This window comes from Budorcas taxicolor, chromosome 2 (assembly GCF_023091745.1).
Source record: "Budorcas taxicolor isolate Tak-1 chromosome 2, Takin1.1, whole genome shotgun sequence".
Classification (NCBI taxonomy): Eukaryota; Metazoa; Chordata; class Mammalia; order Artiodactyla; family Bovidae; genus Budorcas; species Budorcas taxicolor.
This window is the reverse complement of record NC_068911.1, coordinates 116,587,190-116,659,278: the sequence shown is the minus strand read 5'-3', so window position 1 is coordinate 116,659,278 and position 72,089 is coordinate 116,587,190.

Sequence of the window (72,089 nt, the reverse complement as noted above, 5' to 3'; positions counted from 1 at the left end):
GCACCAGCAAAGCCATTTCCATAACAGGTGGGGTCACCTGAATGTTTCTGTGTTTGCAAGGCCGGTCCCCCAGCCCCTGTGTTACTGCCCCTCCCCATCCTCATGAGCCATCTGCATGTCCCAAAGCCTACCCTCCACCTCTCTTTGGGATTCTACAGGCAAATTCTCCTTGCTGGACCCAAAATTCTAGAAGTCCTTAAGCCCACAAGGTTTAAGCTGGAGCTTGTGGCTCAGGTGCCTGGCTGCCCCAGAAAGCAATTTGTTCACAGTCAAAAAGGCTAAGACAGCAATAAACTTCTCAGAATCCCCACTGAAGCTCACAGACAAGTCCTGAGAAGGTGATACGACACGTCTGTCCATTTTACAGTTGGGCAAGTGGACCTTAGATGGATCCACTGTCACTTGGCGAGTGAGCGGAGGTCGGGTGTGTCAGTTTGGTCCCAAGTCCAAGGTCCAGGCTCTTGGCTGCCATTCTCTAGCGGTTCCTACAGTGACTCCTGACTATTTCTGGGCCTCAGTTTCCCTGGCTACAAGGAGAGAAATCCTATCTCCTGGCAGGCAGGCAGAGCTTGGTGAAGGCTGGGGCCAGTGGGTCAACATCTCTGAGAGCTGTTCAGCTCTGGGCTGCAGGTGTTTGACACATTTATGCTCAGTTCAGGGCCCCCTGGCATATAAGGAAGTGACCCTGATCGGGGGGCACCTTATCTTGGGGCTCGACAGTCGTAAATGAGCCGACAGCTCCCTAGGGCCCAGTCTCAAAGGTGGCAACCCAAGTAAGTCTACCACCGGGATATCAAAGCCGGCGAATGACCCCAGGAAATGGCCAGGGACAGCATGACACAAAAGAGGTGCTTTGGGTGGGCGAGGGCCCTCCTGGGGTCTGCTTGCCTTTGAGAGCATCCTTTGACAGCCATATGTCATCTTTAATGGCTTCTGCCTCCCCAGCAGCAAGGGATCTTCTGAGCCAAAATGCTTGGGGCCCCACCTGGCCTGTGCTCCGAAAGGAGAAGAGAGGCAAGGAAGCTCCCTCCCTCCCCAGCAAGGCTGAGTTTGTTTCATTTAATTGCTGGTAGATTTTTTTTTTTTCTTTTTTTGCTGTCCCTGCCTAATCTCAGAGTTAAAACCACCAAGAACAACTTTTTCTTTCTTCCTTGGACTGTTCAGCTGTCCGGGTAACACATCATCAAGCAGATTCGTTTGGCCCCAGGGCCACGAGGCATAAAAGGCACTTAGTGGGCGGCATGAGTCAGTTTCCATCAAGCCTCTGGACAGTGATGTAACCACTCCTTGTCAGCTTCCCCATCCAGGCAGCAGTGCAGAGCCCCCAGAGCTGACATATGAAGTGAGGATTCCAGAGCCAGGCCCTGCCTCCCTCCACTCCATCCCAATGCGGACCACAGCTGCCCCCAGGGACACGCAGTGTCTTTCTGCACATCCCCACGTACTCATGTCCTCCTCCCCTCTTGGCCCCTGCCTGCATTTCCAGGCTGTGAATTCTGACAGCTCAGGTGGGTGTCGGCCTCATGGGTGCATTCATCGCTGTCTATAGTGCCTGGCTGTTCCAGAAACTTCCAGCCCAGCTCCCCAACCCCACCCCCAATTCCGAAGGTGCAAGACACCTCATGGTCCAGGCTGGGCCTCTGTCCCAGGGCGTCCCCTGGCAGAAGGTCACACTCTCACAACTTGCCTAATTTAGTGGCCTTTTAAACACACTTATGTACTGTGGTATCTGCACCCCTCCAAACATCTGGAAGAAAATTGGGGAAAAAATCCACCAAGAATTTAAGTGTTTATATTGCACTGGAATTTTGAAAACCAAGTCAGGAAAACTTCACATCTTTAGCTAATTGTTTGGTGGTACACAGTGCTAGGCCAACATATAATCTGACAAAGGGTGTTCCTCCTTGCTCTCTTTCTAACCACGTGGCGTGTTCACAGAAGGCTTGTAAATATTTCTTTCTCTTCCAGAGAACTCCAGGGACAATTTGTGCCAGTGTCTTAGTTGCTCACCCGGCCTCACTACAGCTTGGAAATAATCCGAGAGTCGAGGCCCTGCAGGGCTGGGTGGACCTCAGGCTGCTCTGGTCTTCTCTAGGGTTAGTTTATCCTCTCTATTTATCTTCACTTTATAACCCCTTCACCCGCTTCCTTCTCTCTCTCCGGACCTCATCACACACAGTCACCATCATAGGAGGGCCCATGTCTGTCCCTCTCTGGAGGGTTTCAGCATGATGTCAGCCGTAAGCAGTAGGACCCGCCGGTCCCACCATCAGCCAGCAGTCACTCTTCTGTCCAGGTGTGGCTCCCCGCTGTCTACCGAGGGGAAAACCTGTCAAATGGGAGGAATGGATCAGTTTCAAGATTAAACTTTAAAATCCAAAAAAGTTCACTACTTGAATTAAAACACTTAAAGAAGCATCGTTCCTAGGAGATAAATTAAGAGTTTGGGGTTAACATATACACACCACTATATATAAAATAGATAAACCAAAAGGGCCTACTATATAACACATACTATATTCAATATCTTGTAATAGCCTATAATGGAAAAGAATATATATAATATAGACAGACGAATCACTTTGCTGCATAGTTGGAACTAACACAACATTGTAAGTCGGCTATACTTCAATTTTTTAAAACAGTATAATTCCCAAAGAAAGAGTTCTCTTTTCTTCCTTCCATAAAATTTTTGTTGAAGTTCTGATGTCTGGCACTAAAGGGCAGTTCTGAAATATAGTGTAACATCTACCCCTTTATTAAGGAGCTTGGGATCAAGTGGGATCGGTCCAATTTAGCGAATAATGACACTCAGGGGCAAACAGTCCAGGAGAGGAAAGTGCACCACCAGCCCCCCACTCCCCAGGAGAAGCCAGTTTAAGGCAATACAGATGGTTTATGAGTAGCCCCATTCATGATCACGGCCCAGGACGGATGGCGACATTGAGGTTTTCAAGGTGTACGGCTCTCTGCGGACTGCTGGCTCCTGACTGACCACCAGCCATTGAAGAGCCCCATCCCTAATCAGACTCCTCTCTCCGCCCCTCCTAACTTTACCAGGAGAATTCCTACCTTGGTATCTTTGCCAAAGCCTGTCCTTTGCTCACCCTGGATGCCCTCTCACCATCTCTCTCCCTGGAAAAATCCCTGTCCTTCCAGCAGAGCCTGCCCCATGGGCATCTTCCTTGTGTGGTCACCCAATGCCCCTCACTGAAGGGCCCCACACTTGGGTTAACGCTCTGGGCTGCCATGCGAAAGTTCTCAGTAATTTGGTCTTTGATGTTGTGTTTTGTGGGTGAAGTCCAATGGGGGGGTGGGGGGCAGAGGGATTAGTGCCCCTCAGGACCAGGTGAGTCCATGGAGACATGGACTGCCCTGAAAGGCCGTGCCTTCCACTTGAGCCAGGACTCGCTCCCGGTGCAAAGAGAAGGCCCCGGCATTCAGGAAACAGGGACCCCTGAGGAGTCTTCATGTTCCTTCTTACTCTGTCCCTTTCCTGTACCTGCCAACCTGGTGTGCTGGACGTGAGACCCGAAGCACAGGGAACAATAACGCAGCACCGGGTCCCTCTTCCTTCCAACAGGAAGCTGAAGGTGGACCATGTTGGTAGAGTGTGTGCATATCAAGAAGTGAAATAAAAACAGTCGAGTGAGTGTTGGGCTGCGTTTCCGCTGCTCTGGTAAGAATGAAATACATATGCATGGCCTAACTCTGAAACACAAACTGTGTAATCCTGGTGATTCTGCATGTGAGTTAAATGTTCTTCTATTTACGCTTAAAACTGGCCTGGCACAGTCTAGAGATGAACAGTAAAATGCACGCTCATCATTTAAAATGTTTAGTTTTTAAAGAATTGAAGTATAGTTGATTTACAATGTTAATTTCTGCTGTACTGCAAAGTGATTCAGTTATACATATATATACATTCTTTTTCATATTCTTTTCCATTATGATTTATCCCAGGAGATTGGATATAGTTCTCTGGGCTACACAGTAGGACCTTGTTTATCCATTCTATATAAAATGGCTTGCATCTGCTAACCCCAAACTCCTGATCGTTCACTTCCTCACCCTACCCTTCCCTCTTGGCAACCATCAGTCTGTGCTCTATGTCTGTCTCTGAGTCTGCTTCTGTTTTGTAGGTAAGTTTATTTGTGTCATATGAAGTGTTTACTTGTCGTTACCTAAAATGACATTAAGTGGCCAACAAGTAGACACCATGACAGGTTGAGAGAGAAGGGAATCAGAAAGGAAAAGGCTTTAAGTTTTAGTGTCCTTAGTGACACTTTTTCCTGCCTTTTCTTTCTCTTTTTTAGTTTTTGGCTGCATGGCATATAGAATCTTAGTTTTCCAACCAAGGGTCGTACCCACACCCCCCACATGGAAGGGTAGAGTGTTAACCACTGCACCACCAGGAAAGCCCCTTTCCCTGTCTTTTAAACAGGAGTCCTGCCTTTTCATGTTGCACCTAACCACGTAAACACTGTAGCCAGCCCTGCCTTCAAAGCACATTCAAGCCATTTGCATTGTAGTCATTTCACACCACAGCCAGCGCCCTTGCCTGGGACAGCAAGGGTTCCGTCTGCCCTGCCCTCTGTTGTGCTTGTCTAGTGACATCTGTCAGCCCCACAGGATGGACTTAATAACTGGAAATCTCACACCTGGAAGATGTCACTGTCGTCTGTAATTTGCATTGCACACAGTAGGTGCTCAGTAAATGCTTGTTGAATGCCACTGATTAACCCATAAGGCCCTCAAGGCCAGGGTCTGGGTCTTACACTCACACAGTGGCAGTACTTGGCCTTGCGCAGATAAAGGACACAGTGACTGTTTGCCAGTGAAGATATGGTTTCTACATTCGGAGCAGAAAACCCTTCTCTGTGGATAGCACAAGGCCACTTCTCGCTATTCCTCTGGTCTCAGTGATTCTGTGTGGAAGATAAAGATGACCGATAGGTCCAGAATGTTAGTGTTAGAGAAGACTTTAGACAAATTCTCTTGTTTTCTAAATGAAGGAGTAGAGATGAGGGCTAAAGGGCATATCTGAAACGTAGATAAAGTGGGTAGCTGTTGCCTGCTCTCCACCCACCACCACCTCCCTCCTTCCAGACCTCTTCACGAGGTCCAGGGAAATAGCCTCCCTGCTGTTTTGGGGGTGGGATCTGTGATCCAGGCTGAGCCAATGAGCACATTCCATCTCTCTGGCCATGGTGACGAATTTGGGCTTCAGCCTGAGACCTGAGATAGGCCAATCCATGTGAACATCAAGGCTTTGGCTAGGGGTGAGGGGTGGCAGACACTCTCTGCTCCGGACCAGGGATGTGAGGAGAGGCAGGGTGGGACTGCTGCAGCTGCTTCTGGTATCTTGCCAGGGCCGAGCCGGAGGAGCAACCACTGTACCACATGAGGAAGGGCAACGGGAATGACAGAGAATGGCACCAGAGCCCGAAGCTATTGTTAATCACTGGATCAACCCACACCTGAAGCCTACATAGCCGCAGGAGTTTTCATTTATGTTAATCGGCAAATTTTCTTTTTCAAATGTGTTATTATTGAAACTAGTTTGTTTGGAAATTTCTGTTCTGAACAACGTAGATGATACTGACAAGTCCAAAAAAAAAAAAAAAGTAAAGTAAATAATTCAAAGATATATAAAAGTAGGCCTAGGTTTCAAGTCTCCTGACTCCCTAGCTAGTAGCCACTGCAATAACCCCACCGTAATGCCCCCAGATATGAAGCAACTGTACTTCGGTACCCATCTGAAGTAATTCTAGTGACAATAGGTCTGGTGGAGAATCAGTGGCAGCAACAGCAAACCTAACAGATTGCGCATTATTACCACATTGTGAATGAATCAAGCATTCCAACTGCTCTCCTGTCGGGGCCAGAAAAGGCGGGTCTGAGCCTTCCCCGGGACACTGCAGTGATTCCCACTTAGCATTGTGACAGCAGGTAGCAGAGCCCAGGCAGTGTGTCCTTGGAGGACAGCACCACTGGCAGGGCCCCGACTTCACGGGGCCAAGGGAGGCAGCAGAGGCAGCAGTGCACGCAGTCGGCTCAGGACAGTCTGCCCTCAGTAAACTCCAAGCGACAGTCAGAGCTGGCCACCAACAGCCCTGTCCTTCCTGCCTTCGTGAGCGCAGCATGGTGGAACGCACTGAGCCTTAGTCTCCGAGAGGGCTGCAGTTAAAGGACTAGATCTGCCCGCTCATCTCCCATCCGGCACGCCAGGCAGCAGTGTGCTCCGGGGTGCATAGCCCTGAGATGCAGACCCTTGGCCGCATTAGCTCAGCTCCCCTCCAGGCCACTGGGTCACCACACCCTACGTCGTCCTTTAGCTGTTGAGGGACAGGGCCTAGGGTCCTGCAGTCACCCCTCAGGCTGAGTGCGTTGGAGGGGCCCGAGGAGAGAGGAAGACCCATGACACCTCTCTGATTTCTCCAGGTGCCCCCGAGGGGCATCTCCTGAAGTCCTCCTGACAGGCAGCCAGATGGGATGTTTTGGGAGCAAGGCCATACTGCACAGAGCCAGGGTGGAGCTCACCACCGCTGGGAACCACGTGGGCTCTGAGGCAGCAGAAAAAGAGGATGCCCTGAGGGCTGTGGCATCAGAAAAGGCCTTGGAAGCAGGTAGCACCTGGGCGGGACCAGAAGGATGAGCAGAGGCAAGGTAGAGGCGGTAGGAAGACACACAGAAGGCAGAGGATGTTGGCTCACGCCAGCCACTCCAAAGGGAGATCCTGGAGACCCCCAGGGCTCTGCTCTGCAGGTTGCTGGGCCCTGGCCAGGCTAATGCAAGAGGTCTCCCACCAGCTGGAAACAGGGAGCTTGCATAGCTGAGAGCTCCATGAAAGGGCCTGGATTCTGGTGGCAGGCAGACTGGCAGGGCCAGGGGCCAGGGGCAATGGCCTGGAGCCCCCAGGGTTTGGTCCCAGAGGAAGCTCAGGGCAGGTGCTATGGCCCCAGGAGGCCCTTCCCCACAGTAAGTAGAGTCCCTTAGCTCCTTCAGCTAGTCTCTTGGTCAAGTTCCCTAACCTCCCTGAGCCTCAGTTTCTTACTCTTGTAAAATGGGTATGTGACCTGATAGGTTTGCTTTGCGTATCCCCTGAGATCACAGGCCCAGCACCAATAAAGGCCCTTCAAATTCAAGTTTCCTACTCCCCTCAGTCCCCATGGACTCCTCTGATTTTCTCTAGTATTTTCTCCACTCTGTAGCTGTGTACCGCCTGGACTGGGTAGAACAGAGGCGGACAGCTAAATCAAGCCCACAAGTCTATCACCAGACACTAAATCTCTCCAGAGGACATTCCTCACTACAGCCGTAATGCTGCCAGCCCCAGGGACATCACTGCACCAGGGGGCAGGCTCCCCACACCTCGAGGCTTAAGGGGCCAGCTCACAGCCTCTGGGATCCAGTGGTTCCAGCAGGCAACCAAGGTGATGGCGAGTTTAGCCTTACAGCCAAGTGTGTTAGTGATGGCTGCAGAAACCAGCAAGCAGAACCCTGCACAGAGAGACAGAGAGCAACACGCATTAGGGGATCAAGGCCCAGATTAAATTCCCAGGCTGACTGCTTCTTGGCTGTGTGGCCTTGGGCAAGTTAGGTATTCCCTTACCCCCTCGGCCTGGGGTGAGGACACTCTGGAGGTGAACCATCATTTTTCATCAAGTAAGCTGCACAGCTTCATTTCTCTGGCTCTTCCCAGTTTCAGGGAAGGAGCTGTTATTTCCCCTGCTTCCCAGTGGAGAAATGGAGCAATAGTTTATCAATAGTTTATCAATAGTGGAGAAACTTTATCAATAGTTACAGTAGGACCTTGGGCATTTGATCTGTGCTCCGGGCAGGGTAGGGGATGGGCCAGGGCCCGAGCATCGGGGTCCTGGCCACTGTGCCTGCCACTCCCACCCAACTGGGATGTACGGCTCCGGTCAGGTGGAGCCCCGTTGTCCACATTGATGTAGTATTAAATTGGGTTTCTCTCCTCTTCTCATTTTCCAGACCCCTCACTCTAGCTGCTGGTGATGGTTCCCAAATCAATCATCAACTGCATGTCAAGCTCTTGGCTATGCTCACAGGAAGGCTGGGCTAGAACAGAGCGTGTTATTAAGGCTGCTGCTGCTGCTAAGTCGCTTCCGTCATGTCCGACTCTGTGCGACCCCATAGACGGCAGCCCACCAGGCTCCCCCGTCCCTGGGATTCTCCAGGCAAGAACACTGCAGTGAGTTGTCATTTCCTATTACTATATAGATATAATTTAAAGAAACATTTTTTAAAGTTTCATATGCATGCAGGAGACCCAGGTTTGATCCCTGGGTCAGGAAGATCCCCTTGAGAAGGAAATGGCAATTGACTCCAGTATTCTTGCCTGGAGAATTCCACGGACATGGAAGCCTGGCAGGCTATATGGTCCATGGGGTTGCAAAGAGGCAGACACGACTGAGCAACTAACACTTTCACTTTCTTTCAGGAGTATTTAGATGCTACAGGTTTGGCTTCAGGACCATGCCAGTGGCAGTAGGATTATTATCATATTTGATTTCTCTTTATCAATCGAGGAAAAGAAACAGTGAGGGGAAAAACATCACCATCCCCAGTATGGTGTATTCACTTCTCATTGATTTTCCAAAAGCTTAGCCTAGGAAAATGATCTTAGATTTTTTTAAATGTTTATGTTGAAATCATTTTAGATATATAGGAGACTAACAAAGATAATAGCAGAGTTCCTATTATATACAGTTTTGGGATTGCTTCTTCCCCTTCATGTGGTAACATGATTTTCCATGTGAATGGGGGGCCCCACATGCAGCCACCCCGGGAACTGGCCACAGCCTGTCTTGGTGAGGCCCAGACCTACCATCTACTAGCCTATACATCAGTGAACACCTTTTTCCAGGCCATGAGGGCAAAGGGGAGTCCTTGGGGCCTCTTGGGTTTCCTTGATCTTGAAAGAGAAAGTCCCTTTTCTTCCTCTGCATATGCTTGTGTCTGGATGTGATTCCTAGAACAGTCACCACATCTCACAGCCCAACGCCGGCTGCAGGAGGAGCCGGCAGAGGACATCGGCATGTAGAGCCAAGAGAAAGGGGTCCACACGACCCTTTCATTGGCTCTGCGACATGGCACATTTTTCTGCTATATTCAAACCATCCCAACTGTCCACTGTATTGTTAGCAATTCTTGAGAATGCTAGATATTCAGTCTAAGAAATGTGTTAGTTTATTGAACAAAACCCCTCTTATAAGACTTGTGGGTTTTTTTCCTGTGTTTCACAATGATAAATGATGCTCTGGGAAGCATCTTTGTATATAAAGCTTTTTCTGTATTTCAGATGCAGACCAGGAAGCCCTCCCCACAAATACCTTCAGCTCCCAACCAGCCACCCTAGACCAGGGATGCTAGAGATGCTAAAGCTGGAAGGGCTCTGGGAAACCATTCTATCCACCTCTGCAGTTACAGTGAGGGATACTGTAGCACGGAAGGAGGAGATCACGTGGAGGATTAGGAGCGAGCACCCGACCCCCCCCAGAGCTGCCCCCCATCTGAACAGGCCCAGAGGAGTGACAGTCCATATTGAAGCAGGTGGGTGATGCGGGCAGGAGGCAGCAGACACAGTCCGGAGGAAGACAGAAAGAGAAGGAGGGGATCACAACTCTGAGCGACAGCCTGAGATGGTCAGGCCCCACCCATTCACCTCCAGGACTTTAGGATGCAACCAGGCCCTGCTCTCCATGGTCCCCTGATGAACCCAACCTCCCAGGGCCTTCAGGATTCACCTTGAATTACCCAGGGCAGAAGGAGCCATATCACAGCCCTGTCCCTTGGGCGGGGAGAGGGGGAAATCCCAGGCACTCTGCCCAGTGTGGGGGATGGACTTTCCCTGTGAAGGGGGATGGACTTCAGCATTAAGAAAGCCCAGGGTCACTTGGGGGTCTTAAAGCTTCAGGATGACCTGGGGGAGAGGACTTCTGGGACCTCTGTCATTTCAGCCAATGACAACCTTCTCACAGGAGCAGAGAGGAGGGACAGCCAGCCACCCAGGATTGCTACAGAGCCTGGTGGTTGCCGGGGGGAGGGACATCCCCTCCCTGCCCCCCACCCCTGAGACTTTGTCTTGTTTTCAACATCATTACCATCAGCAGCAGCGGCAGAGTGAACTCAGCTACTGAAAATGCTGCTGGGCCCAGCAGCCTCCTGATAGTGGACCCCCACTTCTGATGCAAGCATAGAGAAACACTGCACCCAAGCCTACATGATATTTTTAAAAAGGTTTTAAATGCAGAGCCAACCGTAAAGGAAAGGGAGGTGCCAGGGCCAGTAACAAAGAGACGACATAGCCAGGGACACTGGTCAGTCAGGGCTGAGGTTTCCGCTGCCCATGAGGTGAGAGGCTGGGGGGTGGGGGTGGAAGCTGGAGTTTAATGCCAGTTTGGGGCAGGAGATATGGCCTGGGGCCTGTGCTGGTGGGCAGCTGAAGTGTGGACCTTTGCAAAAAGCTAGCACACTGGAAAAGAGGCCACTGTCTCTGAAAATGAGACTAACCCATACAAGGGGGTGCATCCTCTCTGCTCAGAGCTCTGAGTGGGGTTTTTTAAGTCTTCTGTGAAAAGCTGAAAGCTCAAGTTTGTACCTGGTGGAAGTGCAAGCCTTAGAGGCATGCCAGCAGCAGCTTCAAGCCAGAACCCTACGCTGAGAAATTAACATAAAACACAGTCGTTAAAATTAAAAACCATTGAAAGGCCACGGCTGAAAAGAGAATCGGTGACTAGGAAGGAAAAAGTATGATGGGTAGAAAATGTCTATTGCATGGAAGCCTGACCAGATGCAGGGACTCCATGCATTTCAGAATGATGGGCTAAGCAAGAAAAATTAGGTCTTTGTGCGAGTGAGTGAGTGTGTGTGTGTGTGTGTCTGTGTGCTGGGGGTGGCACAGATAATGTGGATATGGTGGTGGACGTCTGTTAAGAGATGACAGTCGTGACCTTGCTTTGAGATGGTTTCTTATATGGTAGGACATTTTCCAGCATGTTTCACAATTTAGGTAGCTGACTTGATATATTTTTGATAATTCTATCAAATCTCCAGCAATTATATTTCCTCCCTCCTGGGAGGTCAGGACCTGATGTGGGGACATTGGGGGTATTCAGGGCCCCCATTAATGGCCTCCCCTGTTCTCATATCTGAGGGAGGCAGCCCGGATGAGGGGCACTGCTGGCTGATGGGAAGGCAAGCAGATCTGAAAGGTGCTCCCGCAGCTCCTGGCTTCACCTGTGTACCGACATGCCAGCCTCCCTATTTTCATCTTTCTGTCATCAACTTAACAGCCATGGAGAAGCACCACTTTGGAAGACTGCCAGGTGAGGTGTAGCAAATGTGCCCTGGTGTCCTCCAACACGCTTCTGTCCCACCCTGGACCAACCACTCTCAAATCTCCTTTTTTTTTTTTGAACTAAGAAGCACTTATTGTGCAAAGTTATTGTGCTTTTTAAAAATGTTTAAGAACAAGCTTTGTAACATATCCAAAGAAAAGTTTTCACCCGGAGCAAAATCCAGTTCTTTCCAGAGAGCGAGGAGAGGCACCCCGACCTCTGCAGCACTGTGTGTCTTTGTGCTCTGTGTCCTAAAGTCTGGGTGACTTTGGCTAAGTTATCTAACTTCTCTGAGCCTCGGCTCCACGTCTGACAAGTGAAGACGCAAAATAGCGTCTAACTTCCGAGGGTGAGGATTAAATGAGATGACGCCCATGAACAAGAAACTGTCTTGCTGCTGTTCTTGTTGTACTAGTATTAATAGCTGCTGGCTGGGGAAGGGCTCCAGCCATCACCTCCACTCTGCCCAGGATCTGAGACAATGCCTGCACTGTGCCCACTCAGTGGTTGCCCAGGCATTGCTCTCAGAGAACTCAGGGCTGCCAGATTGTTCTGTAAAACTCATGAGTCATGTTGTTACCTTCTCCGCAAATGTTCAAGGCTCCCCAGCCCAGTTCAGATAGAATCCAGCCTACTGACGGTGTCCTATAAGGGATGAGCCAGCTTTTTTCTCCAAACTCAACTCTCGCTCCTCTTTTCTCACCACATTCCAGCCACACTCAACATCAGGGCCTTTGCATGTGCCATCGCCCAGCCCAGAGCACTCTTTCCCTCTCTTTTTTCAGACTGACCCTCCCCAGCCTAACCAGTACTGTCTGCTCTGCAGTCTGCTCCTTTCCCTTAAAGCCCTGGCCACCCTGTGCTGTGCTTAGTCGTTCAGACATCTCTCTGACTCTTTGTGACCCCACGGACTGTAACCCACCAGGCTCCTCTGTCCATGGGGATTCTCCAGAGGCGAGAATACTGGAGTGGGTTGCCATGCCCTCCTCCAGGGGATCGTCCTGACCCAGGGATTGAGCCTGCATCTCTTAGGTCTCCTGCGTTTGCAGGCCCCATTATGCACTGCTGCTGCTGCTGCTGAGTCACTTCAGTCCTGTCCGACTCTGTGCGACCCCATAGATGGCAGCCCACAAGGCTCCCCCGTCCCTGGGATTGTCCAGGCAAGAACACTGGAGTGGGTTGCCATTTCCTTCTCCAATGCATGAAAGTGAAAAGTGAAAGTGAAGTCACTGAGTTGTGTCCAACTCTCAGCAACCCCATGGACTGCAGCCTACCAGGCTCCTCCATCCATGGGATTTTCCAGGCAAGAGTACTGGATTGGGGTGTTATGCACTAGGTATCCATTTATATGGGGCTTCTCCAGTGATTCAGTGGTAAAGAATCAGCCTGCCAATACAAGGGGACACAGGAGACATGGGTTCCATCCCAAAGTCAGGAAGAGCTCCTGGAGGAGGAACTGGCAACACACTCCAGTATTCTTGCCTGGGGAAGCCCATGGACAGAGGAGCCTGGTGAGCTGGAGTTCATGGAGGCACAGAGCGTTGAACATGACTGAACACACGTGCATCCGTTCCATGAGGGCAGAGACTACGTCACATTATTGTCCCGATGTCCTCAGGACCCAGTGCTGCGCCAGGCACAAAGCTGGGGGTCAGTCACCTGGGGCTAAAGGAGACTGAATTAAAAACAAAATAAATACTGTGTATGCTCAAGTTTGGAACTAAGTTTCTGTTCACTCAGTCGCATCTGCCTCTTGGCGACTCCATGGACTGCAGCAGGCCAGGCATCTTTGTCCTTCACCATCTCCTGGAGCTTGTTCAAACTAATGTCCATTGAGTCGGTGATGCCATCCAACCCTTCATCCTCTGTCTTCGCCTTCTCCTCTGCCTTCAATCTTCACCAGCATCAGGGTCTTTTCTAATGAGTCAGCTCTTCGCATCAGGTGGCCAAAATGGAGCTTCAACTTCAACATCTGTCCTTCAGTGAATATTCAGGATTGATTTCCTTTAAGATTGGCTGGCTTGATCTCCTTGCAGTCCAAGGGACTCTCAAGAGTCTTTTCCAACACCACAGCTCAAAAGCATCAATTCTTCTGTGCTCAACCTTTTTTATGGTCCAACTCTCACCATCCATATGTGACTACTGAAAAAACCATAGCTTTGACCATATGGACATTTGTTGGCAAAGTAACTAATTAGCAGTTTAAAATTATGGTAGATGGAGATAAAAATGCCATTTAAATGAGAAAAGGTGAACCAGAGTTTATGGTTAGTTATGTGATGACAATGGGATAAGCCTCCAGTTGGACTTACCTTTCTCTACCTCCCACCCTGGTTGCTGGCAGCTCTGAAATGCTCAGCCACAGGTGCCGTCCCTGTGGCCGGGCTGCCCCCTTCCTCACCCTAACTCCCCTAGACAGGTGGCCAGCACCTGATCTGGGGTGAGAATGAAGGAGTGGAGCAAAAGGCCAAGGAGGTTGGGGAAAATCCCACCTCCTGGGATGGGATGGATGAAATACATGAAGGCCGAGGAAGTGAGAAACATGAGCTAATAGAGCAGTGGGTCAATTTAGGCCAGTGGGCATCCTGAGGAAGTGCTGGATTTGTCCTCAGGGAAGCAGACAGGTGGCCAAGATGACCCCAGCTAGAAGCACCTGGAGACCCTGGTCCTGGTCTTGAGGCCCCTCCCCCAGAGCTGAGAGCAAGTGTGCCCTGGTTCCAGGGATCTAGGAGAGTAGGGGTGGGGGCAACGGTTGCAGTGTCTGGGAGGGAACCCCCCCCCTTCCCTGCCAGCCACAGCCACAGAACCAGTCACAGCCCCCTCCTTTCCAGGGGAATATTCCCAAGAGCTCAGGCCCCGGGATTAGAGGACTGAGTCACGGGAGGATTAGGAGTGTTCAGAACAGAAGGACAGTGCCAAGGCTGTCTGCAAACATGGAGAGGAGAAGCTGGGCACCAAGGAGGGTGGCCAGGAGGTGACAGCTGACTCGGGGGATGGAACGTGGGGGTCATATAGCCCCATGCAGCCATGTGCTTCTGTGGCCATTTCCACACACAGTCAGATTACAGAGGGGTTCAGAGCAAATGTACTGCTTACACACACACAAACATGTGCACACATACAGGCTCCCCAGTGTACATTTCCAGACAAATCTTATATGGTACATATGAGCATGTGCTATGTGGGTGTGGGTGTGAAGTATGCATGGGCACATGCATGCAAAGATGACATATTTGAGGACTTCCTTGGTGGTTCAGTGATTAAGAATCCACCTTGCAATGCAGGGGACATAGCTGGGAGCCGTGGTCAGGGAACTAAGATCCCACAGGTCTCAGGGCAACTCAGCCCACGTGCTACAACTACTGAGCCCGCACGCTCCAGAGCCAGCACACTGCAGCTAGAGTATCCAAAGTCCCCTCCTGACACAGTGAAGATCCCACATGCCATAACTAAGACCCGAGGCAGCCAAATAGACGCGTGTTAAAAAAACAACAACCCAATGATGACGCATCTAGTGATGTGCACAGCGCACCACCACTGAGGGTGTGCGTCCATAACCAGATCTGCATACAGTATGCGGCACTTAGAAACGCGCTTCACAGAGAGGCGCACACACAGTGTCGGCACCCACAGCGTGGGTCACTGTATGCATTGTGTACTCTCTGCACATCATATGCTCAACCACAGCAGGTGTGTGTATATGGACCCACTCCACTGTGACATATGTGTTTGCAGATATTGGTGACCTAACCTCCATTCAGAAAGGAAGATAAACCAGAACATGCTCTGTTCCCTGAGAAGCATCATGGGAGTGTGGTCTGCGCTCCCCCATAGCAGGCACACACATTATTTACACCAACAATTGGAAACCCTGAATCTTCCCTCTTTGGCAGCTGTGGTGTGAATGGGCGGGTTCCCTTCTAGAAGTGGGTAATGGCATCACAGCCAGAAGGAACAATGTGTCCCGAGGGAACCCTGGACCTGGCGGAATCCCAGGTCTATAGTAGGAAGCAGCGCCTGCTCCAGGCGGTGACATTCTGGGGCTGTATCAAGCCCAGCTCTTGCCCTTGCTGCTGGGTCACGTCCTGTGGACAGACAAGGGCACCAGACCCTACGGCCTTGGCCTCCGGGGCTAGGGAAGCCCTACACTTTTCTCCATCTCCGTGGCCTCGGCTGACCTGCAGAGCCCTTTTGGCCGTGATGGGAGATGCTCCACATGGACACTCCTCAGCCTCCCTGAGAATAACCCCCAGGGCAGCAGCAACAGCTTTTAGGAACAGGTGGCCATCACGAGGCTCACCTCCACTTCAGGGCTAATCAGAAAAACTCACTGCTGCCCTTGGTTCTTTCTAAAACAGCTTCTAGAGCTGCTTGATCCTGAGACAGTCCGTCAGCCCGGGCTGAGCCCTGCCTCTGGGAAAGGGGAACAGCCCAGAGGGACAGATGTGGCCCTCTGGACTTTGTGCCATGTGGCCTGGGTCCTGCCTCCTTCACCACCTCTTAGCCTCTGGTTTTCCTGAATCCTTCTTCCCGGAGGACACCTGTGTCAGAGGGTTGGTGGGAAACTCAGTTGGCAGCACTATGTTGAAAATGATTTTTCCTAAACCATAAATAAAGCCCCATATAATCGCTGTGTGAGGGCAAACAGAGAAGGCTGACGACCTGACCTTCTAGCTATGTTTTTCTGCCTTAAAAATTTTTTAATTTAGGATAGAGGATGTGGCAAATGATTACATAAATGCCCCTGTTGACTCCACTTCCTGCTATACATGTCTTCGTGGGTCCCTGCCCACCTTGCCTCTGGACTTGGCCATGTTTTGTATTGAGGCACCAGCCCACATGATGCTCAGAGGGCCCTGCTCTCTTAGGGTGCTGCTGCAGTCCCATAAGAGATGGGGCTGTCCTGATGAACATGAATAGGCTGTGGGGAGGAAAACCAACTACTCCTGCCAGCTGCACAAATGACCCCAGCAAGACCTCCTTCGACAGTAAAATCTTGAGTAAACCAATGCTTTGGAGTCATGAAATTTGGGGTAGTTTGTTACTTGGCAGTAGGTAGCTGATGCATATCCCTTACAATTATAAAGTGGAAGTGACAAATAGATTCAAGGGATTAGATCTGATAGACAGAGTGCCTGAAGAACTATGGGCAGAGGTTCATGACATTGTACAGGAGGCAACGATCAAAACCAAGAAAAAGAAATGAGAAAAGGCAAAACGGTTGTCTGAAAGGGCCTTACAAATACCTGAGAAAAGAAGGGAAGCAAAAGGCAAAGGAGAAAAGGAAAGATATACCCATCTGAGTGCAGATCTTCAAAGAACAGCAAGAAGACATATGGAAGCGTTCCTAAGTGAATAGTGCAAAGAAATAGAGGAAAACAACAGACTAGGAAAGACTAGAGATCTCTTCAAGAAAATTAGAGATACCAAGGGAGCATTTAATGCAAAGATGGGCACAATGGAGGACAGAAATGGTATGGACCTCACAGAAGCAGAAGATATTAAGAAGAGGTGGCAAGAATACACAGAAGAACTATACAAAAAAGATCTTCATGACCCAGATAACCATGATGGTGTGATCACTTACCTAGAGACAGACATCTTAGAGTGTGAAGTCAAGTGAGCCTTAGCAAGCATTACTACAAAGAAAGATAGTGGAGGTGATGGAATTCCAGCTGAGCTATTTCAAATCCTAAAAGATAATGCTGTACAAGTGCTGCACTCAATATGTCAGCAAATTTGGAAAACTCAGCAGTGGTCACAGGACTGGAAAAGGTCAGTTTTCATTTCAATCCCAAAGAAGGGCAATGCCAAAGAATGTTCAAACTACTACATAATTGCACTCATTTCACATGCTAGCAAAGTCATGCTTAAACTCCTCAAAGCTAGGCTTTAACAGTACATGAACTGAGAATGTGCAGATGTTCAAGCTGGATTTAGAAAAGGCGGAGGAAGCAGAAATCAAATTGCCAACATCTCTTGGATCATAGAAAAAATAAGAATTCCAGAAAAATGTCTGCTTTTACTTCATTGACTACGGTAAAGCCTTTGACTGTGTGGATCACAATAAACTGTGGAAAATTCTTAGAGAGAATGGAAATACCAGACCACCTGACCTGCCTCCTAAGAAACTTGTATGCAGGTCAAGAAGCAACAATTAGAACCAGACATGGAGCAACAGACTGGTTCCAAATTGAGGAAGGAGTACATCAAGGCTGTTATATCGTCACTCTGCTTATTTAATTTACATGCAGAGTACGTCATGCAAAATGCTGGGCTGGATGAAGCACAAGATAGAATCAAGATTGCTGGAAGAAATAACAATAACTTCAGATATGCAAATAATACCAGCCTTACAGCAGAAAGCGAAGGAGAAGTAAAGAGCCTCTCAATGAAGGTGAACGAGGAGAGTGAAAAAGCTGGCTTAAAACTCAACATTCTGAAAAACTAAGATCATGGCATCTGGTCCCATCACTTCATGACAAATAGATGGAGAAACAATAGAAACAGGGACAGACTTTATTTTCTTGGGCTCCAAAATCATTGCAGATGGTGACTGTAGCCATGAAATTAAAAGATGTTTGCTCTTTGGAAGGAAATCTATGACCAACCTAGACAGCATATTAAAAAGCAGAGACATTACTTTTCCAACAAAGGTCCATCTAGTCAAGGCTATGGTTTTTCTAGTAGTCATGTATGGATGTGAGAGTTGGACTATAAAGAAGGCTGAGCACCTAAGAATTGATACTTTTGAACTGTGATGTTGGAGAAGACTCTTGAGAGTCCCTTGGACTGCAAGGAAATCAAACCAGTCAATCCTAAAGGAAATCAATCCTGAATATTTAATGGAAGGACTGAAGCTGAAGCTCCAATACTTCGACCACCTGATGCAAAGAGCCGATTCATTAGAAAAGACCTTGATGCTGGGAAAGACTGAAGCCAGGAGGAGAAGGGGATGACAGAGGATGAGACGGTTGGATGGCATCACTGACTCAATGGACATGAGTTTGAGCAAGCTCTGGGAGATGGTGAAGGACAGGGATGCCTGGTGTGCTCTACTCCATGGGCTCAGGAAGAGTTGGACACGACTGAGCAATTAAACAACTGATAAATGGGACATTCAAGGCACAAGAAGCTTCTGTATTGTGCCCAGAATGGTAGAGAAAGATAACAGCTAGGTCAAGTGTAGGACTTTCAAGCCCCCAGGGTCCGTCCCAGCCTTTCCCAGGCTGTGCATCTGCTTGTTCTATAGTGCATGAAATTTCAAGGGCCCAGAAGATAAACGTTGATTTGGGAGGGGACTCAGAATGGTTTCTATAAGGGAGAGTTAATGGCATGGGTATTCCAAGGTACTGGACAGGGAAAGAGCTTACAGGTGGGTGGAAGTGTTCAGGAGTGCTTGACGGGAAATTTTTTCTGCTTATAAAAGGATACAGCACACAGTGGGCTTGGGCCTTGGGGCCCAAGGGACTGGGTGAAAGCCTAACTTCCTTCTGTTCGGTGGCCCATTGTGTGATTGGCTGAACCTCAGTCTCCACATCTGTAGGGCAAGTGTCCTTGTGCCGTCCCGGCAGAGATGCCCTGTGGAAATATGCTCCACCCCCAGCCTGCGAGCACACAGGGAACTCTCCTCTTCTGGGACCCCAGCACCTCCCCTAGGGGCTCCCAGGACAGGCAGTGTGGCAGCCCCTTCTCTGGGGGTCTCACAACGATTTGAGGTATTTGGACCCCATCAGTGTCACTAGGGGCACAGGGTTCCCGTGAGGGTGAATCAGGGAGCAGGGGAAGGAGCACTGCCCTGGGGCCTGTTTTCTGTCTGTCCATCCAGAGAGCCTGGTTCAAAGGCAGCTGCATCCTCTCAGAGGTGTCGCTGATCCCGGGACCCTTGACTCTGTCAGCAAGACCCCACGGCTGTACCCTCTTCACCTCTGACGGCTGACCTGTGGCCAAGAGGTCAGACACACACATCAAAAAGCAATGCCTGCTCCAGCCAGCAGCCCTGAGGGCCCCTGTCAGCCACACCAAAGCCTGGAAGAGGGCATAGACACCTGGCCCTCCCCAAACCCCACGCTTCCCCATCCTCAGGCATCCTGCAAGCAGATCAGCCAGCCCTTAATGAGCATCTACTGTGTGCTGTGCCTTCCTGGTCTGCGGTCAGTCCTCTGGTTATCATAACAGCTTCTGAGGGCTGCTCTGAAATCACCACGAACAGGTGGCTGAAAACAGAAAGGTGCTGTCTCACAGTTTTGGGGGCCAGAAGTCCAAAATCAAGGTGTCAGCAGGGCCCTGCTCCCTCTGAGACTCTGGGCGGGATCCTTCCTCGCCTCCTCCCAGCTTCAGTGTGGGCTTGGGGCTCCTTGGCTGCAGCTGCGTCACCCTGATCTTGTCCCCTGTCCCCACAGGGCCTGCTCCACCTGTGACTGTCTCTGTGTCTCTCTCCTCTTCTGATAAGGGTGACAGTTGCATTGGAAAACTGGCCCGCTCAACTCCAGTGGGACTCATCTTATCTTGATTACATCTAGTAAAGACCCTGTGTGTGCGTGCTAAGTCACTTCAGTCATGTCCAGTTCTTCGCGACTCCATGAACTGTAGCCAGCCAGGCTCCTCTGTCCACGGGATTCTCCAGGCAAGAACACTGGAGTCGGTTGCCATGCCCTCCTCCAGGGGATCCAGGGGATCTTCCTGACCCAGAGATTGAACCTGCATCTCTCACGGCTTCTGCATTGGCAGGTGGGTTCTTTACCACTAGCACCATCTGGGAAGCCCTAGGTATTTCCAAAAAAGATCTCATTGACAGGTATCAGGGGTCAGGACTTCAACACAGCTTTTTAGAGGATGCAATTTAGCCCACAGCAGCAAAAAATGGCTTGAGCATTGCTCTGTGACAAACAATAATGATAAATAATAATAATAATAATAGTAATCATAAAGCAGCACCCGTTCCAGGGACCTGTCTAAGAATTTTATGTAAACTCATGCCCCGAATTCCCCACAGCAAGCCTATGATGCAGAGTTGCTGGGGACTTCCCTGGTAATCCAGTTGCTGAAGAATTTGCCTTGCAATGCTGAAGACACAGGTTTCATCCCTGGTCAGGGAACTAAGATCCCTCATATGGTGGAGCAACTAAGCCACATGCTTCAACTAGAGAGTTTGTGTGCTGCAACGAAGATCCCATGTGATGCAACTAAGACCTGATGCGGCCAAATAAATAAATAAATTTATTTTTTTTAAAAAAGGCTGCTGTATCTGCACTTCACAGTTGGCGAAACTGAGGCACAGAGAAGTTACCAATGGTCCAAGGTCAGGTAGCCCAGTGGTATAGTCAGACCAACCCCCCACTCCTCCCCTACCCCCTTGACAGGCAGTCGCCAGCATGTGCATTAAAGAGCTGTCCCATCCCTTGTTCCTCATGGGTTCCTCCCTTGGTCTGACCACAGGTTTGTGGATATTGTGAACCACACAGGGGCCCCAGCTTCCACCCTGCTTCCTCTAAGGTTTTCCTTTGTGGTCTTAGTAACTATCACAGACAAACAGTCCCTCAAAACCTGTCACCAGTTGGACCCAAGCCCCTTTGAGGAATGTTCTGGGGCTCAGGGCTGCTCCCCTGCTGCCCCAGCCGTGTTCCTGTAGTTATATACATCCAGATCCCAGGATGTGAAATACAGACCCCACACCTGACTTCAGAGTCCATTTATGGTTACATCAGGGATGTGTCCAGAGTCACAGAGCAGCTGGCACAGGGCCAGGGTGGGGTCCCAGGCGCCTCCCCAGGGGCCAGGTTCTTCCCAGTGCCCGCCACACTGCCTCCGTGCTGCTCTCTCTTGGAGGGGTCAGTCATCAACTGGCAGGCAGGTCCAGTTCTCAAAGAGTCCCTTGAATGGAGATAGGGGAAGGCAGTGTGGGGACAGCCCACTCTGGAGGTCAGGGTCATATTTGGGATGGAGCTGCCTGAGCTGTGCCCACTGCTAGCTGTGGTTGTCCCCACCCCCATGCCAGATGTCTCTGGGAGACAGCCCTGTGGTCAGCCTCCAGGCCAGGGCAGGTTGCTCTGCTGCCCTCCCTCCCGGGGCAGGGATTTCACACCCAGGAAAATAATTTCCTGGTAAGGAGATTAGAAGGCAGTGGCCGCTCTCGGGAACAGGATGGGGCCCGGGTGAGGCAGGAGAGGAACAGCGGGAGAGGCCGGGGGGCAGGCGGGGGCGCGGGTGGAAGTGTCACTGTCAATCAGGGCGCTGACCCGTCTAATCCAGCCTCCCGGCTCTCCTGATCCCAGGGACAGATGCTGGGTAAAAGGTGCAAACTCGGCGGGCCTGGCCCTCCCCGCAGACCTGCAATACGGGCCCCTCTGTGGAGAGCCGGCTTAATCTTGCCAAGACATAAGCTGTCCAAAAAGCGCTCTCTGAGGCTCCTGTGTGCTTCCGCCGTGCCTCACGTGCAAAGTTGTGGTCAGTAATGCTGGGCACCGCGGAGGAGCTTTCATCAGGGGAAACTGTGAGCTGGGTGGGGCTGCCCTTGGAGCCGGGGGCAAGAGCCCGAGGTCCTGCTAGTGCTGCTGGTGAGTCTTGCCCAGACTCGGTGCTGGTGTCTGGCCTCATTCATTCATTCAATAAGCATTTACTGATCTGACGTGTGCCAGGATCGCACTAGCTCACAGTCCTGAAAAGACTTGATGGGAAGCTGCATAGGATTACAGCTCCAGCAACCAGCCATCCATCTGTCCTTCCATACGTCCATGCATTCATCCATCCCTCCATCCATCTGTCGGTCCACCCATCCATCCATCCATGCGTTTATCCATCCATCCGTCCATGCGTTCATCCATCCTTCTGTCCATTCATCCATCCATCCATGCATTCATCCCTCCCTGCATCCATTTGTCCATCTATCCATCCATCCATTCATCCTCCTTCTGTCCATCCACCTATTCATTTGTCCATCCATCTGTTGTCCATGCATCCATTCATCCGTCTGTCTGTCTGTTTACTATAGAGTAGGTTTCCAAATTGACTAGACATTGATGTAAAGAGACAGCAAGTCTAACTCATATCTGCCCAGACCATGCTGAGCAGTTAACCCAGGAGGTATTTGACATCCAGACAAGCACTCTTCTTCATTCAATCCTCTTCAGATCAACTCCATGCACATATTTAATTAAATTCACTTCTGCCAAGGGGATGCTTGGGACCCTGGAGGCCCAACAAAGGAATGTCTGGGCTGGTTTTGAGCACTAGGAACCAGCAGGATGTTGAAGGCAGCAACATCAAGCTGCAAGGGGCAGGGGAGGTGGGAAAGAGGCTCCGGCAACCAGGACCCAGCCCTTCAAGGTTCACATGGATTCTTGGTGTTGATGGGTAGAAGGACATGTCAGGCATCTCAAGGACCTGGAGTGGAGTGAGGAGCTTTCCATGCCAAGGGTCGTGGGGGTGGTTGTGGGAACGGTGGTATACCTGAATTTGAGACTAGATGGGGAAACTTCAGGTGCTTCAGTGCTGCATGTATTAGTGCCTGGCCTATGGCAAACTATGAGGTCAGTGCCTTGTCATTAAGCCAGTTTGGTCCAATCCAATGAATCTTATGCTTCCTATGTTGCTCTGGGGGACAATGGCAGCTCCTTGGTGGCACAGGTTATAGGACAAGTGATGTCTGAATGTGCCAGTCTCCTGGCCTCCTCTTAGCACCTGTGGTATATGGCCTGCCCTTCCTCTAGGACAGAATGGGAGACGATCAGAGGTCTGCCTTGCCAGCATTACTCTTAGGCTCACAAATCAGGCTTCCTCGGTGCAAATCCTAGCTCCACTCCTTACTAACTGAGTGACCATATGTTGGCTTTAGATGTCTCCTTCACTCCTCACCTCTAGGTTGGTGATTCTCAAGCTGGAGAAAACACATTCCCTTATGTAGGGACATGTATCTCTTTGAAGGATTGTGGCAAATAAAATTTTATGTAATTTATTGTATATTAACACACATATATATGGAATCTAGAAAAATGGTACTGATGAATCTATTTGCAGGGCAGCAACAGAGATGTTGGAGAAGGCAATGGCACCCCACTCCAGTACTCTTGCCTGGAAAATCCCATGGATGGAGGAGCCTGGTGGGCTGCAGTCCATGGGGTCGCTAAGAGTCGGACACGACTGAGTGACTTCACTTTCACTTTTCACTTTCATGGATTGGAGAAGGAAATGGCAACCCACTCCAGTGTTCTTGCCTGGAGAATCCCAGGGACGGGGGAGCCTTGTGGGCTGCCGTCTATGGGGTCACACAGAGTCAGACATGACTGAAGCGACTTAGCAGCAGCAGAGATGCAGACATACCAAACAGACTTGGACACAGCGGAGGAAGTAGAGGGTGGGACAAGCGAGAGGATAGCATTGAATGTATACATTACCATATGTAAAATAGATAGCCAGTGGGGATTTGGTGTACGATGCAGGGAGCTCAGCCTGGTGCTCTGTGACAACCTAGAGGGATCGGAGGGAAATTAAAGAGGGAGGGGACATTTGCATACCTATGGCTGATTCCTGTTGATGCATGGCAGAAACCAACACAACATTGTAAAGTAATTATCCTCCAATTAAAAATAAATTTTAAAAAATTTATATAATTTAAAAAAATTTATATAATTTAATAAAATTTTGGTGTTACAAAAGTGTAGATTTTGGAGGATAGTGCAAAGTTCACATTAACCACTAAGACAAAAGGAACTGTCATCGTGGCAGTTTTTACTCTATGACCTAAAACACCTAGTGCTTATTCTCTGCTGCTAAAATCTTCCAGTGGAATAGTTTGCGGAGTACCGTTTATTTACACCAGCTCAGACGATATGCATTTTTCTGGTGAAGCCGAGAGGGCACTGTGGGGGTGTCTAATTCTGGGGGGACTGGGGGACTCCCTGAAAGAGGCAGCCCTTGTTCTAACCGTGAGCACAAGTAGGATCACCCGGACAAAAGCAGTCATGAAGGGCATTCTAGGCAGAGGGAGGGGAGGAAGCAAAGGAAGGAGGGGAAAGGTCCCCAGCAGGTCCTGGCAGGCAACAGGGCTTCTTCATACACATTCACTCCCCGCTCCTGCGGCCCAGCGCAGTGGCCATGACCACTCCTGCACCAGTCCCTTTAGGTGACATTCATATGATATCAGGGCTCTGGGGTCTCACACAGAGCATGTCCACCAGGCTCCTCATAGAGCCTGGGTTGGGGAGTGGCTATCTGGGCTCACGACCCTGAGGGATGTCCCTGGGCCATCGTCTGACCCTGCTGGACGACCCACACCCCCGGGCAGCTGTCAGCCCAGGAGCTTCTCAAGGCTCCCCAGGATGGATCTCCCTCAGCATGGCTTGAGTCGGGCACTGGGATGCTCAGAAAGGGAGTGCTGGATGGAGGGAGGAAGCCAGTAGGGAGGCAGGCTCTCTAGGACATTCCCAGCCGGTATCTAGGGCACAGCAGAGACAAGAGAGGACACAGGCCCAAAGATCATCAGCAGAGCTGGCCCTGGGCAGATGGGAGAGGGAGAGAAGGAGTATTTATGGGGGGAGCTCCCACTGACTCACTCTTCCCCACCATGCAGCAAGGCAGATACTATCGGGCCCAGTTTACAGATGAGGATGCTGAGCTTGGAGAGGTTGTCTGTCCAAAGTACCTGGAGTGATTCTAGGCTTAGGAATGACCCTTTGACCCACTGGACAGAGAGGGAGCTGTGGTTGGTGAAGCCAGGACCACAGAGAGCAGGCATCATGGGGATGTGAGTGGGCAGGGGTGGAAGGGACTCAGCGAGGAGAAGCCTGGTTGCAGAGACACACGGCCCACCCTGGACACTGCTGTTCCCTCCAGTGTGCCCTGTAAAAATGCTGCTCAAACCCCAGGGCAAGGGCGGCTTGGGGGGACACATGGCTTCCCAGGGCAATAGAAGATGAGACAGACCTGAGTACTGCTGCTTCAACCCAGCCCTGGGGCTCAGCAGCCGTGACCTTGGACAAAAGCCTTAGCCTCTCCAAGACTCATTTTCCTCATCTGTAAATCAACAGTGCTTCTCCCCTTACAGATTGTTGGAATTTTTAGCTAAAGTGACGGATGTAAAATGTCTAAGCCTCTGGAAGTCTCTCAGGAGCCCTTTCCCCATCCAACACCAGCACAGACCCTCTTCTGCTTGACCTGCCTTCTCCATCACACATGGGCTGCGGCCAGGAGCCAGGACACAGGGTACCCGAGAGCAGAGTGAGACTCTGGGCTGAGAGTGTGGAGAACAAGGGGCCACATCCAGCAATTCCATCAGTTGATTATATGGCATCTGTGGGGGTCATTTCTCTTTTCTTGAGCTAGTTTTAGCATCAGTGAAACAGGAGAAAAGAGGATGGAACTGGCCAATAAGCTCTCTTCTAGCTCCAGGAGAGGTGAAAACTGGTTGTGGGTCCTTTCGCCAGGTCAAAAGCAGACCTAGGTCCACAGGACAGCACTCTGATTCATCCAGTTATATCCATTCTTCCTTATTCCATTGCATGGGATTGGCCTGGATTGAGGATGATATTTCCCAGGTAGCAAAAGGTGACACATAGCTATCTTCCGGCTAATGGAAGTGTCATGTGACAGCTTCTGGGAACTTAAGAGGTAGCTGTGACTGTTTACAATAGCCAAGACATGGAAATAACCCAAATGACAGAGGAAGGGATACAGATGTGGTATATATATACACACAGTGGAACATTACTCAGCCATGAAAGAGTGAAAAGATGCCATTTGCAGCAACATAAATGGACTTGGAGATGGTCATACTAAGTGAATGAAGCCAGACAAGGGCAAGTACTGTATGATGTCACTCATATGTGCAACCTAAAATATGACGCAAATGAACTTATCTACAAAACAGAAAAAGACTCACAGATGTGGAGAACAGGCTGGTGGCTGCCAAGGCGAAGTGGGGTTGGGGAGGGGTGAAGCGGGAGTTTGGGATTAGCAGGTGCAAACTATTACATATAAAATAGAGAAACATCAAGGTCCTACTGTATAACATAGGAAACTATGTTTAATATTCCGTGATGAACTAAATCATATATATAACTGAGTCACTTCTCTATACAGATGAAATTAACACAACGTTGTAGATCAGCTTTACTTCAATAAAAATTTTAAAAACAGAGACAGCTAAAGGCTGTTACTCCCTTCCTCTCCATCCCTTCCATTCTCCAGTGGGCCAGACTGTGGGGATGATGGCAGGAATAGCTGTTTGCCATGAAGGTGTCCTTGCGCACAGAGGCCATGCATGGCTGAGAAGGGGCGTGGGCCCCCGAGGACTTCACTGAGAGAGCTGCCAAGCCAGCCTGGACCACCTCCCTCTGTACTTTTCTATGAGAGAAATCAAATTATATTTTTTGTGTTAGTTGCTCCATTGTGTCCAACTTTTTGTGACCGTATGGACTGTAGCCAGCCAGGCTCCTCTGTCCATGGAATTCTCCAGGCAAGAATACTGGAGTGGGTAGCCATTCCCTTCTCCAGGGCCTATTTCTGACCCAAGGATAGAACCTGGGTCTCCTGCACTGCAGCAGATTCTTTACCATCTGAGCCACCAGGGAGGCCCAGTTCTATCTTGCGTAAATACAATTTTGGTCTCTGTTACTTTACAGCCAAAACTTTAAAATTACCTGACAGAAGTCTGTATTGTCTGTATAGAAAGCAAGTGGTGTGTGAAAACAGGAGGCATCCAGCGCCTTCTAATCATTGCACACAACTGGGTGGGGTCCCTGGAAAAATCTGAGTGGGACTTGCGCAGGTGTGCATTTGCGTGTATATGAATGTGTGTGTGAGCTGGCTCCCTAAGGGCCCATCTGTGCTGGACTAAACAGAGAGCGCTTGCTCCCAGGCTGAGTGCAGACCAAATTTCCCAACCAGTGATCTGAGCAACCTACCAAGGCAACTCATTTACCCACAGGACAGGGTTGGGGGCTAAGGGAACGTGGCCCTTCTTTTCTGATTTGCATTTTGGGCAGCCCCAAGCCCTCACGGGCCCCTCTTGGCCAATGTGAGCATCAGCCTTCAACCACATGTGTGTACAGCAAACACAGTGTCTATTAACAAGGCTGATGATTAGCAATTCATGTATTAAGGCCATGTTTATACTTCCATTGTCAACAGTGGTCATTGTTGATTTGAAATGAGGTCTTTCTTATTTTCTGGGCATCCCCACAATGAGTAAGAGTATGTTGAAAGCTTAATTATTTTCATACGGTGGGGACGAAAAACAAAGAGGCTATGACTCCCCATGTCTCCCGGGAGAAGGGTTGCCCCATGGAGGTGCTGGCCCCGCATCCCAGAGAGGGAAGGTGGCCCCAGGCCAGGAAGGAGAGATGGCCAGAGAGCTCCTGGTGGCCTCAAATGAAGCCCCAGCTCTTTGGCCCAGGCAAATGAGCTCCCAGGATACCAGGGAATTTACAGATGTGATCTCAGACCCTCCTTCAGGACTTTTGCAGAAGTCATGGAGGGCTGGAGACAGGATTCAAATTTGTCATCTCCCAGATGGGAAGCAAGTATATTTTTAGCAACTACAGCTGGTGGGAGGCAGTGTGGAGTCAGGGAAAGGGAACAGGGTTTGGATCCAGAGAAAGCTGTGGTAGAGTCTCTATTGGCGTGTGTGAGCTTGATGGTGTGGTGATACCTGAGTTTTCTCATCTGTGAAATGGGGATAATCACAAGTCTCTTGCAGGCTGACACTCACTGCTGCAGGAGGCAGCTGCAGGTGACTTTCCAAGAGGGCTTGTAAATATATCACTTTCCTTCCCCTGCCATAGGCAGCTATGCATATTGTTGCTGTTGTCATGACCGACTCTTGGCAGTGCCATGGACTGCAGCACACCAGGCCCTTCTGTCCTCCACTATCTCCCAGAGTTTGCTCAAATTCATGTTCATTTGAGTTGGTAATGCTATCTAACCATCTCTTCTTCTGGTGACCCTTTCTCCTTTTGCTTTTAATCTTTCCCAGCATCAGGGTCTTCTCTAATGAGTCAGCTCTTTGTATCAGGTGGCCAAAGGATTGCAGCTTCAGCTTCAGCATCAGTCTTTCTAATGAATAGTCAGGGTTGGTTTCCTTTATGATTGACTGGTTTGATCTTCTTCCTATCCAAGGGACGCTTAAGAGTCTTCTCCAGCACCACAATCTGAAAGATTCAGTTCTTCAGGGTTTAGTCTTCTTTATGATCCAACTCTCACATCCATACATGACTACTGGAAAAACCATAGCTTTGAGTTTTCAGACCTTTGTCAGCCAAGGGATGTCTCAGCTTTTTAATACACTGTCTAGGTTTGTCATAGTTTTCTTTTCAAGGAGCAAGCGTCTTTTAATTTCATGGCTGCAGTCACAATCTGTAGTAATTTTGGAGCCCACTGTTTCCACTTTTCCCCTTCTAATTGCTATGAAGTGATAGAACCGGATGCCATGATCTGAGTTTTTTGAATGTTGAGTTTCAAACCAGCTTTTCCACTCTCATCTTTCACCCTCATCAAGAGGCTCTTTAGTTCCTCTTTACTTTCTGCCATTAGACTGGTATCATCTACAATCTGAGTTTATTGATATTTCTCCTGTCAATTTTGATTCCTGCTTGTAATTCATCCAGTTAAGGTATTTTGCATGATGTACTTTGCATAGAAGTTAAATAAGCAGGGTGAAAATATATAGCCTTGTGATATTCAATTTTCCCAATTTTGAACCGTCTGTTGTTCCAGGTCCAGTTCTAACTGTTGCTTCTTGATGTGCATACAGGTTTCTCAGGAGACAGGTAAAGTGGTCTGATACTCCCAGCTCCTTAAGAATTTTCCACAGTTTGTTGTGATCCACAGTCAAAGTCTTTGGTGTAGTCAATAAGCAGAAGATGTTTTTCTGAAATCCCTTTGCTTTCTCTATGATCCAACAAATGTTGGCACTTCGGTTCCTCTGCCTCTTCTAAACCCAGCTTGTACATCTGGAAGTTCTTGGTTCACATACTGTTGAAGCTGAGCTCAAAGGATATTGAGCATAATCTTGCTAGTATGTGAAATGAGCACAATTGTACGGTAGTTTGAACTTATTCTTTAGCATTGTCTTTCTTTGAGACTGGAATGAAAACTCACCTTTTCCAGCTATGTCAAAGGGAAGAACAAATCTGACTCCACATTAGATCTGTTTCTTTTCCTGTAATCTTTGTATTCTGCTTTTGCTTCGAGTTAAGAATGATGCCTACAGGGACCTCCCTGGTTCCAGTGGTTAAGAATCCACCTTGTAATTCAGGGGACCCAGTTTCAATACCTGATTCAGGAAATAAGATCCCACATAGTGAGTGCAGAGCAACTAAGCCCATCCACCACAACTAGAGAGTCTGTGGGCCACAGTGAAAGATCCAGCATAACACAACGCAGGTCCCACATGCCACCACTGAGATCCGATGCAGCGAAAAAAGAAAAGGATAAATAAGTATTTTTTAAAATGATGCCTATAGCCTGAAATATACAAGTAGCCCATTCTGATGACTCTGCACTTTAACGATACAGCATGTTTCCATTCATAGAGAGACAAGTTGCAGAACAGGGAATAACATTTCTTTTATTGTAGGTCATCCTGATTAGACTTATGTAGACAAAGGATTTCTGCACCATGAACTTGGCAACAACCAACCTGTCCCTCACTCACCTTACTTTAAAAAAAAAAAAAAATTTCTTTATTTCGCTGTGCTGGGTCTTATTTTCCACTTTACAGATGAGGCGCAGAGAGCTTGAGTGCCTGAGTTCACAAGGCTCTTTCCACAAGGTGGCCATTCACAGCCTTCACAGTGCATGGCTTGGCCATCTGAAGACACAGCAGGGCTGAGGGTGCTGGCTGTGGGGCGGGGGGTGGGGGGAGCGGCGGTTGTTGGGAGACCCAGATGATGTTAGTAAGGTCATCAGAGAAGGCTGTTATGTGGGGGACATCTGAGCCTGAAAGAGGAGCCCAGAGTCGTGTGTGGCTCAAGGGGAGCATCAGGGAGAGCAAGAGGCAGGAATCTGCTGGGTGAGGACCAGAAAGATGCCTGGCTGGCCAACCCTGAGAGGCCAGGGTTCCCAGGGACACACAGGGCAGGCGCTTGCAGGCTCTGTGGATGGCTGCATAAAGCCTGGACTCTTTTCCCTACTGGAAAAAAAAAAAAATCCAAGGGGGCATTTATGTAGGAGAGGAAAGCAATCAGGGTCCATTTCTCATAGAGTTCTGGGGCTCACAGCTTGCAAACAGTCCCAGGGGACTTAATAAACCTCTGAGCACTGCCTTGGGCAGCCCCCTGCCTGGAGCTGTGGTGTCTCCCAGAATCTTCTCTGCTCTTCCTGCTCACTTTCCAAAGCTACAAACCTACACAAGAAGGTCTAAGACCTGAGCTGAGTGTTCAGATGGGGACAACCAGGGCCAAGCCTGGTCCTCCCCAAGTTCAGGGTACTCTAGGGGGCTGAGGGACACATAGTCAGTGGCTCCAATCGAGACCTAAAGGCCTTGATTCACCCATCAGCACCAGGAGTCTGATCCACCAAAGACAGGATTTCCCACCAAAATGGGAGGGACTGCCCTTGGATTCCAAAAAGCAGTAAAAGAGTCAGGGGCAGGACCAGGGCAAGGAAGGAGGAGGTGACTTGGGGAGGTTTCATGGGAGCCAGAGAGTAAGGGCAGGGAAGGGGGAAGCTGAGGAGGAAGGGGGCTGGGAAGGTGGGTGAGCGGAGTGGAGGGGCCAGCTCAGCAGCACAGTTCAAGGAAAAGGCCTGAAGATGTAGGAGAGGCGACAGGAGCCCGCTTGTTCCCAACCATCCCCCACTACATGGGCTCTGCTGGCCTTCTCGCCCCCACAGCCTCCAGAAGCCCAGCTCAGACCCAGTGCAGACGGTTTGTTGGAGAAGCTGGTTGCTTTGCATTCTGCTCCACCTGGTCTGGTGGAAGAGGGCAGGGGAGCAGTACCACCAAGAGCAGCCTCCAGAGCATCGGGGTTAGGAGAACCCAAGGACTCTGGGTTGAGGGAGGCTGGGGCTCAAGACGCCCGCTTAGGGGAGCCTGTCGGAGAGGAACTCCAGCAGGCAGAGTCAGCCTCAGGACATGCGGTGGAGGGCAGAGGGGAATGTGTTCTGACAGTCTTGCACATTGAAACGGGCTGGTCTGTGAACCTGGAAGTGCTTTGCATTGGGGGTGTTGGAGTGGAGGACGAGGGATCACGCAGAGCACAAGCAGGATTTTTCTGCCTTCAGTAAAGGCTGAGCCCCAACTATGTGCCTGGGAGGGCAGGTTGCCAGGACCACCAAGAGGAACCAGGGCCAGCCCTGCTCTCAGGATGCTGTGCTTCCATGGCAGACAGAGTCCAGGACACAGGAAATGCCATGGAGTGAGACCTGTGCGAGGGGCGTGGTTACCCACCACCGTTGGGGGAAGAGACGGGCCAAATCACAGACGGCTTCCTGAAGGAGGTGCAGAGGCAGAGAAGACGTCAAGAGACAGTAGGAACTGCCTGGCAACTGTAGCAGGCGTGGCCGGAGGGTCTTGAGCTTCTGCTGCCTGAGACATGGGCCCCCGACCCACTGTGGCCAGGCAGGAAGGTGGGAGAAGAGCACAGTCCTGTAGCAGCCCTGGGACCCACTTTGCATTCATCAAGTCAGGGAGGCCCCCTCTGTCGAGTCCCTACCACTGCAGGTGGCTGAGCCAACCACGAAAACCAGAGCTGGTTCATCATGACAGAAAAACCCCGTCTGTGAGAAAAAATTCAATAGGGTAAGGGTACGACATTCCCTTGTATAATCATAAGGTGTTTCAACGTCACACTTGTCAATGAAAGAAAGAGAACAATTGTTAGGTTTTTTAAATATAGTTTTAATTGTTTTCAAGAATAGTTTTAAACTTTCATCACCTGCTTGTGCGAAGAATGTTTCTTGTTAAGGGGGTTATCATGAGCTGAAGACATGGCTGTTAGAAAACTTGGTTTCCTGCTTTGGACCACATGGTGTGGTTATGTAAGCCGCCCCATGACTCAAAGCTGGGTAATAAGTAGACAGGACCTCTCTCTATCTACTATTTTCACAATATATGTGAGTTACAAGAATTTCAAAATAAAAATTCAAAAGCAAACAAAACCCCTCTTATTCTGGAATTGCGTACAACCACCCCAAACATTCAACCTGACACAGAAACAAGTTTTGTTATGGGAGCAGCTGTTTCTCATTTAATTAATTTCTTAAAGAATGCTGTTTGGATGCTTATTTATGTTTATTTATTTACTACACTACCTTATATGTTTTCTTAGATAATTTTACCAAATAGAGGGAAAATGTAATTTTCTTTTTTTGCCTCTAGTGTACTTAATGTCTCTTTGCTCCAAAGAGACATCCAGTGAATTGCTAACTTTCTACCTGGGCTCCAACTTGGGAAACGGTGAGAGTCGCTGTCTGGGAAATGCACCAACGAGAACTTGGGGAATCCCTCAGCCTGGTCAGGGGACAGGACCTCTAGGAGATTCCCAGCAGGAGTTCCAAGAAGCCCTAAGGCAGGATTGCCTAAGGAAGAGGGGCTGGGTGGCTCTGGCAGGTGGGTCTGGACGTGAAAGATGGGTGGCATTTGGGTAACACTGAGAAGAGGGTGGGACAGGAGAGCCATAGTCATTGGGAGTGGGAGGGATTTGCCCCCAAGAGGAAAGATCTCTCCTAGGAGGTGCAGGACTCGCACTTGGGCAGGGGTCTGCACATCAGACGAGATCCTGGATGCTCCTCTGACCATCAGAGTGCCTTGGCCAAAGAAAGAGTTCTCCAGCCAAGAAATAAAGGCCTTCCTGCCCTAGACCACTGTGCCCAGTATCCTGGGCAGGGGCTGCGGGGTCTGGGGCCCTGCGTGGAGCCCAGCAACCTCACCTCCACACCCGCACTGATCAGCGGTCACAGGCTGCTACAGGCAGTGTCATCCCGAGGTGACAAGGACCTTGCGGGCATGGCCGGCCCCCGATGGTGTGGACAGCGCAGGACACGCTGGTCCCCAGCAGGGGCTCTCGCCAGGCTGGCCCTGGTGTCCAGTGGATGGTGAGAGTGTGACAAGTCCCCAGCCTCCTCTGGAACTGGGTCTGAATGGAAACATTATCACAATTTAATTACCTTTCACCAACGCAGCCTGAGAAACCCCAGTGCTCAGCCCCAATGCCAATCTTGTGTGGAGCCAGGGATGAGCGGAAGTGGAGCTCCCCCAGGGGCAAGGAGACAGCATTGAAACACTGAAACCAGAGTTGAAAAGGTGACCCAGGGCCCCGGGCCACACGGGGTCGAGCAGGCTCCCCCAGCCAGGAAGCAACCCCAGGGCCGGGCTCACAGGTTGTGTTTAGATGCTCCCAAGAGGGTTGGGGGGGGGAGTGGCGGTGTCCTTCCTTCCTTCCTTTCTTTCCTTTTCTTTCTTCTTTTTATTTTTTTTAATAAAAGGGGTGATAAAGGGTCCTGCCAGGAGGCATTGTCTTCCAAAGTCTAAAGTGTTTGAAATTAATTTATCCGCTTAGGATGGTGTATAAATTTCTCATTACCAGTGTCAGTGATGAACAGGAAACCATTCCAAGAAATGTCTCGGGCCCTTGCCAAGCCGCGGGCCCTGGGTCCCTGGCGGAGCGGGGGCCGCCACAAAGGCTTTCACACAGTCAGGAGCGTTAACTATGCATGCTTTCGCGTTGCCCGGGCTCGGCCAAATGCCCTGTGAGAACCACACGTCCACACCCGCTTTATTATTCCACACAGATGCTGCTCGCTGTTGTGTGTTTCCAGCTTTGTGGAACATAATGTGGGGTGTTGGGGGTTTTGTTGTGGTTGGGCATGCGTTTTTTTCTTTGCCTCTCCCGGTCCCCTCCTTCTGTGACTACCCCCTCCCCAAATAGCCAGGCCCAGGGGAAGTGGGGGGTGGGGGGCAGAGCCGGGAAGGTTCTTGGAAGGGCTGGGGCTGGGTGGGGGAGGGGTCCAGATGAATTGAGCTTCTTTGAGGTGTGTGTGTGTTAGGGGGAGGGTGTGGAGACTGTCGGGAGGGGCGGGGAGGGGAGGAGGGGGGAGGTTAAGCCCTGGGAACAAGTGGCACCCCTCAGCCTTGGCTGGGCCCAGCTGCCAGCCATGGCCCCGCCACACTGCCAGCCGCGCTCTTGGACACCCTGGCGCCCCCGGGAGACTCAGCTTCAGAGGGAGGAGTCCTCGGGGCGCTCCGGCCATGGGTTACACAGTAATTGCTTAATGCCAAGGGCCACTACGAGCTGAAGAGGTGGCAGGGCCGGGACTCAGACCCAGGCCTCCCCACCAGCAGCCAGGGCGGTGTTCTCCTCCCTCTAACGTGTGCCAGAGCCCAGGGTCCATGCCTCCTGACTTGGGGGGCTTTTCCAGGGGTCACAGAGGCAGGGGGCCGGAGTGGACAGGTCTGAGATCTTATGGAGTGGGGCAGAAGGGCTGGCCCGGAAGTCAGGACCCCACCGGAGCCCTGCCTCTGTGACCATCTCCCTGCGTGACCCAAGTCCAGTCTCCCCATGACACCCCTGTCCTCTCTTCTGAAGGGCCACGGGCTTCAGATGGAGCAGGGAGGCAAGGCTGTGCTGCCCAGAGATGTCACTGACACTGACTGTGGACTCCACAGTCCAGGAAACCAGGGCCTCTTGGGGAGTCTAGAACAAGAGGGAGCCTGCAGGTGACCCTCCCTGAAGAGTACGCCCCCACCCCCCAACTCCTGAGACATGCGTGGCCCCTTTTGGGACACAGAGCCCTCTTCCATGGGGATCCTGGCCACAGGGCCAGGTGTGCTTGGACCCAGGGGCCACCTCGCAGAAACACCAGTCTCGATTGACACACTCCCGGCCTCGGGGAGCCTGGCGGCCAAGGGCAGGGCCTTTCAGGATGGCTGATTGGGATGCCTGGCAAGTCACCGGCCCTGGGCGGTGGGCCAGCCCACAGCCCCTGCGGAGGTGGCCTCATTAAAGGCCTCATGGTCCAGTGGGCAGGGCATCAGACTGGACATCTGGAGGCTTGGGGTCTGGTCCAGCTTGCTGCTGCTTTGCTGGGTGACCTTAAGCAGATTACTTGGCCTCTCAGTGCCCCATCTGCCCCCTGCCTCCTCCCTGTCTGGCAATGCTTCCTGGAGGGAATATTAATGGGGCAGCTCACACAAGCCCAGCTTCCACGGCACCTCAATTTTAGTCGTTCCAGCCATGCCAGGGTTTGGCAGGGACAAGCAGGAACCCTTCCTCCTAAAAGCCTCTGAGAATTCCATTCTGTCATCGCTTGCTAGGGCAGCCACAGGCCTGGCCTGGAAGACAGAGCGGTGAGGGCCAGGGAGAAGCTCCACTGCGTTTAAGAGCAGGAAGCTGCCATTAGCATTGTTCTGAGTAACCACTCCTCTTGCAGATGGAGAAACTGAGGCTAGGACACGTGGTCAGGTGGTGGCTTTACTGGACTGGGAACCAGCCACCCATCCTCTGGGCCGTTCGCTCCGTCCTAGGCTGATGTTTCCAACACAAGGGTCTCACCCTGTCTATTCCTGTGTCAGCCTGTTCCATGACCTCCCATCGTGCATGTAGTCAGGCCCCTCAGTCATGCTCAACCCAGGTCATGGCATCACCAGGGTTTAACTCCAGCCCTCCAAGCTCATATGGGCCCTCAAGTCCCCTCCTGCCATTCCTGCCACTTGGGGGGACCTTCTTCACTTGTCTCCTGGATGAGCTGATGGCCCCTTCGTAACTAGAGCAAAACATCACCTCTGTGTGACACAGGTCCAAATTGTCCCTAAGGACAGCCTGGATCCTTCCCACTGGGTCTTGAAGCATTCAGGCCCATCTTCATCAGACCACTGCCTGCTGGGTCAAGGGCACCTTGTGGGGCAGGACCTGCCTCTCAACCATGTTGGAGCCAGAGGGAATGCTCAGGGTTAGGCAGGTAGTGGGTGCTCAGCGGATGGGAGCTGAATGAAAGTTTAGGGGGCGGAATCCAGCATCATGACCCCACAAGCTCTCTGCTCTCTTCTTTCAAGTACCATTGAAGAAGCCATTTAAAATCTTCCTCCAAGGAGCCATGACTCACCAGGGACTTTCTGGTATTCACTGTCCGCACCGCAGCAGAGTGGACCAAACTGGGCCCATCCACCCCAAGCTCCTTTTTTAGCTGTCTTTGTCCCAGGTCCACCATCATAATAATCCTGCAAGCTTGTTGCAGCTCAGTGTATAACTGAGGAAATGGAAGCTCAAAGAGATGAAGTGCCTTGCCTGGGGTTGCATAGTGGATGGAGGCAGAACTGGGATCTGAGCCCAGATCTCCAGGATCCAAATCCCACAGTCCTGCCCCTGCCAACACCTGCCTTCTCCAAGCCCTGCTAGAGGGCTACTGAGAGGCCTGGAGATGGCTGAGTAGATAAAGGCTAGGAAGAAATTTCCTGCATGATCCTTTCTCCTTGGTGTTGGTATTTTAACCAGAGTCTTCAGAGCTTACCCCAAAGTGGGTTTGATGGGATTTTGACACCATTATTATCCAACTTTAACAATATTTCTATATGTTGTTGTATTTTTCTCAACATATACAACGGATTTGTGAGGGTTGACCCTTCTTCCCATCTTTCTTCACTATAACTCTACTTTTTTTGTGGAACTTTTCATTTAACCCTTCCAAGGACTGTGACTTAGGGGCAAGAGTCAGAAATGAAATGTTTGTTAAAATACCTAAGACTTTAAGATATCAGTCTCCCTCAATTGATCTATAGATTTAACACAATTTCTATCAAAGTCTTGGCAGGATTTTTTAAAATAGAAATTGACAAGGTTGTTCTAAAATTTTTATAGAAAAGCAAGGACTGGAAGAGTCAAAACAAGTTTGACAAAGAACAAATTTGAAGGAGTCATATTTCCTGATTTTAAGACGTACTATAAAGCGACAATAATCAAGGTAGTATGTTATCATGAACAACTCTCTTTACCAACAAACTGGACAACCTAGAAGAAATGAAAGAATTTTAGAAACATACAACTCAGTAAGAATGAATCAGGAAGAAACAGAAAATCTAAATAAACCAATTACTAGTACGAAGACTGAATCAGTAATAAAAAATCTCCCAATTAAGAAATGCCCAAGACAAGAAGACTACACTGGTGAATTTTATCAAACATTTTAGGAATAATTGATACCAATCCTTCTTAAACTCTTCCCAAAAAACTGAAGATGAGGAAGCACTCCCAGACTCATTTGATGAGGCCAGCAATATACTGATACCAAAACACAGAACTAGAAAAGAAAATTACAGGTCAATATTTGTGATGAATATAAGTGCAAAACTTTTCAGTAAAATAGTAGCAAACCAAATTCAGCATGGCATTAAAAGGATCATTCATCATGATCAAGGGAAATTTCTCCCTGAAATGAAAGGATGTTTCCACATACACAAATCAATCAATGTGACACACCACATTAAAAGAATTAAAGAAAAGAATTATATGATCATTTCAATAGACATGGAAAAATCAGTTGACAAAATGTGACATCCATGCATGATGCAAACTCTTAACAAATTAGGCATAGAAGAAACATATCTCAACATAATAAAGGCCATATATGACAAGCACACATCATACTCAATGGTGAAAGGTTGAAAACTCTTCCTTTATGATAAGGAACAAGACAAGGGTGCCTGCTCTAACCACTCTAATTCAACACAGTACTAGAAGTCTTAGCTAGAGCAATCAAGCAAGAAAAAGAATTAGAAGGCATCAGAAATGGAAAGGAAGAAATAAAACTGTTTGTTTGCAGATGACATGATTTTATGTGCAGGAAATCCTAAAGACTTGGCAAAAGAACCGTTAGAGCTTATCAATGAATTCAGCAAAGATAAAAAATTAACAAACAAAAATCAGTAGCATATCCATACACTACAACAATGTTTTTAAAAAGCAATAAAGAAAACGATTCATTTTAATAGCCTCAAAACCAATAAAATACTTAGGAATAAATTAAACTAAGGAAATGAAAGACTTCTACTTTGAAAACTACAAGACAGGGATGAAAAAAATCAAAGAAATGGAAAAGTATCTCATGTTTGTGGATTGGAAGAATTAACATTGTAAAAATATCAATACTACCAAAGCCATCTGAGGATTCAATATAATGTCTATGAAGACTACAACTTCATTTTTAACAGAAGTATAAAAAATACTCCTAAAATTTATTTGGCACCACAGAATACCCTGAATCGCCAAAGCAATCTTGAGAAGGAAGAACAAAGCAGGAGGCATCACACTTTCTGACTTCAAGTTATACTATAAAGCCACAATAATCAAAACAGTACGTTACTGGCAGAAACAGATGAATAGACCAACAGAACAGAATCAAGAGCCAAGAAATAACTCTAAGCAATATACTCAACTAATATTTGACAAGGGAGCTGAGAATATCCAATGGAGAAAAGACAATCTCTTCAATACAAAGTGTTGCAATAACTAGGTAATCACTGGTAAAAAAAATGAAACTGAACCCATATCTTATACTACTCATGAAAATTAATTTAAAATAGATTAACAACATAAATTAAACCTCATACCATGAAACACCTAAAAGAAAACATAGAAATAAATCTGCTTGACATGGAGCTCAGTAATGACTTTATGGTATGACACCTGAAGCATAAGCAACAAAATAAAAAGTTAACAAGTGGGGTTACTATAAATTGAAAATCTCCTACACATTAAAAGTAACCATCAACAAAGTGAAAAGACAACCTATAGAATGTGAAAGTATCTTTACAAACCATATATTTGACTAGGAGTTACTATCCAAAATATGTAAAGAAATCATGCAACTCAAAGTTAAAAGCCCAAATAATCCAATTTTTAAAATGGGCAAAGGATAAAATAGACATTTCTCCAAAGAAGGCATACAAATAGCCAACAGATACATAAGGAAATGTTTATGATTACTAGTCACTAGGGAAATGCAAACCAAAATCACAATGAGATAGCATCTCTGACCTGTTACCACATCTGTCATCAGAAAGACAAGAGATAATAGGTGTTGATGAGTGTGTGGAGGAAAGGGAACCTTTGTACACTGGTGGTGGAATTATAAATTGTTCCAACTATGGAAGACAATAAGGAAGGTCTTCAAAAATTAAAAATAGAACTACCATATGATCCACTACTTCTACTTCTGATAATATATCTGAAGGCAATGAAAACATTAACTCAAAAAGATATATGTACCTCCATCTTCATAGCAGCATTATTTGCAATAGCCAAAATGTGAAAAACAATCCAAATGTCCATCGATGGATGAATGGATAAAGAAGCTGTCATTCATATATACAATGCGATATCATTCATCTACAGAAAGGAAGGGAATCCTCCCAATTGTAACAATATGGACGGACCTTGAGGACATTATGCTAACTGAACTAAATCAGACAAAGATAAATATTGTTTGATCTCACTTATATATGGAATCTAAACAACAACAACCCAAACAAAAGAGTCCCAAACTCAGAGAAAAAGAGATTAGATTTGTGATTACAGAGGTAAGGAGCAGGTGGAGAGAGAATTGGATAAAGGTGGTCAAAAGCTACAAACTTCCAGTTATAAGATAAGTGTGTGTGCTTAGTCACTGAGTTGTGTCTTTGCAACCCCATAGCCTGTGGCCCACCAGGCTCCTCTGTCCATGGGGATTCTCCAGGCAAGAATACTGGAGTGGGTATCTTATCCCTTCTCCAAGAGTTCTTCCTGACCCAGGAATCAAACCAGTGTCTCCCACATTGCAGGTGAATTCTTTACCAGCTAAGCTAGGGAAACATATAAGATAAGTAAGTCCTCCTGGTAATGTGATGTACAGCATGGTGATTATAGCTAACACTGCTCTATAACATATAGGAAAGTTAACAGAGTAAATCCAAATAATTCTCATCACAAGGAGAAATTCTTTTTTTGTTTTTCTTTCTTTTCTTTATTGTACCTATATTAGAAGCTAGGTGTCAGTCAACTTATTGTGTTAATAATTCCACAATATATATAAATCAAAGCATCAGGCCATAAGTCTTAAATTTACTTGTAGATGTATGTCAATTATTTTTCAATAAAATTGGGGTGGGTGGGTAAAACAGTATGTTCTTGATGAAAGGATAAAGAGGGATCAATTGGGAGAGAATAATAGTTCAGAAATAGTAACACACAGATATAGTCACCGCTTCACAGATTACAGCCTTGTTGTGGTGAAGGAGCTTGCATAACTCAATGAAGCTATAAGCCATGCTGTGCAGGGTTACCCAAGACAGTTCATAGTGAAGAGTTCTGACAAAACGTGGTCTAATGAAGAAGGAAGGGGTGAACTACTCCAGGATTCTTGCCAGGAGAACCCTATGAACAGTATAAAAAGACAAAAAGACATGACACCATGAGCCCATCCAGGTTGGAAGGTGTCCAATATGCTCCTAGGGAAGAGCAGAGGGCAATTACTAACAGCTCCAGAAAGAATTAAGTGACTGGGCCAAGGCAGAAACGATGGTCTAAGTCATGGATGTTTCTCCTGGTCAAAGTAAAGTTCAGTGATGTAAAGAACAATATTGTATAGCAACCCAGAATGTTAGGTCAATGAATCAAAGTAAATCGGATGAGGTCAAGCAGGAGATGGCAAACGTGAACATCAACATCTTAGGAATTAGTGAACTATTAACAAAACAGATGGGAATGGGCGAATTTAATTCAGATGACCATTTATCTACTACTTTGGGCAAAAAATCCCTTAGAAGAAATGGAAGATCCCTCACAGTCAACAAAAGAGTCCAAAATGCAGTACTTGGGTCCAAATGACAGAATGATGTCTGTTCGTTCCCAAGGCAAACCATTCAATATCACAGTAATCCACATCTATGCCCCAACCACTGATGCCAAAGAAGCTGAAGTGGACCAGGTCTATTATTTAACTTATATGCAGAGTACATCATGCAAAATGCCAGGCTGGCTAAATCACAAGCTGGAATCAAGATTGCCAAGAAAAATATCAACAACTTCAGATATGTAGATGATACCACTCTAATGACAGAAAGTGAAGAGGAACTAATGATGAGGATGATGAGGGTTGATGAGGGTGAAACAGGAGAGTGAAAAAGCTGGCTTAAAACTCAACATTCAAAAAATGAAGATCATGGCATCCAGTCCCATCACTTCATAGCAAATAGAAAGGGAAAAAGTAGAAACAGTGACAGATTTTATTTTCTTGGGCTCCAAAATCACTGCAAATGGTGACTGTAACATTGAAATTCAAAGACTCTTGCACTTTAGTAGGAAAGCTATGACAAACCTAGACAGAGTATTGAAAAAGCAAAGCCGTCACCTTGCCAACAAAGGTGCATCTAGTCAAAGCTACAGTTTTTCCAGTAGTCATGTTTGGATGTGAGAGTTGGACCATAAAGAAGTCTAACAGCCAAAGAATTGATGCTTTCGAACTGTGGTGCTGGAGAAGACTCTTGAGAGTCCCTTGGACAGCAAGGAGATCAAACCAGTCAATCCTAAAGGAAATCAACCCTGAACATTCATTGGAAGGACTGATGCTGAAGCTCCAGTCCTTTGGCCACCTGATGCAAAGAGCTGACTCATTGGAAAAGACGCTGATGCTGGGAAAGGCTGAAGGCAAAAGGAGAAAGAGGGAGGCAGAGGATGAGATGGTTGGATGGCATTACCAACTCAATGGACATGAATTTGAGCAAACTCCAGGAGATAGTGAAGGACAGGGAAGCCTGGCATGCTGAAGTCTATGGGGTTGCAAATAGTCAGATACGGCTTAGTGACTGAATACACACACACAAAGGACAAAAAAGATGTCCTTTTCATCATAGAGGATTGGAATGCAAAAGTAGGAGGTACCCAGAATAAGAGGCAAGTTTGGCTTTGGAGTACAAAATGAAGCAGGGCCAAGTCTAACAGAGTTTTCTCAAGAAAACACATTGGTCATTGGTTAGCAAACACCCTCTTCCAACAACCCAAGAGACAACTCTACACATAGACATCACCAGATAGTCAATACCAAAATCAGACTGATTATGTTCTTTGCAGCCAAAGATGGAGAAGCTGTATACAGTCAGCAAAAATAAGAGCTGGAGCTGACTGTGGCTCAGATCATGAGCTCCTTATTGCAAAATTCACGCTTAAGTTGAAGAAAGTAGGGAAAACCACTAGGTCATTCAGAACCCGGGTCTCCTGCATTCCAGGCAGATGCTTTAACCTCTGAGCCACCAGTATGTGTTGGTCATTCAGGTATGACCTAAATCAAATCCCTCATGATTATACAGTGGAGGTGGGAAATACGTTCAAGATGCATTAGATCTGGAAGACAGAGTGCCTGAAGAACTTTGGGCGGAGATTTGTAACATTGTACAGGAGGTGGTGATCAGAATCATCCCAAAGAAAAAGAAATGCAAGAAGGTAAAGTGGTTGTTTGAGGAGGGTTTTCAAGTAGCTGAGGAAAGATGAGAAGTGAAAGGCAAGGGAGAAAAGGGAAGGTATACCCAACTGAATACAGAGTTCCAGCAAATAGCAAGGAGAGATAAGAAGGCCTTCTTAAGTGAACAATGCAAAGAAGTAGAGAAAAACGAAGGATTGGAAAAGACTAAAGATTTCTTCAAGAAAATTGGGGATATGAAGGAAATATTTCATACAAGGATGGGTAGAAATGGTGAGAACCTAATAGAAGCAGAAAAGATTAAGAAGAGGTGGCAAGAATACACAGAAGAACTATACGAAAAAAGTTTTAATGACCCAGATAACCACGATGGTATAGTCACTCATCTAGAGCTGAACATCCTAGAGTCTGAGGTCAAGTGGGCCTTAGGAATCTTTACTACAAACAAAGCTACTGGAGGTGACAGAATTCCAGTTGAGCTATTTAAAACTATAAAGATGATGCTGTTAAGCTGCTGCACTCAGTTCAGTTCAGTCACTCAGTCGTGTCCGACTCTTTGAGACCCCATGAATTGCAGCACACCAGGCCTCCTGTCCATCACCAACTCCCGGAGTTCACTCAAACTCACATCCATCGAGTCAGTGATGCCATCCAGCCATCTCATCCTCTGTCATCCCCTTTTCCTCTTGCCTCCAATCCTTCCCAGCATCAGAGTCTTTTCCAATGAGTCAACTCTTCACATGAGGTGGCCAAAGTACTGGAGTTTCAGCTTTAGCATCAGTCCTTCCAAAGAAATCCCAGGGCTGATCTCCTCTAGGATGGACTGGTTGGATCTCCTTGCAGTCCAAGGGACTCTCAAGAGTCTTCTCCAACACCACAGTTCAAAAGCATCAATTCTTCAGTGCTCAACTTTCTTCACAGTCCAACTCTCACAGTCCAAGGATAAAGCGTCTTAATTTCATGGCTGCAGTCACTATTTGCAATGACTTTGGAGCCCAAGAAAATAAAGTCTGTCACTGTTTCTATTGTTTCTCCATCTATTTGCCATGAAGTGATGGGACTGGATGCCATGATCTTCGTTTTCTGAATGTTGAATTTTAAGCCAACTTTTTCACTCTCCTCTTTCACTTTCATCAAGAGGCTGAATTTTGCAATAAGAAGTTCATTATCTGAGCCACAGTCCTCTCCCAGTCTTGTTTTTGTTGCTGTATAGAGCTTCTCCATCTCAACTGCAAAGAATATAATCAGTCTGATTTTGGTATTGACCATCTGGTGATGTCTATGTGTAGAGTCATCTCTTGTGAATGTACTGCACTCAGTATATCAGCAAATTTGGAAAACTCAGCAGTGACCACAGGACTGGAAAAGGTCAGTTTTCATTCCAATTCCATAGAAGGACAATGCCAAAGAATGTTCAAACTACCATACAATTGTGCTCAGTTCACATGCTAGCAAGGTTATGTTCAAAATTCTTCAAGCTAGTCTTCAACAGTATGTGAACCGAGAACTTCCAGATGTACAAACTGGCTTTATAAAAGGCAGAGGAATCAGAGATCAAATTGCCAACATTTATTGGATTGTGGAGAAAAGCAAAGGAATTCAAGAAAAACATCTGCTTCTGCTTCATTGATTACTCTAAACCCTTTGTATGGTTCACAACAAACTGTGAAAAATTTTTAAAAAGCAGGAAGTACCAGACCACCTTACCTGTCTCCTGAGAAACCTGTATGTGTGTCAGGAAGCAACAGTTAGAACTGGACATGGAACAACTGACTGGTTCAAAACTGGGAAGGGAGTTTGACAAGGCTGCATATTGTCACCCTGCTTATTTAAATTCTATGCAGAATACATCATGTGAAATGCCAGGCTGGAAAAATCACAAGCAGGAATAAAGACTGTTGAGAGAAATATCAACAAACTCAGAGATGCAGATGATACCACTCTAATGGCAGAATGTGAAGAGGAACTGAAGAGCCTCTTGATGAGGTTGAAAGAGGAGAGTGAAAAAACTGGCTTAAAATTCAACATTCAAAAAACAAAGATCACAGCATCTGGTCCCGTCCCTTAATGGCAAATAAAAGGGGGAAAAGTGGAAACAGTGACAGACTTTATTTTCTTGGGCTCAAAAATCAGTGTGGATGGTGACTGCAGCCATGAAATCCAAAGACACTTGCTCCTTGAAAGGAAAGCTATGACAAACCTAGACAGTGTATTAAAAGGCAGAGACATCACTTCGCCAACAAAGGTTCATATAATCAAAGTATGGTTTTCCCAGTAGCTGTGTACGGATATGAGAGCTGGACCATAAAGAAGGCTGAGGGCTGAAGAATTGATTCTTTTGAATTATGGTGCTGGAGAAGAATCTAGAGGGTCTCTTGGACTGCAAGGAAATCAAACCAGTCAAGTCTAAAGAAAATCAACCCTGAATATTCATTGAAAAGACTGATGCTGAAGCTGAAGTTCCAATACTTTGGCCACCTGATTTAAAGAGCTGACTCACTGGAAAAGATCTTGACACTGGGAAATATTGAAGGCAAAAAGAGAAGACAGTGGCAGAAGATGAGATGGTTAGATAGCATCACCAACTTAATGAACATGAATTCGAGCAAACTCCAGAAGATAGTGGAGGACAGATGAGCCTGGTGTTGTGTGTCCATGGAATTGCAAAACTCTGGACATGGCTCAGTGACAAATGACAACAAAAAGATAGGGTCAAATTTTTTCTGATGAAGTGCAGGCAATTCAATCTTTAAAAAATGGATTTAGAATCATTAGCTGTCCACATTCAAAGAAGGCTTTATTCAGATCTCACACAAAAATCAACTGAATTTAGATCTTAGATCTAAATGTAAAACCCAATCCCATGAAACTTCTAGAGGAAAGCGTAAGAGAAAATCTTGATCACTTCTTAGACATAACACGAAAACACAATCCAGAAAAGAAAAAATGATAAATGGAATTTCATCAAAATTTAAAACCTCTACCTTTGGAAAAAATTCCCAGAGCTCACACTGGCCACCTGGAGCCAGGACTCTTTGCCCTGACAGGAAGGTGGGATGAGGCTGGCAGACAGGTGAGTCAGAGATGGTGGAGGTAGCAGAGGAGGGCAGAAAGATGGTAGCCAGCCATGCGTGAGCTGGAACTGGCTGCACATCCTTTCCAGGGATGATGTGTGAAGTAAGTGACCTTCAGTGTCATATAACTGCTCCAAGCCTCAGCTTTCTCATCTGTGAAATAGCTGCATCTGGAAAAGTTGCTTTGGGGAATAAATGAAGTGGGAAAGCACACACTCGATTGTTGTAAATTCCCTTCCCTTTTCCTTCCTCTCCTTGGAGAGGATGTAGACCAACTAAGGAAGCAGGAGGCAGGATGTGAAAGCACTAGAAATTTTCCTACTTACTAAATTCCCAGGAAAGTGAGCCTCTGTGCTAGCTCTCAGCTATTTGATGTCCTCTTACAAGAAGCACTGATCCAACCCAAAGGTCTTAATCCTGGACGGTCAAGGCAGACATAGGGTGATCTGCCATCTCTCAGGGTTGGTGGCGGTTCTAGAAGCCAAGACTGAGAAGTGTGTAAAGAAGAGATAGGAGAAAGAGGAACCGAGGGAGAAAGAGGAGGAGGGAGAGAGGGTAGGACGGGGAGTGAGCAGTAGCGTAAGACCACACCAGGGCAGAGGCAGTGCGAGGAGGACAGTAGTTATGGATCAGTGACAGGACTGCAAAGAAGAACCTCAAACAGAATCACTTGCACGATTAACTTAGGTTCATCTCAAATCTCGATGGGGCTTCCCTGACAGCTCAGTTAGTAAAGAATCTGCCTTCAATGCAGAAGACCCCGGTTTGATTCCTGGGTCAGGAAGATCCACTGGAGAAAGGATAGACTATCCACTCCAGTATTCTTGGGCTTCCCTTGTGGCTCAGCTGGTAGAGAAGCCACCTGCAATGTGGGAGACCTGGGTTCGATCCCTGGGTTGGGAAGATTCCCTGGAGAAGGGAAAGGAGAATTCCATGGACTGGCTAGTCCAAGCGGTCACAAAGCGTCGGACAAGACTGAGTGACTTTCACTTTCAAACCTCAATATCCACTCATTAGCTGTGGTTGCCTAGGGTAAGAAGCCAAGCCCAGACTCAGCAGGAAAGAGGACGGTCGTTGATTAGCAATGTCTGCCACTGGTGAGGGACTGAGGCTGGGGATGCCTGTGCCATATTTTTGCTGAGTTGCGATAGGAATCTTTTGACTCTAAGGAGTTTATTCAGTTCTAATTCATTTAAATAGCTCTCTTGACTTTCAGCAATGAAGTCTTTATTCAGTTCAAGAATTGTTATTAAAATGACATAGTTATCAGGCCCAGTTCAACTATTTTTAGGTCAGGAAATTGTATATTTTAGAAAGTGTTTGGTGCGAAACAGATACAAGGAAAACATCTGGCCTTAAAAGGTCAATTATCCATGATATCAATATAGAAATGTCAGTTACCCAGAACATTTTCCAAGCATCCCAGAAGGTTGGGATGCTGCAGCTCCCTGAGTGAAGACTTTGGCAGAATCCCAGGGGTAGGGAGTCTGGTGGTTTTGACAGCGACTGGGAGCATAGATTAGAGGAGAGGAGAGAAGGGGAGGCACCATTGTCAGAGATCTCGTAACTGCACAACGCATAGAATGGGCAAGGGCCTCCAAATCTGTTCCCTTCCACTCAGCAAGTGTAGATGGAGCCCCTTCTCTGTTCCAGGTTCCAAACCAGACACTAGGAATAAACAGAGACCGAACCAAGGTTGGGGGTTCCCTGTCCTGGAGGAGCTCCCCAAAATAGGACTGTGGAAGGGAATTTCCCACCTGCTCAGCCCTCCTGGTGCTGGGATCAGATGTCATAGGAGGTGTCTAGAAAAGAACCCAGACAGAACCATACCACTCCCCTGCTAATGCCGGCAAATGGTAACCTGTTACTACTTTATTCTTGGAAAAAATCCAGGAGCTTATCAGAGCCAACAAGTCCCAGGGAGTCTATCCCCCATCTGCCTCCTCATCTCATCCAGTCTCCCCTCAGATTCAGCTCTGGCCCAACTGGACTTTTCCCTGTTTCTGCAACATTTGATCTCTCTCCGGCCTCAGAGTTGTCTCCCCTCCCCCCAGCAACACCCCACTCTCCAGTCCCTCCCATCACCTGCCATCTCAGCTGCATCCTGGCTTCCCCTAGGTGAGGTAAGCCCCCCACAACACTACCACCATCACTGCTCACATTGTACTGCCAATGTTTTAACGGCACGTAGCACAATGTAATCAGGTGTGGGGCTGTGTAATTATGTGTCTCATTTCTACCTCCTCCACCAAACAGAAGGTGCCCTGAATGTGGGGACCAGGCCTGTCTCCTTCATAGCTCTTGTCTCAACAGCCACACAGCCCGGCAGAGAGAAGGCACCAATATTTATGGAGGTGTTGGAGAAAAAAGATGCACAACCTAAAAGTTGAGAATTCTGTTTTATTCAGTGGGCCACACTGAGGACTACAGCCCAGAAGACAGCATCTCAGACCTCTGAGAGACTGCTCTGAAGAGGTAAGGGAGGAGCCAGGATATATAGTTTTTGCAACAAAGACCAGGTAGTCAGAACATCAAATAACCACTATTAATTAAAGAAAATCAGGCATCTTGAGTTAAGGGATTTAGTGCTTTTCTATGTATGGGAAGATGCAAGAGTCTGGGCTCAGTGAAATCATTCCTTTGCTATGCACCTCAGCTCTCTGGGGCCCGAATCCTGAGTTTTCTCAAGGTTCACAGTTGGGGTGACTGCTGAGGGTAGGGGTGGAGAGGTCCTGTCTCCATCTTGAGTTCCCTCGGGGCTCACAGTCTGGGATGGAAGCAGCGGCTTGCTGACTGCAACATACTTTGTTTACTAATGGGGCAGCAACATCTTTTCATGGACAAATGAACAAACATGTGAATAAATGAAGGCTCTTTCATCAAGACCCTCTGGAGGCCTCAGAAGTGCGGGGTGAACGTGGCTGGATCTCTGCTGTACGCTGGCTCAGGCCCAGCTGCACACCACAAGGAATCACCGAGTCTGGGGCAGATGTGTTTGGATTTTTCTTGTTCCAGGATGTGAGTGCCCTCAGCCCTCGGCCTCCACTGGTCCAGGCTTCCCTCCTCCTTGTCTTCCCAAGCCACTAAGCTCCATCCCCTTTCCCTGGGGGCTGGAATGTCACGATTGCAGAGTCTGTCCCTGAAGTTGCCCTCATCGCCCTTGGTTCAGCCTCTAACCCCATTTCCTTGAGCAGCTCTGCCTCCCAACCCATTTAGCACAATGGTACAGCCCTGAACCAGGTGGGCCAGTGTATCAACATCCTGCTTGGGGTCTGGGTGGGAGGCCCTGAAGGTGTGTCCTGTGAGCAGGGTGGTGGGAAGAGGGTCCTCCAACCTCTGCAGCCTGAATCTTCACAGAGGACCCTCAGGCCGGTCAGTCAACACAGCCCCAGCCCCTGTATCTCTTCAAAAGGGAGGTGACAACAGCAGCCACCTCTGAGGGCTGTCATAAGGCCTCAAGGGAATACCTAGCACAGTGCCTGGCACTTCATACACGGCAGGCAGTCCAGCCCCTGTGCGTCCTTGGAACACCCTGGTGGTGTAGGCAGGTTGGCATCCAGTCCTCAGGTTCCTGGCCTAGGGGTTAAAGCACCACCCACGGGCTCCTGAGCCCCAGCAGGGCGTTCTCATCAGGGCAGCAGCCCCCGCCTCACCTCCCCAACATGGACAGGGTGAAGTGGGGGGAAGGGTGGGCAGAGCCCAACAGTACTGCTGGGAGACCGTCAGACAGGATTGCTGGACAGAAATAGTCCAGGTCAGGAGGCCGGGCTCACCATGTCACTCTGGGGACAACCCTGGGAGAAAGCAGTCATTGGCCTGGATTTGCCCTCCCTGGGCCGAGCCTCCATGACCCCTAGGCGCTGACCAAGGAGGATCTGGTCCCTGCACTGCTCCGGGCACCACGGAGGCGCCATCAAGTCCCAGCACGTCCGCCTGATTTGCCAATCTGTTGACTGTGCCCCCTGGCCCTCAAGTCCCTATTCATTGGTCGGTAAACATGTTACCTAGCAACCGAGTGTCAATATCAACAAAGGCTCGGATGAAGTTGTTAATCTGGCAAGACTGACAGCTCTGCACTCGCCCCTGCGCGTATTGTGTGATGCTCAGGCCGGCCCACGAGGATAGCGATGCTCAAAAGACCCCGCGTCTCCCTCCACTATGAAAATTAAATGAAGTGTGCGTTGCGGGCAGGGAAAAGGCACCGGCGCTGGCCCTCCTGGGGATCTTGTTTTTCTTTTCCTTTCCTCCCCCCGGTGCCATAGCCCGTGGGGTGGAGTGCTTCCCCTGACGCAGCAACCGCTGCTAATTTCCGGGAACAATGTGGGACACTCCAGGGCCAGTCCGTGACACCCAAGCAGACACGCCTGTCATTTGTCATCTGTGTGCAGGGCTCCAGGTGGGGTCAGCAGGGCACAGTTGGCTCTGGGACCCAGCCCTGGGCCAGGCTCAGGCCACGATTGACAGTATGGCCTGGGATGTGGCTGAGCACGTGGCAGCCACTGCCAAGGCCCCTCCCTGGAATTCACAGTCCAGTGGAAACTGGTCATAGACATATTAAAAAATGGTCCATCATGCAGTTTCCTGGGGAAAGAGCATTTCAGGAGGCAGGTCAGCAAATACAAAGTTCTGAGAATAAAATGTGTCTTACATCTTCTAGGAGCTATAAGAAAGCCTGAGTGTCTGCAAGGAGTGATAGGGCAGGATGAGGCAGGAGGGGCCTGGAGGCCCCAGGGTGCTGGAAAGGCAGATGGGGACCAGAGCGCTGATCACCGGGGTCGGGGGAGGCAATGAGGGACAAGACCCGAGTCAGACCAGGTATCCCCAGAGGTCAGGGTAGAGAGGTGGGACGGGAGCCCAGCCTCCCAGCAAATTCTACTGGACCTTCCCCCATCCCCACCACACTCTGACCTGCCTTGTTACAAAGAGTGCACTGTTTATAGGCATTGAAGAGTCCTCTTTCATCCCTAAAGATGACAAAGGAAAAAGTGAAGCATGATGTGGAACTTTCCGAGGGAAGATGAAGAGTTCATCTGGAAGGTAGGATGTGTCCTCCAAGTTAAATCAGAGGTACCAAGTATCTCCTGCGGGGCAGATATTTTAAGATAAAATAAAGGGCTGTTCTAAAAGGTGCAGGTACAGGGCACTGTGTGGAAGACACGCCCTTCCTTGGTGACTGATGAAACTCCTTCACGTGCTGCTTTCCCATCTACCCATCTTCCCTGGTGACACGTTTGCTGGAACCTTTGGCCCATCTGAAGGGCTCATTTGTCTCCTTATTTGTGATCTTAGGGAGAACAGCATTTAGTCTTCTGCCTTTGAGTATGATGTTAGCTGTAGGTGTTCTGCAACTGACTTTATGTCAGATTGAGGCCATTCCCTTTCATTTCTAATGTGCTGAGTTTTATCAAAGATGGGTATTGGATTTCATCACATGCATTCTGTTTCTATCAAGATGATCATATAATTTTCTTGTTTCTTCAGTTATTAAATAATATGGTGAATTTTCTCTATTGATTTTTTTTGTTAAGGTTAAATCACCATGAACTCCTATGATCAACCCCATTTGCTCTTTTTCTATGTGGTTTGATTCAATCTGATTCGAAATTTTTTTTAAAATTGCATCGATGTTTTTGAGGGAGAAGTCTTTTCTTGGAGTGTTTCTGTCTAGTTTTGACATCAGAGTAATGCCGGCCTCCTAGAATAAGTTACAAAACAAGTTTAATTTTCTGGAAGAGTCTGTATGGAATCGGCACTACTTCTTCCTTGAATTTCAGTCGTTGAGCGCTTGCTAATCACCGCTACAATCACATGGCTTTTGCCATGTTCACATCCTTCATCCACATCCATGGGTTTTCCTTTAAACAGACTCACTTAAAAAAAAAAACTGCAACAGAGGTATTTCACCAAGAAACTATGTCTCCACCATAATACAAACCGTGGCATCTGTGCCTCTCACCCTGACAGGCCAAGAGCCTCAGTTAGAGCTGCCTCAAGTTTCCTGGGTCTTGAACCCATGGGAGGCCCCTCCCTCCCAACCAGCTGTCAGGTCCAACTTCAAGTGTGCCGTGGTGTGGACCACACGACGGGGAGATGCAGCCCAGAAAGAGCACCCATGGGCTGATGGTGTCGGCACTCATGCAGAGGGGTGGGTGGGTATTTAGGCAGAAATTGTGTGCTGCGAAATGTATGCCAGGTACACAAGCAACAGGGGTAGCAAGCTCTGCGAATCCTTGACCTGATCCACTGTCTCCAGCCCCCAGAGGAGGAAGCTGAGACAGAGCATGGCAGAGCAACTGCTAAAATCATGTAGGGAATTTGTGGCTGAGCTGGAGTTGGGACCCTGTTCCTAACTCTGATCCAGAGCTTTGTGTGTCCCTCAGATCCTTGTTTGCCCTTCTCGCCTGTTCTGTGCCCCAGGAAGACACTCTGTGTCTACACATCTAATCCTAACCCTACCCCCAAGCCTGCTAGATGGGAAAACCTGGCAGAACACCACACGGTGGAAGAGAGAGAGGGCCAGGGACCCTGTTTGCCCTCCTCCGTCTTGTTCTGGGATGGGCTGTGCCCTTCTGAACTCTGGCTCCTCCAGTATCTCCAGCTCTGAAACAGGCTCCCTGCCCCTTTAGGTCCTGGGTGCTAACAGCTCCCATTGTGGCCAGTTCCTGGCTGCTTCTGTCCTTTCCACTCCCTAAACTCAATGGCATCCCTGCAAAGTCTCTTCCCTTACAAGTTTCACCTCAAGTTCCAGCCATGTGTCGCCTCCTGATGCACACAGGTACGCCCTCCTAGCCCTCTCCTACCCACCCACCTCAGATACGAAGTTGTAGGCCCCAGAGAAAACACCTGAAGTCCCTGCTGACACATCATGAGCTCGTATGTGTGTACCCCCTCTGGTTGACACCATTGCCTCAGTGAAGGTATGGCCCATCTGCACATGGTCGACTCAGCCAACCCAGGAGATGCTTGTTGGAAGGAGACCTTGCCTTGCCTCCTTCAGGTGCCCAGCCCAGGGCGGCTGGCCTCACAGGTTCTGAGGGTCAGATGGAATCAAGCACAATGGCACTCAGGTGACATGGAGCAGTTCTCTCCCATGAAGGGCAAAATTAATGACAATTCCACAAACAGTCCTCTGGGACTGGCAAATACACAGGTTCCAAAAATAGGAAGGCCTATACTGATCATGGAACACACACACATGTGCAAAGCAAATAACCAATAGTCCACAGTGCCTGTGTGCAAACTTTTATCTTTCCATCTTAGAAGGGATCCTTGATCTTACAGGAAAGGAGCTACACACACACACACAGAGCCAGACTCCATGATTCATGATGATATTTGTGTGAGGAATAAAAGAAAAAGGGAAATAAAAACATAAGTTTTCAGAAAGCTGTAAAGAGCAAACAGCAGGCTTGCTGGGTGTGTCCATTTGTTTGGGGACCTGGAATTCATCTCCTGGGATGACATCACCACGCCAGGGGCCCCAGGGGCAGAGCTGAGCCAAGAGGACGAAACAGTGACTTAACCGCCCCTGTGGATCACAACTCGGTGTACAAACCTGGCGGAGGAATGTTTCAGAGTCCAGCTGGATCTCCAAGCCCAGGAACATCATCTCATATATTGATTGCTCTTTCAGGGAGTCACTGGACAGGTATTTGTCTACTCACCGGCTTGACACATTTTCACATGGGTAAGAAGGGGAGAAAACTGACGTTTTCTGAAGTCCAGACATGAGCCTGGCTATCCCAGAGCTTCACACCTTTGCTAATTTCACTTCAGGTCCTTGGGCCCTGGCCATGGATGCTGTGGGTGAGGATGAGAATGAGGATGGGGTCTCTCCTTGTCCTCTTTAAATCCTTTTTAAGGATCTTCATGTAGCCTGTTACTGTATCATATTTGGCATCATGAGAACCTCTGCTGTGGGAATAGCAGTAGCTGTGGGCACCCTGATGAGAAGATAGAGGCCCGAGGGGATGAAGATATTTGCCTGTGTGCATGCTAAGTTGTTTCAGACCCTATGGATTGTAGCCTGCCAGGCTCCTCTGTTCATGAGATTCTCCAAGCAAGAACAATGGAGTGGGTTGCCATGCCCTTCTCCAGGGGATCTTCCCAACCCAGGGATCAAACCCACATCTCCTGTGGCTCCAGCTTTGCAGGCAGATTCTTTACCACCGGGGAAGCCCAAAGAGATTTGCCTACATGGACTTAAATGTGGAGTGTCAGAGCCAGAACCAACAGCTTGGCTCCAGGTTCTCTTCAGTATATCCAGGACTTAAAATCTCACCAGTTCCCAGCACTAGACAGGGCTCATCACAGTCAGCTGACATGAAGGAGCAGCACGGAGCATCGGGGGTAGAAGGCCAAGGGCACCGTTCTACACTGAGGACCATCTGGGGCATTCGGCTTGGGCATCATAGTCGAGCCAGAGGGTGGCCACAGCAGGGTGGAGAGAGGCGGGTGGGAGCTAGGGAGCCAGGGAGAAATGAAGCCTCTTCCACCAGGGGGCGCCCCTGAGCGCCGCACCTTAGAGATGTGGGGGTGCCCTCGGCGCCCTGACAGTGATCTTGGAGATGAAGCCCTCCCCACCTGATAGGAGGCAAGGCCACTCCCTCAAGGCAGGCTTCTCCACCCACAGTTCAGGCAGTGGCCTGGGAGGGGGTCCCCGGCCAAGCCTGGGGAATGGGAGGGGACAGTCCCGGAATCCTCTGGGTTCCTGGCTCCCTCCAGGCCCAGAGCAGGAGAGTAGGAGGCATGAGGCAGGCTGGGGATGGGAGGCAGGGGAGGACAGCGGGAGGGGCTCTCTCTGGGCCCCACCGGCCAGCTCGGTTCCTGGACTTGCTGGGGGCCTCCTGACCAGGAAGAAAACTCTCCTGGGAGGTGAGAGGGCCTGAAGGAGGATGGAAGCCCCCACTGAGGACTCAAGCCAAAGGCCAGAAAGATATCATCAGCGGGAAAGGAGACGAGGTCACAAGTCCAGCAGCAGGTCGGCCCAGGCCCTAAAACCACGTGGGTGCATCCGCCACACTCTCACTTCCTTCTACTGTTGCTCTGGCTCTGGCCCAGGGTGAGGGGCAGGTGGGAGATGCTGGTGGGAGATGATCCTCCTGGGAGCCAGGACCACGAGGGCTCAGCTTGGAGGATGCAGGGAGAAGAGGTGGGCCCACAGGAGGGCAGGGGCACCAGGCTGAGGGAACTCAAGGCTGATGAGCTCAAGGCCAGCAAAGAAGCAGGAGAGGGGGTGGAGGCCCACGAGGAGGGACGTTGGCTGATTTGGGCTTTTTAAAAAATTATTTACTTATTTTATTATTTTTATTGGCATATAGTTACTTTACACTGTTTTGTAAAGTAGAGCAAAGTGATATGTTTACATATATCCCCTCTTCTTTGGATTTCCTTCCCATTTAGGTCACCACAGAGCATTGAGCAGAGTTCCCCGAGCTATACAGTAGGTTCTCATTAGTATACATACTATCAATAGTGTGTATTTGTCAGTCTCAATCTCCCAATTCATCCTACCCCGCTTTCCCCGTTGCTGTCCGTATGTTTAAATGGTACAGATGATCTAGTTTGCAAAGCAGAAATAGAGACACAGATGTAGAGAACAAACATATGATTGGGGCTTTTTCAAGGCTGCTCTGAAAACAAGGAAGGTCAACCCCTTTGTATGTAGGTAATTGTAAGGGCTTAGTGTATGCAAGGCCACAGAAGTGGCTCTCATCTCAGGGAGCCACAGCCAGCCAGAGGCTCCCTCCCTGGGTGGCATAGGCATCTCACAGTTTTCTCTGAACTTAGTTCTGTGCTTCTAACTGCAGGAAGATGAAAGGCAAAAGAAGGGAGTGGCAGAGGATGAGATGGTTAGGTAGCATCACCGACTCAGTGGACATGAATTTGAGCAAACTCTGGGAGATCGTGAGAACAGAGGAGCCTGGCATGCTGCTGTCCATGGGGTCACAAAGAGTTGAACAACAATGGCAGACACCAGGGCTCCAGCGTATCAATGCTCCTCTCACTCTGAGTCAGCCGTTCAAGGTGGTGCTGACCTGCCCTGCCTGACCCTGCACTATCCATACCCCTTGGACACACTCCTCTGCCCCTCTTCACCCAAGTCACCACTGTCAGGGTTTTCCAAACCCTGTGGCCAGTTCTGGATTCCAGAGCTTGGCTCTACCTTGCCCCTCTCCCAAGCTTCTGGAACTTTAATTAGAATGCAAATCAGGGGGTGCTGGTCCCCACCGCCCCATCTGCCCAGCTCCCAGATCAGGAACTGCTGTGTGGAGAGAAGCAGGTTGGTTATTAAGAAGAGCAAAGGCTTGGGATCCATCCTGGCTCCAAGACAGGTCCCTCACCTCAGGGGGCACTCGCTCTCTCAGAGCGGAAGTTCCTGCCTCCTGGAGTTACCGGAAGATGATGAGATGACAGCCCTGGAGGGATGGAGGCCGAAGGTGTTCTTCATCACACTGTTGTTTTCATGTCACCCCCATCCCTGGGGGACGAGAGGCTGCGTGCCTGTGTTTGCCTGGTGTTCCTACCGTGCACGGTTCTTCGTGCCGTGTCTACCATGCGATGGTGCGTCGCAGCGTTCACGTAGTGTGATCGCTCTGCCATCTTTGGCTGTTCTTTGCTACCACAAAGCAAAAGAAGTAAAGATACCCTTAGCCAAAACGGACCTTCAAACTTGGGCCTGTGGCCACAGCTCTGTTCCCGCCAGCATTCCCCCAGCAGGACAGCCGTGGCTGGGTCTTCCATGGGGCAGCAGGGCAGGAGGCAGCCTTTAGGGGGTGGGGTCAAGATGCATGGAAACCTGTGTCTTGCCACATAAGCCTGAAGACTCTACCAAAGGAGCGCGAGCAGGATGACACACAGATAGGAACGGCAAGCCACCGTCCTGGGCTGAATCTCCTGCCCCGCACACGTCGCCCTCTCTGTGTCTTAGGGTAGTTACACTTCCTGGCATTCAAAGAACATTCAATGCTACTTCTGTGAATAGCTTGGAGACTAGAGAATTCAAACGCTCCAGTCGTTTACACACTGTCCCCCACTCCAAAATAAACATAATGTCCCAATACAGGAAACATAACTGCTGATCCACTCTCATTGAAGAGTTAAGCCACTGGGAGGGTCTTGGGTCGCAGCTGCCCACTGACCCGACCCCTCCCCATCGAGGTTCACTGCACTGAACTCCCAGGTTCTGGGAAGGGATGCGCATAAACCACTAAACTACTCTGGCCCGTTAACAGCTGAGCCAGTGAAGTCCTGTGATTTTCATTTCAGAAGCACATGACATTTGTAATAGAAGACCATCTCGCTGGGTCTGTGTTGCTTCCTGTGTGCTAAGCTGATCGGCAGGCACCAAAGTGGAGGTGGACTCCCTGTTGCCTCCTACTCTGGGCTCCTCTGGGTCATGTCGGGCTTTACCAGGATTCTTGGTTACACTGACATGAACGGAACCAGTATCTGCCCTGCTCTGGTGAATCATAATGTCCTTCCCAGTGGGTAGGGCATGATGTGGGGGACATGCTCCAGGTCTATTCCAGGCTCTCCCAGGAACTTCAGGCTGCCTGAAAAACAGCATCCCCAGGGAAAGCTAGGCAGTGGGGTGTGGTGACTCTGTCTGGTTCCAGCTGACTGCACAGCTAGAATAGGGGCCTCAGGTGTGGGCACACCTGGGCTGCTGGCCAGGTGGCTGCTCCGGGGCTTTGGCGTGGTCCAGGGATGGGGGGTGTGACTCCCACCCCGGGCGGCCAGGGCAGGCAGCATCCCCACCAACCATACTGGCTGAGGGCAGGGAACCAGCAGTGCCAGAGGGAGTGCCTGAGGAATCCAGACCCCAGGCGGAGGGGAGGGCTCACTCCTCTCAACCCACTCAGCCCTCTTCACAGCCCACAGCCGGGCTTTTTACTCCAATTTACAAACACAACACTTTCTTCCCAACTTCTTAGGTGAAGGAATCTCCATCTGAACCCTGTTCCTAAGACCCCGGAGTTCCTGGTTCCCCGATGTACAGCCGAACTGAGAGAGAGACAGAACAGCATTGGTGGGGACAGAAAGGGTTTTTTAAAGATAATTTTGAAAACTGGAACCCTCAGTCAGGCAGGCCTTGTGTGGATGCCAGAAAGCCGCTTATAAGCCCCCAGGAGCATTAGTCAGTTCAGTCAGTTCAGTCACTCAGCTGTGTCCGACCCTATGCGACTCCACGGCCTGCAGCACGCCTGGCCTCCCTGTCCATCACCAGTTCCGGGAGCTTGCTCAGACTCATGTCCATTGAGTTGGTGATGCCATCCAACCATCTCAACCTCTGTCGTCCCCTTCTCCTCCCACCTTCAATCTTTCCCAGCATCAGGGTCTTTTCAAATGAGTCAGTTCTTTGCTTCAGGTGGCCAAAATATTGGAGTTTCAGCTGCAACGTCAGTCCTTCCAATGAACATTCAGGACTGATCTCCTTTAGAATGGACTGATTGGATCTCATTGCAGTCCAAGGGACTCTCAAGAGTCTTCTCCAACACCACACTTCAAAAGCATCAATTCTTCAGTGCTCAGCTTTCTTTATAGTCCAACTCTCATACCCATACATGACTACTGGAAAAACCATAGCCTTGACTAGACGGACCTTTGTTGACAAAGTAATGTCTCTGCTTTTTAATATGCTGTCTAGGTTGGTCATAACTTTCCTTCCAAGGAGTAAGCATCTTTTTATTTCATGGCTGCAGTCACCATCTGCGGTGATTTTGGAGCCCCCCCAAAATAAAGTCTGACACTGTGTCCACTGTTTCCCCATCTATTTGCCATGAAGTGATGGGGCTGGATGCCATGATCTTAGTTTTCTGAATGTTGAGCTTTAAGCCAACTTTTTCACTCTCCTCTTTCATTTTCATCAAGAGGCTCTTTAGTACTTCAGAGCCTCTTGATGAAATAACTAAAGAGCCCAAGAGCATCACTGACCTCAAAAACTTAGAAGCTGTCTGCAGAAGCAACCCAGAGCAGCCACAGATCAAATCTGGTCGCCTTAGAAACTGGGCCTCACCCTACCCGATTTGCTAATAGAAGACGGGGTAGCAACGTCAGAAGAAACACTCAGTTGCACTTTCCTGTAGCAGCCCTGTGGGTCCCTTCCGGGCAGAACAAAGAGCAAAATTCCTTTTCTGGGTTCTGTCTGCCCTGCTGCTCTTTAAGATCAATGGCTTGTTTGTTGAAACTCGATTTACTTGCTTTCATTCCTCATTAGAGGCGGTCAGAAGCTGATAATCTACTCTACTGCTCTGTCAACATGGATCCACGTGGACACCAGGGTCTTTGATGGACCCTCATTATTTCTCAGTCCCTGAATATTCATTGGAAGGACTGATGCTGAAGCTGAAGCTCCAATGCTTTGGCCACCTGATGCAAAGAGCTGGCTCACTGGAAAAGATCTTGCTGCTGGGAAAGACTCGGGGCAGGAGGAGAAGGGGTCGACACAAGATGAGATGGTTGGATGGCATCACTGACCAAACAGAAATGATTCTGAGCAAACTCCAGGAAGTAGTGAAGGACGGGGAAGCCTGGTGTGCTGCAGTCCATGGAGTTGAAAAGTGTCAGATACGACTTAGCAACTGAACAAAGACAATAGCATCATTTCTCTGGCTTTCTTGGCACGGTGGGCATGATGGCTATTTGTCCTTCCGCCTTCTATGTGGCTCCTGCACGTCAGAGCAGACTCCCACATGCGTGCCATGCCAGAGCTCAAGGAAAGTCAGCCCCCACCCCTCCCCACACCAGGGGTCTCATCATGGATGGTGAAAGGCAGCAGCTGGTCTGTGATGAATCCCTCTGTCTTGCACCCTGGCCCTCCAGGCTTGTAAGCCAGCTGGCTGACCCCAAGGTTCAGCCCCGGGCCTCCGTTCCCTTGTCTCCTGTGGCCTCTCCAGGGGCACCAGCAACTCCTAAGATCCCCACAGCGCTGGTGCTGTGCTAGCAGCCTGGGCCTCCAGAGCTGAAGAAGCTGGGCTGTGTGCAGCTGAGGGGCCCCTCTGTGGCATTTCCTGGGCTCCTAAGTGAAAGTCCCAGTGGTTCGTTCACACAGACACACATACCTCCCTGCACTTTTCCCCCAAACAGGCCCCTTGTCACTGTGGCTCTGGCTCTGAGTACATCTCCACACACTAGGTGGTACCTGTCACTCATGACCGTGACCCTGGGGCTGAGTCCAGTTCCCCTCTTGCCCCTGTGACCAGTTCCCCTGAGGGCCTCACTGCCCTGCCCTTAGGCCTGGCCTTGTTTGGGTCACTGTGGAACACCAGACTTGCTCACAAGCTCCCTTCATCTTACAAGTAAGCCCAGGTCCTGCCACCTGGAATGTGGGTGAGGGGCTTCCAGTCCCCAGGGGCAGATGAGGCGGGGGTTCAACTCTGGAAGACCTCAAGGCCTGGGCACCTGCCCAGCCCAAATTCCCCAAGGGCTTTCCTGGGGTGCAGGAGGGAGTTTTAGGATGGGAAAGAGCAGAGAGATCTCACCTGTGCCCTTGGCAAAGGACAAACAGCCTCACGGATGGAAGCCAGGCTCTTCTGAACAGAGTCCCCGTTTCAGCTGGTGGGGCAGGCGGCCAGAGGCGTAGGATAACTGCTGCCCACCAGGAGTGTCCAGCAGTGCTGACAGCAAAGACTCAGTCCAGGTTCACACTTGCCTTGGGCTATCCCTCTAGAACTTTCCAGAATCCAGGTCTTGTTCTCACAGAGCCCAGCCCAGGGCCAGCTCACCATCAGGACACCTAGCTAGAAAGAAAAGCCTGCCCACTAAAGACACTGTAGCTCACATTTGCCCAGGCAACCTCTTCATTAACTGCGTTATTTTGGAATCCACAGTTTCAGCCCAGCAAAGATTGTGTTTCTGTTATCAGGCTGGTTTCTTTTTCTGCCGCAAGATTCTGGGCAGGCCTGCCCCTCCCAGTCACAAGTCCTGCTGAGCAATCACAGTTCAGCACACATGGCTGAATTCTGCCTTGGTTTCCCATACTTTCTTCCTTTCTTTTTTTCATGTGGACTATTTTTAAAGTCTTCATTGAATTTGTTAGAATATTGCTTCTGTTTTATGTTTTTTGGCCAGGAGGCATGAGGGATCTCAGCTCCCTCACCAGGGATGGAACCCACATCCCTTGCATTGGAAGGTGAAGTCTTAACCACTTGACCGCCAGGGAGTTCCCTGTACTTTCTTATTGAGGATGAGAACAAAGGGAGGAAACCAGAGGATGGTCATGTGCAGGCCCAGGGGAAGGGCTTCTTGCACCAATGGCTTGAGACTCCCAGAGCAAACAGAGTGACAATCAGGCCTCATGACTGCCCTGCACAGGGTCTGCAAATGGTTAGAGGCTGACAACAGAGGAGACATGACAGGCTGCACCACCACCCCCTCACACCAGTGGGGCCAGGCCCTGTTGGGGGCTTCAAGTGCCATTTCTGCCAAGAGATGTTTCCAAGCCATGTCTCTGGGACCACAGAGGGCCTTAAAGCAGGAGTTAGTGAGATCGATTCACAGAAGACCAAACACAGAAGGAAAACGGTTTCCCAGTTTACCAGATAATTGACAAGGATCTTATTGTGAGTGTGGGGAAGGTATTCCAGCCAGATGCTGATCCACAGAAATGGAGAGCTATTGCTGACTTCCATGTGTCCGATAGCCCCTAAGTCAACTCATTCACCGTGATGACTTCGCTCCATTTATTTCTCTTAATGAATGAAAAAAATGTGCATCATACATATCAAAAACTGATCAGGGTGGGGCTCTGCATGTACTGCCCCCAGACCCTTTGTGACAACCATTGAAATTCCTGAATTGAGAACTTTCCTGGGGAAGCTGTGGTGAGTGTGGGGTTTTTTGGGGGGGAGGGGTGTGTGTAAGAAGAAAGTAGCTTGTGAACAGAGGCAGTCAGAACTCAAGAGTATGCAGGTGAGGATGTTTCAGGAGGTTCAGCCTGTCTGTGTGACAGAGGGAAGCTGAGAACTGGAGCCCAGAGTATGCCCGGGAAGGGATGGGCCAAGGTCGAGGAGAGAGGCCAGTGGTGGGGGAGGGGGCCCTGGAAAGTCAGGCTGAGGAATCTGGTTTTCCTTCTAAGCTCTGTGTTTGGTGAATTATTCCTGCAGTGCCTGACACTGTGCGTAGCCTGGGGCAGATGTGGAACCCCCCCATCTCAGCATGTCTGGAGTTAGCTCACACCCAGCCGGGACTCCCTGGGAGCCACAGGACGGGATTGGGGTCTTTAAAAGACCTCCCTGCCTGCCCAACAGATAGAGGGCAAGAGTGGGCTTGGGGGAGCTGTCCAGGGCCAGGGCACCATCCCAGGCAGAGGTGATGGGGACAAGCAGACACAGTCAAAAATATAGTTCAGTTAGAGCTGGGCAGGAGGCAGGGACTGAGCCAAAACCCAGCCTCTGCGATGATCTCCCCAAGATGCTGAAGGAGATAAGAGGCACTTGGGGATCCTGAATCTGTGGGGAGAGTTCACCAAAACTTCTGAAGTTTCCCTGGTGGCTCAGACAGTAAGGCATCTGCCTGCAATGCTTAGCAGCAGCAGCAGCAGCAATGCAGGAGACCCGGGTTCAATCCCTGGTTTGGGAAGATCCTCCGGAGAGGGAAATGACAACCCAGTTTCTTTTCCAGCCCCTGGAAAACCCCATGGATGGAGGAGGGTGGTAGGTACAGTCCATGAGCTTGCGGAGTCCAAGACAACTGAGCAGCTTCACTTCACTTTCTGAAGAGTTAAAGGTGGGCACTTCGCAAGCCTAACCGAAAGATGCTGGCTTTTGTGGGTTCTAGTCCCAGCTGTGTGAGCTTGGGTAAGTGACTTTGCCTCTCTGAGACTCAGTTTCCTCACCTTTGAACAGGTTGGATTTGTGACAGAGGGCCCCATACTTGCCCACCCCCTCCAGGGAAAGCTCAGCTGTGTGTTCAGTCCCCTGATGTGTGTCAGCCTGGGGGCTCCATGCTGGGCTGTAGGGGCTTCTGGAGTAGCAGCCTTCTCATCCTGCCCAGCGGGGATGGTCTGCTCAGGCTCAGCAGGTGAAATCAGACGCCCACACGGTGCTTCCAGGAGCTTCTCAAAGTCTCCCCACCCTCCTCATATTGCCACTGTAAGCATTGCCCCAGGGTAATGACCCGAAGCAATTTCCTCCCAGAATAATGGTGAGAAATTAGAAATAGCAGGTGTTCAGCGCCAGGAGACGGTGTGAAATGGCCTCTGGATAGAATACTATGTGGGTATTAAAAGTGGTGTTTGCACTGAATTTCTCATCTGAAGGGGAAACCCTTCTGATAAGATGTTAGGTCTGAGGGCTGAAACCCAGCGACCTCTACAGAGGTAATGAAGAACCTGGACTCGGAGGTCCCACTGACTTCAAGTTTAATCCCTTCTCTGCCTTTTTCTTAGTATGTGTGGGCTTGGGTTTTTCAACCTCTCCAAGCTCCAGCTTGTCCAGACACTGCCTTCCTCCAAAGGCTGCAGTGGGTAAAGGCACGATTCGGGAAACTTGCTGCTGCTTGCTGCTTAGTTGCTTCAGTCGTGTCTGACTCTGTGAGACCCTATGGACTGTAGCCCACCAGGTTCCTCTGTCCATGGATTTCTCCAGGCAAGAGTACTGGAGTGGGCTGCCATGCTCTCCTCCAGGGAATCTTCCCAACCCAGGGACGGAACCTTGGTCTCCCGCATTGTAGGCAGATTCTTTACCATCTGAGCCACCAGGGAAGCCCTTTCTTTTAAAGTGAACCCAAATAACTTTAACCTTGCTTCACAACTATTTTTGGTGGAGGCATCCCAGGCTCGGCCTGACACCATGGATCCACATGAAGTCTAGCGAGAGGATGTGAGTGATTCAGGGTGCCCACCTGCACACCTGCCTCAAGACCCAAGGCCCTGAGTGCTGGCAGGAGCCAGCACTCCCTCCCACGGAGGAGATGGGTCCCAGGAAGGAAATGAGTCATGCATCCTGGGCACCTTTGTTTTCTCATCTGAAGCGTGGAGGGGGGGTGGGTGAGGGAATGGGGGGTGGAAGCGGCCCTCTTGATGGGTGCCTGCCTGCCGCTCGCCTGGATGACTAACCATCCCAAAGCACCCCCAGGCCCTCTGGTCATAACAGGTGGGCGGCAGGAGTTGCCAGGCCAGCCCCCTGACTCATAAACAATGGTTCCTCTCCACAAACCTCTTCTACGCAGGCCAGCTAGCTCTGCCTGAAGACAGAAATTCCTTTCCACAAGCATGTTCCCAGCATGGGGAATACTGCCCCTGGCACCCCATCCCCACCCCCCAGCAGAATGTCCCTGGTTTGGGAGACTCCTTCCTCAGATACCAGGTGCCACTGCGTCCTTTGATGGCTATGTCCCTACTGCCACTGGAGAAAGATGGGAAACTGCACTACACCCAGGGTCTTGCCCACACACTGAGGGAACCATGGCAGCAGGAGGAATGATGGGAATTTAGGGTACACGGCAGACGGCAATTGGCAGAGGGCAATCTGTTGAAGAACCTGAGGGAGCTGTCTCGGCAACAGCAGTTGCCTCCCCTGCCCTGGCTCCCAGATGGGAGAGCCAGGCGAGCTGGAGGGCCTCCTCAGGAAGCAGTGCTCTCCTATCCATCGCACTCGGGCGCAGGGCACTGGGGGCCACCTCCTAAGCTACAGGACCTGGAAGACTGCATGGTGGGCTCCACCCCGGTTGACTCCTGAGCCTGAAAGCCCCCTCCCCACCCCTCCCCTGCTCCATCCCAGTATCCTGACCCCAGCCTGATGGGGCGGAGACAACTGCTCCTCTGTCTCTCTGGGGCTGCCTGGGCCTTCACCTTGACATCCTGAGGAGCCCTGGAGTCTCAGGGACCCTGGGGGAAGAGAGATGGGCAGATAAGTGGAGTGGGGCATGGGCTGTCCCTACTCAGCCCCCCCACCCCCACCCACCAAATGGTCCATGCATTTCTTCTACCCATAGAGTAGGATTTCAATGGGAGAGTTGATGGGAAGGGAATTCTAGATGGTGGGCAGGCCCAGGCAGAGGTGCAGGGGTCAGACAGGGCAAGCTGTGTTCCAGGTAAAGTGAGGAGGCCAGCCTGACCAGAATAGAGGATTCGGGAGTGGGGACTCGGTGATAGGAAAGGAGGTTCAGGTGGAGTGGAGGAGAGGAAAGGCTTTATCTCTGCATCTGAGCTGCTCCTGCCACCTCCTCCCCCTTGCCCTCAGGGGCCCTGCCCCGTGCTACCTGCCCCTTTGGGTGGCAGGAGTGGTGTTTGTGGAACTTCTTAATATCCTCTTCTGGGCACACAGCAGCGTTTCACCTGCTCCCCAGCGGGGTTGACTGCGTGATAAGAAATCCAGGAAGTTCAACACACTTGGAGTGCTTGGACATCACTGTGGTCCATGCCAGAATAAACAGGGCCTGGCACAGGGCTACAAGGTCCTATCCCAGGGCAAACACTGTCCTCTGCCAAATAGGGAATTGTTTTTGCAAAGGCAGTGTATGTGCTTGGTGGGTGGGAGGGAAATTCCACCAAGACCCTGGACTATTCACCCCACCCAGATGCTGGCATCTGTTCTGACCAACCCTGTACCAAGGTGACTTGGTGAGGGGGCGGGAGGGAGACTTTCATGGCCATGAGTGGAAGATGCAAAATTTACTGCAAAAAAAAAAAAAAAGAAGAAGAAGAATGAGTAATCTTCCTGCAGCCTCCCAGTGCTGCCAACAATTAAAGATCATTTCACTTGATCTTAAAGGGCTCTGGTGGGGAGGGCGGGGGATGGGAAAACTGAGGAGCAGGTGAATAAGGAAGGTGCAAGGTAGCGTGAAAGCAAAGGAAGTCCAGACTTTAGCATTATGCCTGGCTGGATTGACAGTGAGGTTCTACCCTGTACCCCAGGCCAGTCCTCTGGGCTCTAGAAGCCTCCATTTCCTCATAGAAAAATGAAGATTGAAGTCCCCACCCTCAAGGGGCAGGAGATTGCTTTAAGATAAGAGCCTTGAGCATACACTATGGAAAACATCATGGAGGTTCTTCAGAAAACTCAAAAAAGGGTTGCCATATGATCCAGCAATCCCACTCATGGGCAGATATCCTGATAAAACTGCAATTTGAAAAGATAAATGCACCCCAATATTCATAGCAGCACTGTTCACAATAGCCAAGACGTGGAAACAGCCCAAATGTCCATCGATAAATGAATGGATAAAGAGGATGAGGTACACATATACAATGGAATATTGCTCAGCCATAAAATGAAATAATGCTATTTGCAACAGCGGATGGACCTAGAGATTATCGTACAAAGTGAAGTAAGATGACCACGTGAACCCGCTCAGTCATGACCGACTCTTTGCAACCCCATGGACTGCAACCTACCAGGCTCCTCTGTCCATGGGATTTTACAGGCAAGAGTCCTGGAGTGGGTTGCCATTTCCTTCTCCAGGGGATCTTCCCAACCCAGGGCTGGAAAGGTTTGGAAGATCCCCTGGAGAAGGGAAGCTACCCACTCCAGTATTCTGGCCTGGAGAATTCCATGACTGAACAAGTGAAGTAAGATAGAGAAAGACAAATAGAATATCACTTATATATGGAATCTAAACTAAGACACAAATGGACGTATCTATGAAACAGACTCACAGTCACAGACTCGTGGTTGCCGAGGGGGAGGACGGGATCGGGAGTTTGGGATTAGCAGATGCTAACTACTATAGAAACGATAAGGCCCTATACCGTATAGCACAGGAAACTGTACTCAATATCCTGTAATAAGCCATAAGGGGAAAGAACATGAAAAAAGAACTTAAAAAAAGAGAGAGAAGAGCCTTGAAGGGCCTCTGCTATACCCCGACCTGTATACACTCTCAGTAAAGCAGGTTCCTGTCTTAAGTCTAGGCTTCACACCAGTTGGGGACACAGCAGCCCTCCAGCACCCCACAGGTGGGCCAAGCAAACGGAAGATTACCTTCACAGCTGCTGAAAAACACGGCATGCAAGAAAACTCATTTGCCTGTGACCACACACTGCTGTACGATGTCCACACGAGTGTGAGCAGCTCAGGCATGCGGGCCTGGTTCCAGCTGCTGCGTCATCCATCCAAGGCAGCTCCTTTGTAAACTGCAATAAAGTCATTTAATATGAATGATGAAATCTATGCCCTACAGTGCTCGTTATTAATGGGAAATAAATGTATTTCAGGTAACAAAATAGTGAGTAATGTGGGCAATAAATACATCAGGCAAACCTGGCCAGTGGAGAGACTGACGGACACGGCATTCTCTGCCCCACGCCAGCCCTGGAGAAAGAGCCAGGCTGTCACAGCAATGAGTCACCTTCAGAGAAGGCAGAGGGTACAAACCATGGCCCAGCTCTTGAGGCTGGCGCTGAGATGGTAAGCCTCATGCTGTGGGCTACTGCCATGTCCCAGAGCTTTTCCATGACTGATGACTTCAAAAGTCTCTCCATTAACCCTGATCCAGAAAACACATCATCCTCCTTGACTGACAGTCCCCTGTTCCTGGCACCCCTGAGATCTGCAACCAACCTTCATGCCCAGCACTCAGACAAGGCCACCAAACAGACTCCAACTCACCTTCCAGGCCCTTGTTTGCGCCATTGCCTTTGCCTGGAGTAATTGTCTGTCTTCTCAAGGTACCACCTCCTCTGTGAAGCAGGAGCCTCATCAGAGCTCCCAGGGGCAGGAGAGCCTCGGTTCACTGCTGTAATGAATAGCCCCCAAGTCCTAACAGTTTTGGACAGTCAGCTCGGGGACCCAGGCTGCCAGCAAAATCACCATTGTGTCCTTTGATTGGCTGGTAGCAGGGGAAGAGGAAAGCCAGGAGGTCAAGCTTCAGAGGAAAGAAAGGCATCTCCTGACCTCACCTTGCTTTGGCCAGAATTAGAGCCACGTGGCCGCCTAAATACAGGGGCATGTAATCTCCTATGTTCATGTTCTTTCCCTATTGCTGTTGTAACAAATTAATACACAAACTTAGTGGCTTCGAATAACACACAATTATTCTCTTCCAGTTCTGGAGTTCAAAAGTCTGAAATGAGTTTCAAGGGCTTTGTCAAGTTGCCAGCAGGGCTGAGCTCTTTCGAAGGTTCTGGAGGCAGCTATGAATTCATGCCTCAGCCTGTGGTCCCTTCCTTCTATGTGTGAAGCCAGCAAATAACCTCTTCACTTTGACCTCCTGCCCTCCTATAAAGGACCCTTGTGTCCACATGGATAATCTCAAAATCCGTAACTCAATCACACCCTTTTGTCACAGAGGGCTACACTGACAGATTGGGAGGATTAAGACGTGGCTGTCTTTAAGGAGCCATTCATTCTTCTGTCTACCACAGAGTTCCAGAAACCCAAGCTAGGACCCAGGGTTCTGTGGGCATACAGAATTGCCTCTGTTATTCAGTTCTCCTCTCTTGTCATTGCTCACTCAGCCTCTCAAGCAGTGGATGAACTGTCAGGGCAGCCGCTGGCCGCAAGCGCCCCTGCCCAGCAGGTGCCTGGCACACAGCAGGGGCCTGGGAAAGTCTTCGGGGAGGGAGGGAGAGAGGAAAAAATGAACAAACTTGGCAACACCAGGAAGTGTGTGAGGACAGAGGAATGTGTGAGAGAAAGTGGGCGGATACTCAGGAATCTAGAGGCAGTCAGGGCAAGCACAGCCATCACCCATCACAGAAGGAAAGGAAGCTCCCTGCAGCGGAGGGTTCAGAGTGAGGCCCAGGCCCTTCAAGCCCAGATGCAGAGGGATGGTGAAGCCGGGTGAGTGGGAAGGGCTGGGAAAGAAAGTGCGGGAAGAGCAGGAGGCCGGAAGTCTCATCTGAACCAGGCGCAGCGCTGACACGGACTGCATCTTTCTAAATTTCCACATCCACCTTGCACGCAGCATAGTGTAGACCCAAGGACTGGGACTCCGGAAGGACATGGCCCTGATCCAAGCTCACACTGCTGGATGGTGGCTGGGTAGGAAGGAATTTACAGCCCTGCTTGTTTGGTTCCAAAAGGAGCTGCCATCCCAGGACACTTAGCTCCTGCCAAGCCTGGTCACCCTGGCTTGGGACTCAGCGTGGGCTCAGTGTCCCCACCTCTTAAGGTCTCAGGTTCTTTATCTGGAAAGGGAGGGGTCGGGCTGGGTGATCTCCAGTCCCCTTTCAGCTCCAACCTCTTCGAGAACTGGGGCAGATCTTGGAAATTAGACGGGCTTCCTGGAGGGGATGGGGGTCTGAACTTCCTCCCACTAACAACAGGCACACAGTTCCTTTTATGTTGCCAAGAGACAGTCCAGGGCCAGGAGGGAGAGGCCCATGGCAGAGATGACTCCATGCCCCAAAAATGAGAACCACAGCAGCCCACAGGATTGTGCAAGCTGCCTGCGAGGCTGCCAGTGGGCCCTGGCCCGGAGGAGGGCTGTTTACACTCTGAGTATGTGCTTGCAGTTCCTTTCATCGGCCGAGGGCACAGGTCTTAGGGCTGCAGGAGCAGCAGTGTGGGCCCCGCAGGGGCAGCTTTATCCCAGACACCAGACACCGTGAGTTCACTCACGCATTCATTCATTCATTCGTGTACTCCCGCCTTCCCTCATTCATCCTTTGAGGGCTTGCCAGGCATTGTGCAAGGCCCTGGGGAGACAGAGGTAAACAAGACAGTGTCCTGATGAGTCTCCAGGGCCCAAGAACCTCGAAGAACAGTGAGCACTAAATATAGACACTGACCCTCCCAGCAGGGTCGGTGCAACAGTAAACATACGTGCCTAGAGCTCAGGGAACACAAGACAGGGGACTTTGTTGTCTTCCTATGGAAAATATTTAACTACTAGCTTAAAAAAAAAAAATCAAAACAAGATTCTCACTCTGTACTCCATTGTCTCTAAAATTCTTCAGTTGTTTTCAGAATTCCCTGTCTCCTGGGGCCATGCAAAGGCCCTTGGGTTTGGACAGCCTGCCACATACCAGAAAGGGTGCCCAAAGATACCTGCCCCCCCTCCCCCGCCGCACCAAGGGCATGCTCATTGGTATCCAATGGCTGCTGCTGTGTGCCAGGCTGGGGCATCAGGACCCTCAGGCCTGTCTATAATGCCAGTTTCCCCAGACAGTGAGCTTTGGGATATTATGCCACGTCCTGGGGTGCTGCTGTGGAGGGCACCCAGGTCCCCCCTCTGGGACTTAGGTCCCCTTGCCTCTTCCTGCTCACAGCTCTCCTCCTACCCTTTACTGGGACTGTGTGCATGGTTTCTTTTTTTATCTTTTTTCCCCCACCTAATACAGGAAAAGATGATGCCTTCACGTAGCATTTTGTTGGGTTCTACAAATACCCCTGGGACTAGGGACTAGGAAGTGGTCTGGCTACAAATCTGGGACTTAGAGAGAGAAAAAAAAAACAAGGAAAATGCAAATTCATAGTTCAACAAATTATCTTTCTTGCACAAAGTTTTCTGTCTACTTTTGTTTATCATTCCTTGAGGATATGTTTCTAAAAGTTCAGTTTTACAAGATAGTTTTCAAGTTACTTGTCTAAAGGTTTATACCAATTCCCCCTCCCACAAGCAGAGTGTGAACATTGTCCATTTTACTACACCATCACCAGCATCAAATGTTCATGGGTTTTTAAAAAAAATGTTGACAATTTTAGAAACAAAAAGATTTTATTTTCAATATTTTTTGCATTTTATTGTTATTCATGCTGCTCCCTGATGTTAGAAGTATGATTTTATTTTTGATATTCCAAAAATTTCTGGGGAAGGGTGGGTGAACAGACCCTCAGGGTGCCTCAAAGTTTACTAATATCACTTCTGAAGAGTCCTTTCAGATGTCTTTCTCCACCTGGGCACCTCCCCCACCTGGTCTGCCTGGGAAATTCCAATTGGCGCTCCAAATCCTACGCACATCTCCCTGCCTCCAGGAATCCCACGTGCTCTCCAGGGGGTGTGGCACCCTCTTTCTGTGGGCTGCCCAAAAGTCCAGATCATTCACCCCAGGGCCTTACACCACTGCCTGGTGCAACATGGTGGGGGTGAGGGTGGGGGAGCAGACGTGCATGCTGTGGGCCTCACCAAGACTTCGCTTTCTCTGCAGCAGAAAGAATCATGCTGATAGCTTGGGGTTGGAGTGGGCCTGAGACAAGACAAAAGTCTAGAGAGTACCCAGCAAGCACTTGGCACATGGTGCATGCTTAGTGAATTTTATCTATTACATTGTTATTATTAATACTATTATTCTCCTCCCTGCTCTGGAAGGCAAGGGAGTGGCTTTTATCTCTCCATCTGTGGTTGCCAGCCCAGAATGTCAAAGCAAATCAATCAAACTGTGTATTGAGTAAGCATTTCTCTGCCCTTGGCACCAGCTTCTCGCCTGTAAGACTGGGATGTGAGTGGCACCATCTCCTCTGGCAGGCAATCGACTGGATGACTTGACACACTTCCCTCACTCCACACCCTCACTCACCCTTGCCTGCCCAGCTGGTGGCTGGAGAAGTAGAGTCAAGAGTTTGCATCCCCAGCATCCTTTGCTGGCAGAAGTGGTCACATGACCCATTTCTGGCCAATGAGACACCAACAGGGAGCTGAGGGGACCCTCTATTTCCTGATGGAGCTCAGGCAGACATCTTGCCACCATGAGGCAACAAGTAGGCCCATGCTAAGGATGATGAGCCGAAAACTGGAATGATCCCAGTCCTCCCTACCATCACCAGTGGCTGAGCAAGACCAGCAGTCACCCATTTCCAGAATCCTGATATGCTAGAAAACTAAACCTCCAATATACAGTACATTGAGTTTGCTAAGTGAAGCTAAGCACATTTCTGATGCCTATGAGAGGAGCCTGGTGGGCTGCAGTCCATGGGGTCGCAAAGAGTCGGACTCGAATGAGCAACTTCACTTTCACTTTTCACTTTCACACATTGGAGAAGGAAATGGCAACCCACTCAGTGTTCTTGCCTGGAGAATCCCAGGGACAGGGGAGCCTGCTGGGCTGCCGTCTATGGGGTCGCACAGAGTCGGACACAACTGAAGCAACTTAGCAGCAGCAGCAGCATGAGCTTGCTTTAAGGTGCTCATCAAATATGACATCTCTTCTCTGCCTTTCCTCTCCACTTTCTTTGCTTGCCTACGAAAATGAAAGCCGAGGAACCCAGGAAGACACCACGAGTTTGAGCCAAGGGCCTGATGCTAAGAGGACCACTGACCCACATAACAGAATCTGAGGTTTCCCACCTTCTCTACCCCAGAGTGGGGCCAGGAGCCACATATGCCCTGGCTGCCCAGACAAGAAAACAAGACCTGGGGTGCAGCCAGGAGAGGGCAGAGGGAAAGACCC